Consider the following 72,089-nt stretch of genomic DNA (forward strand, 5'->3'; position numbering starts at 1 on the left):
TGTGCACTAGCGTGGTTCTGCTGGATGCCGTTTTTGCGTTCCTCAGCCAGGCGCTGGGCACCTCCTCAGTGACGCTCGTCCTTTTCCCTGCGCTGCTGGGCACTTGCCCTCCGTTCAATTGGTGCAACGTGCACCGGATGACACCGTACCTTTGCGGTGGGTGTTGGGTCCCTGCTGGGCGCACGGCTCACCGTCTTGCTGCAGGGCACGTCCTGTCCTGCACCATTACTGCTGGGCTTTTTCCCGCTCACCCTCGCCTTGTTGCTGGGGCGTCCTTGCTCCCCCACCCCCCCTTCCTCCGTATGCTGCACGGTCGGTTTAGCTGGAGTGATCCTGTCTGTTGGGCGCCACACTTCTCCTGTCGTCATTCTGCTGGGTATACTTTACCAGGCGCACTGCTGGGCTTTCCAGTCCCATCTCCTGCACACCGTGGATTCATATCGGCTTTGTCGCCAGTTGTTATGCCTCATACACTTCGTCTCGCCATGCTTTCCATTAAGTACACAGGAGCCCCATGTCCTCCAACCTTCACTTTATTACTCTCTCTTGAACTGTCCCCCTTCCTCCCTTGGCCCACCCCCTTCCTCCCTTGGCCCACCCCCTTCTTCCCTTGGCCCACCCCCTTCCTCCCTTGGTCCTCCCCTTCCTCCTCCCTGGCCTTCCTCTTCCTCCCAGTTCCCTCCCATTGTTCTGTGTCCTCTCTCTTAAAGGGGCTCTGCCCTTTATTCACTCGTAACACATACTGCATTCCTTCCAGCTGTTGCTCACGACAGGTCGCTGCCTCTGCTCTGTCCTCTTGCTTCTTAGACCTTCACCCGAATCTGTCATTCACTGAAACCTGGAAACTGGATACATGGACACCTATTTCTTCCTGTTCTCGCTGATCTGGGAATGAGGCTGCTTTGCTCACCTGGGAGGGGGATTATAAGAAGACAATATGGGTTGGGCTCCCTCTATCCCCCCCTTTCACACCTTGGGGTTCCTTCCCTTCCACCCACTTCCTGAGGCTGACGTCTCCCAGTCTGGGGAGGGGTACCCCCTGCTGCTCCCTGCTGTAGGAGGGGAATGGGGGACCTGGGGCCAGGGAGGCTTGCTGGGCGATGCGGCTATGTCAGCATCCGCCACAGACCTCCCTCCACTCTGTGCATCCCCTGGCTGTTTAGCAAGTGTAGTTTTGTGGGAAATTGGCCATATATGTCCCCAAGACTTGAACCCCCCCTAGGTACATGTTCGGCAGAGAGGAAAGACTGGGTTGGGGAAGGAAAGTACAGGATGGACAGAGATGAAAGACTGGGTGGGGGAATGAAAGCAGGTACACGATAGGCAGAGAGGAAAGACTGGGTTGGAAGGAAACCCATGTAAAAATAAAAAAATGTTTGTTGTTGAAATATATTGTGCAAAACTAAGAAAAAAAATAGCCTGGCAAAGACAAAACTAAGCTGCAAGCATTAGAAAAGCACTGTCTTAAACTAGCATTAACAAACTCAATAACTGTAACACTAACCTTTGGCCCGAACAAAGACAAGGCATATATATTATGTTTAATGGAGTCCATTTTTGGATATTGGTATAGCAAATGTATGTATGTGTGTTTTTTTATTTGATAGAGCGCACCGAACCCTCAGGTAGCTGTGCTCAAAATGACAAGTATACTTGAAGCTTAGTTACAACATAAATAGGGTATATATATATACAGGCAATATACAAAATTACTGTCACGTTAGGTTACCTAGCGACTAGTGGACGCATATAAGTATAACATGATTAGAGTCAGGTGATGCAGTGGTAACAGATACATTGAGAACGGTAAGGCCGGTGCAGCATTCGGTAACAGGTGCAGTCATGGTACAAGTTAGGAGTCATTAGTTTGATCCACATGAGGATTATCCTTCTAAATCTAGAATAGGGTTCATCAGTTCTCAGATCTAGGGGGATTGCATTCCAGGATTGCGCATCTATGACCGGGAAGCTAGAGGCGGCGGCTGTGGTGCATTTAAATCTAGGAATCTGGAAGGTGTTGGCATTGGCAGATCTCATGGGGCGGGATGTAAGTCATTTGTTTATACTTTCTACAAGATATGGTGGCGCTATATTGTTCAGGCATTTAGAAGTTAGTGAGAGTGTTTTGAGGAGGAGCCTATCGGTAATCTTGGGCCAGTGCACATCTCTTCAAAATGAGGAAATGTGATTTCTAATGGGGATATTCATGGCTGCTCTGAGGGCATTGTTTTGAAGTCTTTGTAGTTTGGCGGTAAAGTACTTATTAGCTCCCATGTACAAGGCATTACAATAGTCCAATCTGGATATTACAAGTGCGATGGCCAGGGTGATGCACCTAGTTTTGGAGAGAAAAGGCCTGCAGGCCCGGATCAGTTTGCAGGTGTAGGCTGTTGTGGATGCAAGTGAGTTGACTTGCTTTTTGAGGGTAAGTGCGGAATCAAGGTAGAATCCCAGTGTTTTAACTGCAGGCATCACCTTGATGATGTTGTCAATGTTAAGTGAGGCGTAGCTGGGGTTGAGTTTTTTGAGGGCCATCTCCAAGCCTAGGATTAGTAACTCCGTTTTGTCGTCGTTTAGACAGAGGCCATGTGATGCCATCCATGCCTGAACGAGGAGGTATATCTTATTTACTAATGCCGAGTCTTCCAGAAAGTTGCCCGAAAGAGGAATGAGGATCTGGGTGTCATCTGCGTAATTAGTGTAGATGACGCCCAGTCTGTCCAACTTGTCAAACAGGGACTTAGTAAAGATGTTGTACACGGTGGGTGAGACACATGATCCCTGAGGTACGCCACAGGAGATTTGTATGGGCTCAGCTGAGGCTGAAGGGGAGAAGACTCTCATTGTACGGTTAGCTAGGAAGGACCGAACCCAGGTTATGGCATCAGTTGAGAAATGGGTTGCATAAAACTGCATGATCCACCAGGTCAAAGGCTGCAGATAGATCAAGGAGGAGTAGCATAGCTGATTTCCCGTTGTCCTTCAACTCATCAATGTGGGTCTTGAGGTCTATTAAGGCTGTTTCTGTGCCATGGAGAGGTCGGAAGCTAGATTAGCGAGATCCTAATAGGTGGTTAACTTCCAGGTAGTCCTGTATTTGAAGGTAAGCTACTCTATGATAATTTTAAGTAAAAAGAGGACTGTGGTGATGGGTCTTTAGTTGGTCGGGATGGCGGGATCTAATGTTTGTTTTTTGAGCAGTGGGAGCACCTATGATTCTTTGAGATTATTTTGCACTGAGTTAGTCTTGAAGGAGGCATTAATAAGCTTTGAGATAAAAGCGGCTAAGTCGCTAGCTGCATCCTTTATAATTTGGGCCGGACAATTGTCTCCTTTGCAGTTTGAAGGTTTTAGAGAGAATATGACTTTTTCTGTCTCAGAGATAGAAATGTTCTTAAAGCTGAAAGGTCGGATGGTACTGTATGAGGTGGCTGGTGGGTGTTGCTGCTCAGGAAGGAGCAAGGAGGCTTTCTTGTTGGCTATTTTGAGTTGGAGAGAGGCCATTTTATTAGACAGGGCATTTTGTATGTCAGTACACAAGGGCTTATCCTTAAGAGTATTGTCAACCTGAGGTATAGGTGATTCCATTTCCCGGAGGATGGAGAATAGTTCCTTAGTGTCGGATTTCGCATTTGAAATTCTGTCGTTAAATATATTATTTTTACTACTGATTATTTCCTTCTAGTAGAGTTTGGAGAGGTTCATTAGCTTGGCTTTATTCTCGTCAGTGGGAGAGTGACACCGATTGATTGGAGCTTTCTTTTTTGGATTCTTAATTATTTGAGTTGTGACGTGAACCAAGTATTAAGATGGGATTTCTGTCTACCTTTGCAAAGTTTGAGAGGTGCAATGGTAGGCAGGGCCTTGGTCATAGCGCTGATGAAGACTTCCACTAGTGAGATGGGGTCTGTATTGCTGCCTAGGTTGTTAATGGCAGGGAGGAGGAGGTGTGGGAGTAACTTTTCCGCTGTTATTTCCTTTTTACTTCTAGCGGGGAGTGGAGGTGCCATAACAATTTTTTAATTTTAGGGCAGAGGAGGTCTAGTGTGGCTGAGAAGGTAATTAGATGGTGATCAGTCCAGGATTGAGGGGCATTCTTGGTAATGGTGATATTACAGTTCAGGGTGGCGACCCAGTCAACGGTCCTTCCTTTGGTGTGGGTAGGGGGTAACTGCTTTTTGTATCAGTCCATGATCCTTCAAAGGGGCTGCTACTGATTGGGCATGTTTATCATCAATGTCATTAAAGCCAAGATTGAAGTCGCCCAGCAGCAGTATTTATGCAGGTTCTTTGGTGGTGTTGGCTAAGAGGCAGGTTAGGTCTTCCTCGAAGGTTCCTAATGGACCTGGCGGTCTCTACACCAGGTAGATGGTGAGGGTGTGGTTGTTGGATAGAGGGAGTTTAGCTGTGAGTATCTCACATGATTGGTAAAATGGAGAGGGGTTGAGTCTAATGGATAAGTCGGATTTGGAAATAATGGCTAGGCTGCCACCTCTAGCGTTTGGTCTTTCAACTCTAATTATCTGGTAGCTGTCTGGTACGGCTACCATAAGGGCTGGTCCTGCTGCATGGTGGAGCCAGGTCTCAGTTATGGCAAGCAGGTCTAGGTTCTCATTAGTTAGGGTATCTGCAATATAAGTGGCGTGGGCCAACAGTGATCTGTAATTGATAAGAAATACTGATGGGGATAGGGTACTTTTAGTTCAGGTGTTAGGGGGTTGTTTAGTCATGGGTGTCTTCCTTCTCGAGAGCGTCTTCATGCTAGTGGAGACATGTGCAGAGGTCAAGTTGTTGGTCCTATTTAGCTGTGCACGTCTTGTTGGAGAATCTGAAATTTGTCAATAAATCTAATATTGGACCAACGGAACAGGGAATAGCTAATCACAACATGTATTTATTTATATCAATAAATGTACTGTTTGTTTATTTCTAAAAACCTTTATTTTCATATCAAAATTTCATAAAATATAAAATCAAATATTTTATCAAAAACAACCATCTGCATCATACATTCATACTGATTCACTCCTACCACTCTTTCCACTTCCTACTTTGTTATCACAGCACATACGTCTTGTTGTCTCATGGCCACCTTCCTGGATGGCCTCCAATTACTTATTTTTCACAGTGATCAACAAAAGTCCTCTATCAAATTCTGTGATGGTTCTGCCTGAAATTTTGGCAGCATTGCGTGTGGGTAGTCTTTTAGTACAGTTTATTTTAGGTTCATAGAGGCGGGGCAATCTTGATCTAAGTCTCATATTTCTGTCTTTAGGTGGGCATGCTGCCAACAGAGCAAAGGTCATTATGGCGAGGAGGCCGATTATAAGTAATGTCTGGAGCCTGGCATACGCTAAAATTGCTTTGCAGGCATGGGCTAAAATTGGAGGTGTGTCAAATACATGTAACGATTGAGACACAACAAATAGGTCTGAAAGCGATTCTGCAATTTTGCCAGTGCAATTTAGGAGAGCAGACATACTATCTTCAGGCATGTGCATTTAGATTGTGCAATTGCATAGAGGGTAACAGGGAGGGGGAGGTCCAAGTGCAACCAGTTGGTGGAGACTGTGGTAAGTGCAGACAGAGCCATTCTCTAGAGTTATTTCGAAGTGCCTTGAGGTTGGGTGGGTGTAGGGCCCTGAGGCAAGTGCGAAAGAGGACTGGCAGGCGTGCCCGGGACCTGAGGGACTCGGAGGTACACCAGGTGGGCAGTTAGCAAGCTGTAAGGAAGAGGAGGGAGATATGGAGAGAGCAGAGAGCTGGGGTTTAGCAGGAACTTAAAAAGGTGAAGCGCAAGGCAGAGGGCGGCAGTGAGGCTATTCCAGAGGGAGGCACCTGCTGAGGATAAGGATCTCACTCCAAATATCTGCTTGGAGAACAGTCTCACTCGCAGATGGTTGGAGGTAGATGAGCGCTGGGCTCATGAGGGACAGTATTTAGGTAGGCAGCGTCGCAAGTAGGTAGGTCCCTAGGTAGTGTGTATCTGTAAACTGCGGGGAGTGCTTGGTGAGAGAGTGCAGGGAGTGTGTGCTAAAAAGAAGGCCAAGTGTGTAGCAAGAGAGATTAGAGGCAAGCTGCAATGGTTTTTCACATATCCATCCCGCTGCATCGTAGCACACACCCACAGTTCTGCAATTGCTGTATATATTTTAGTTTACAGTTTTACTACAAAAATCCAAAATAAATGAAAAAAAATCTGCAGCTTGAAAAGACAGAAGCAATCCCAAAACAATACAAAAAGTGTATTTCTTTTTTGCTATCAGTTCTGTTCCACCATTCAGCTCCTTCCTGCTGGAATGCAATACCCCTTTTAGTAGTGAAGCCCTAATGCTTGCGTCTCTGTGCCACATTCCCCCGCACTACCGTACCCACCCAACACATCCCCACACTCATGCCACCAAGCCAACCCCTGTGTCTTTCAACATGCGCCCATTGAGTGGAGCACCGCTGCCTCCCTCGCTCGCCCCCCAGCGCTACGCCTCAGCAATAATCCTTTGCATCAGGAATTTGATGCTCTGATCAGTATTTTCATTCTAAAGTATGCAACTGAATGTACACATATTGGCTGGGTAGTGTGGGTGAGGTGGGGGGCTATAAGGGGGAGGATGGGGTGAATGCTGCCCATGGGAGAAGGAGGGAAGCTGGTCATATGGGACCCACCCTGCTGGGCGTGCAGGCCAATGCATGTGCATGTGGAGAGGTGCCCCCCGCTCAAAGGCTGGGAAACATTAACCTTACTGTAGGAATTTAAAAATCCTAAAATTAATGCATGTCTAATTGCCCTTGTGTTATGCTGCATGAAATGCCAGCACACCCTTATTTGTTAGTGCAAATACGACATGTCCTATCACTGCTAACATCTCTCCCCACAACCCGAGCAATGCGGCCCATTCCATAGCCCTCAGAAGGTTGATCTGGCAGGGATACGATGCCATGGCCTGGGTTGCACGCAGACCTAGGTAGCAGGCGCACAACCCACTGAAATATCCTCACGGCTATTTTTGTTTTTTTCTTTTTTTTAATTAAGCGCAATTTGGACACAGACTCCCCCTGTGAAACTTCCCTGAAGAGCGAGAGACTCAGAGAGTCTAATCTGCAGCAGTCTAGGGGGTGCCCAGAAACAATGGGTTCTGATTGGGAGGCAGCTGCAGTGACTGACCCAGCTGGAAGCGAGGTACGTTGGAGATGGCTACTGGCCTTTCACTACAGTGACTAAAGCTCTATCGTGCATACATTTAACCAAAAGATAAGATCAAGATATTTATATAGCGCTTATGCTGGGCTCTGCATATATCCAAGCGCTTTAAAATAGATGTTACCCAAAAGATACAGCTGTGCACAGTTCGAATATGCCCTGTGTAGGTGCTACATTTAAAGATCTGGAAGTGATCACGGTCTGTTTTTGCCGAATTTTGGTGTTTAAATTTACACGGAGTAATGTCACTATCACATAGCAAAGCCCAAATGTGCGGTAAGCGGAGGGGGGTGGTTGTTAAATGGGGCGGGCCTTCATAGCCAACACTGCAGCCTTTGCCTCAATGCTTTGGCTCACCCTGACAAACTACCACCCCACTTTAACAACACCCCTACCAGTCAAATGCGCCAGGGAAGCCAGCAGCATTCCCTGAGGCACACCACAATAAACCTCACTTGTGCTCGTGGCTCAGACTATCACTCCAGAGACCACGAATAAAGAGACCAGGCCATCCACATCGGACAAAGGACGCTGCACCCGAACTACATTAAAGCAAACAGTACGTATACCTTAGACAACGTCTGTGGACACACACCGCAGGCACGGCCAAACATCCGTGCACCGTTGTATACAGCTATGGCTATGCCAAACTGGTCTAGTAGCACACATAAACGTCCTCACTGAAACACCTGACGTACCTCAACACCTCTGCCACTAGCATACAGCGACTACCAACAAAAATAAATTTGTTATAGCTGGGCACACATCGAAGCATCAACAATATCACTCCATCCCAACCCACCAACAGCACCCGCCCATGTGCCTGACCTTGTGCTGCTTAGTACAGCCTAGCCAGCCACCTAAGTCTTATGCCAGCAAAAATGCACACAAGCGTCTCTTAAACTAAACTCTTAGAACCTCCACCACATTGACTGCGGTCACCGAGAGCATTCAACCATAAATCGCATTGAGGCCATACAAATGGATAAGACAAAACAATACAAGACAATTTGAGTGGGACCCCCCACCAGTTCTGAAAATGGCAGCCAAATGCTTTGAATAACCTGCTGTACACCTGCATAAGGCCGGAACATGCTAATTCACTATACAAAAATTGTTATTCGCGATGACCCCGGGCTCAAATTCTTTACCCCTCTTCCTAGAACCCATAACCCCTTAGTTTCCCCTTTGGAAACGTTCTAATACAGTTGAGCCTACTGTTCAAATCGAGGTAGTGACATAACTTTTCTGAGGAACGACAGGAAAACAATGGTGGTACACACGTCTGGCAACCAGGGCTGGGAGAGTGGGTTTTTCTGCAGCCTCATTCACAATGTACAACATTAACAGCCCTGACTGCTGATGCCCAGGCCGTCTTTGCTTCTTAGTGATCCGCCAATGGTTAAATGCAGAACCATGCGGCCTGAGTCCTATTCACAGGCTCACCACATGGCCAATATTGCCTTACCCTGGTGAAATCACATTGTATTCTAATGGCTAAGTGAACTTGTGTGCTGACGTCGAGGGCATGTAGAAATAGGGTAGATTTGATTGCTAAGTGAGTGCTATGTACAACGCCCACCTACCTGAAGTAAGCCTGTCTGGTGGGATGCTCCACAATAGAATACACCAGGGCCTCGGCCGCCCCCCCTTTTCATTTCTTCTAGAGTGGGAGCTGTGCTTCCCTGTGTAATGATGTGGGACCCCCCCACCAGCTCTGGAGATGGAGGCTCAAATGCCGCAAATATCATGCTACACGCCCGCATAAGGCCGGACAATGCTATTTGACCGTGCTGTTTAGCTAACCCCTGACAAGCAGCTGCCTCGGCCACGTGACCTGGGTAGCAACAAGCCACCTATCAAAGAGGAGTGTGGGGGACCATCGATTCACTCGCCCCACCCCAATATATGAACCTGCAAATCCAACAACAAGCCAATCACCTGCTATCCCCCTGATGCTCTGCTCAGTCTGACACTGCTTATACCATTGTTAATGGTATACAATGAGGCTCACCCAAGCCTGCTGCACCCAAACTGTGGAATGCGGGTACATGTTTGAGTAGCGAGTTTATACTCTCCACTGTCCCTGGGTTCCCTTAAAAATTCACAAATCGGCTTAACGCCACCGATACGGGTTACTAGCTTCGTATGCTGGTCCGAGGCTCCCGCCCTATCCGTTCAATTCTGATGCCCGTACTACTGCCAATTCTGAGTTGTGATGTTGCCTGATTGCGCCCACAAGGGGGTGGGGGCATAGGCGTCAGTCCTGTGGATCCATTGACAAGGGAGAGGTCCGGCTTACCAGGCCCGACCTGCTGTTGGCACTGTGGGCAAAGGCAGTGCTGCACAAGGAGCCCTGCTCCTCGCCTCCCTTCACACTTACCAACATGCACCACAAACCTCCCTGTCTCAAATACAACTAACAGGATGCGTCACAATCGAGGAGCAGGAGCCAAAGAGGCTGCCCCTAAGCACCGGCTGCCCTTATATGGGGGCTCCTTGGCCGTGGCTCTGCCCAGCGTCGCCCCCTGATCACGCTAGCCCCCTCCCCGGGCAGTGAGTTTGGAGGTCCCCGCACCCAACCCACCCGTCTGCAATGGCGCTGGAGCCTGACATTTCAGTATGGGCGCTAGCGATAGATGCAACTACCCAGACCGATGCAACAACAACCCTGCCTTGTCAACTGGGCCCCCCTCATCATAATTACTTCCCTCCAGATACTTTTTACTTTAATCAATTTCTAATGCGCATCCATGAAGCCTGAGGCATGAGGGCGCATACAAGACAAAGCAGACATAGTAAACATAAAGTAATCCGATCATCAAGAAGTAAAGTACCATGGTAAAAATGAGAGTAAGAGGTCAGTAAAAGAGCCGGGTCTTAAGGGCCTTCTTGAACGAGGTGATAGGATACTGTCTGAGAATGTGTGGAAGAGAGTTCCAGAGTTTGGGTGCCGCAATGTAGAAGGCCCCATTCTCGACCCTCTTGAGTTTACAGCGTGGGAGTACTAGCAGATTCTGGTTGATTGACCTTAGAGCCCTATAGTTGACCTTATCAAGGATGTGATCTTGCAGGTATTTGGGCATTATGCCAAGTCTATATTTATAGACTCGTCCATAGTCTAAATTTAAAGTGTGCCTCGATAGGCAACCAATGTAGGGTGTGTCGTGTAGTTGACACATGGTCACAACGGGCTAATCTTATAGTTAAATGGACTGCACCGTTCTGGACTTTTGGCCTCAATTTTTCCCAGACCGACAAGGAGGCTAATGCAATAGTCAAACTTTGCACCACCTATGGCTCTGGCAATTGTTTCGGGAATTGCTTATGAGATAAAAGGTCTCGGGTGGGCTAGCAGTTTCAAGTAATAAAAGGAAGCAGCGATAACGCTGCTCAGGTGATGTCAGGGTACCAGAGGTGCCAGGCAGAAGTACAGACTAACCAGCGTGCGAGGGACTAGTGTTTTGCCCTACAGAAGTCTTCATCCTTTCCATAGGAAGAAACCTTCCAGGACCACATTTCCCAGCACACCCGGCGGCAAGAACTACACTTCACAGGCCACATGGGGTGTGGCGAGCCAGCGCGCATGCACGAAGCTCCGAGCACGGGGCTTGTGCTCAGAACTTCATTGTGAGCGGTCGCATCTCTCGGAGCTCCAGCCTGAGGGGACTATGCGAGGGGCCACGCCCCACGGATCATTTAACCCGGCCCCTCGAGACACTCAGATAAGTGGCGCATGCATGCCCAGCTGGGGGAGAGACGAGTTAAAGGGGAATCACGCGCAGGGGGTTAACGCCCACACACATAAGCCCCCCTGCGCACGGCTAAGTTAAGTACTATGCACAGTTGCACTGGATGGTGTTTAATTCAGGAGGCAACGTTAACTTTCGAGTTTCACATTAACACATGCGAGCGTGGCAAATTAACAGCGCTTGCGGTTAATCTTCGTAGGCCACGTGCGGTTCCCGCATGTCACGCCCAGAACCCAAAAACAATGCCGGAGCGTCTTTAACCTCTTGCGGTTCTTTTAAACACACGGATTGATGATCAGGAAACACTGCCGGCTCAAAACAGTACTAGTTGAAGCGTGAAGACGTTTCAGCCTTATGAGCCCTATTCTGGTGTGAGGGTCGGGGGGACAAAGACACGGCAGGGGCCCCGCGTGTCTTACACACTAATCTTCGTGTTCTGGAGAATGGGACAATGAGCATGCATGTGTGAATGATTGCTGTGTCACTGTACTTCAGAGCTTCAGGGAGCATTGCCTAATTCTTGCTCTTTTTGCAGCGATTGATCGCTTCTGATACAGACCGGACCTGGAGTGCGCAGGCAGGTGGCCAGCACTCAAACCCAAAGCTAAGTGCCCTATTGTTTTGTTTGGATTCACCCCCAAATGGGTGTGGCAATGCATGAGTGAATGTAATGTCATAATTTGGTTTTGAATGACTTTTTCCCTATTCTTCCCGTGTCCTATCCAATACTGTACCCTGCAACCTCAATCCGGTATTCCTACTTCGCCGTACCCATCCAACCAGCGTTCCCTAACCCTCTTTCCCCGCTGGGGTTGCGGATGTCTGCGTAAGCCCTCGCTTGCAGGTGCCAAAACCTCAGAGGGGGTGGTTGGTTTGTGCCACTCCTGCGCCTGGACTCCTGGAGCCCTGACAGTAGCACAAGCCCACGTGTGACAGGCGCCCGAGTGGTACGACCCATCCCCACCATGGAAGAGCTTACTAAAGTGTTACAGGATTTACAGGCCGAGCTAGCCGCCTCTAGACAGGATTATGCTACCTTGGCTGCTCAGGTGCGCAGCCTTAGTGCTCAGGTGGCCCCCCTGCCCAGTGGAGGAATACCAGCCCCGACCCCAGTGCAGGTTCAAGTCACTCCTGAATCGGTGGTTCCCTTGGCTCCTCCGGAGAGGTATTCTGGAGACCCCCATAAGTTCCAGACATTTATTAAACAATGTAGGCTACATTTTCTCACCAAACCTGCCGCCTTTCGCTCTGTACAGGCACGAACAGCCTTCGTGATTTCTTATCTTAGTGGTGATGCGGCGGCATGGGCTAATCCGCTGATACAACGGGATGATGGTGTCCTGTATGATTGGGACGAGTTTTTGGCTGAATTCGAAAAAATATTCAATCGTAGAGCTGCAGCATTGTGTAGGGACCGAGAGCTATTAACCTTACGACAAGGCAACAGGGAGCTGATCACGTACGTGACTCAGTTCAATCGTCTGCTGGCTGAGGCTGATTGGCCTAGGGAAAAAAGGACATCCCTTTTTTACCAGGGTCTGCGGGATGAATTAAAGGACTTAATCGCCCAGGTGGACCCACAACCCACTAGCTGCCCAGCTATGATTGATCTAGCTCTGCGGTTGGATCACCGTCAGGCAGAGCGACGGGGAGATAAGCGACGTGGGGATTCACGCCTGTTTGCCCGTCTAGATCAGTCACGCTCAGCATGAACACCTGAGAAAGCGAGTGGGGAAGAATCCATGTAGATTGGTGTTGCCCGGGGACCCCTTGCTAAGGAAGAAAGGGATCGCCGACGAAAGGAGGGTCTTTGCATGTATTGCGGAACCTCAAGACATTTTGTCCGAGAATGTCCCTCGAGACCCAAGGTGCAGGGAAACGCGTCAGCTCGACAGTAGGGGTCATACAGTCGAGCCAGGAAGTTTTAATGGCCCCAAGGAACAACAGTACTAGTTACGCACCACATATTTCTCTGCAAGGGTGCTTGGGTTTTCTAGACCAAGAAACCCAGGTTACGCTGTTTCTGGACTCAGGAGCAACCAGTAATTTCATAGACATAGCTTGTGCCGCCAAATTAGGCATACCAGTATGCCGAATGGACAATCCAGAAGCAGTACGTGCAGTGGATGGCACAGTCCTAAGTTCCGGGCCCATAACCCATAGGACCCAAGTTTTGGAACTGCGTTGCTCGGGAACTCATCTCGAGAAGGTGCAATTCGACCTTATAGCTGCACCACAGTTTCGCCTAATCTTGGGGCTCCCCTGGCTCAGAAAGCATGACCCGCAGGTGTCCTGGTCAACAGGCACAGTCACCTTTTCATCAGACTATTGTCGAAGAGGTTGTATAGTCCCTCGGAACGATCATGACTCCCCTCTAAGGCCCGTTATAATGCTGACGGAGGTACAAGACCTCCAGCGTTTGCCCATAGAATACCATGGGTTCAAGGACGTGTTTCACAAACAAGCAGCTGAGACATTACCACCACATAGGTCTTTCGATTGTCGTATAGATCTAGAACCCGGGGCAGTACTCCCGTGTAGCCGTAACTACGCCCTTACCGAGGCGGAAACGGCCCACCTTAAAAAATACATCGACGAAAACCTACGCAGTGGGTTTATTAGGCATTCCAACTCGCCAGTCTCGTCACCACTCTTTTTTGTCCCCAAAAAGTCAGGTGAATTAAGAACTTGCATCGATTATCGCGGGGTTAACAACATTACAGTAAAAAATCGATACCCATTACCCCTAATACCAGTTTTATTAGATCAGGTACGAGACGCTGCAGTCTACACTAAACTGGACCTAAGAGGGGCTTACCACTTGGTGTGAGTCAGAGCTGTGGACGAGGGGAAAACGGCTTTTCAAACAAAGTTTGGTTTATATGAATACCAAGTGATGCCGTTTGGTCTCTGTAATGCCCCTGCAGCTTTCCAACACTTCCTTGACGAAGTGCTTCGTGACTATCTTGATGTCTTCGCTGTTGTGTATATAGACGACATCTTAATTTACTCGCGAAATATGCAGGAGCATGTTCAGCATGTGAAGGCAATTTTACAACGCTTTAGAGAGCACAACTTGTTCGCCAAGCTTGAAAAGTGCGAATTTCACTGCACCACGGTTGAATTCCTTGGGTATCTTTTGACCCCGTCAGGAGTACAAATGGACAAAAGAAAGGTTCAAGCAATCTTGGATTGGCCAGCACCCACTTCCGTGAAGGAAGTGCAGGCCTTTCTTGGCTTTGCTAATTTCTATCAGCGATTCATTAAAAATTTCTCAGAACTAGTAACCCCGATAACTACGCTATTACGGAAGGGGCGAGTATTTCATTGGGACGAATCTGCCGAGCGTGGCTTTCAACAACTCAAGTCGGCATTCACGTCTGCACCGGTGTTAAGGCATCCAGATCTATCAATACCATTTGTGATAGAAACGGACGCATCTAGTTATGCTCTGGGAGCAATCCTCTCCCAGCGTGATCCTAAGACTGGCCTTTTACACCCAGTAGCCTACCATTCCAGGAAACTGCTCCCAGCAGAAACAAATTATACCATAGCCGACAGGGAATTTTTGGCAGTGAAGTCCGCCTTTGCAGAATGGAGGCATAATCTGTTAGGGGCCCGTCAGAAAATAACTGTCATGACAGACCACCGGAATTTGCAGTTCATAAAAACCGCTAAAACACTCAGCCACCGCCAATTACGGTGGGCTCTGTTCTTTGCCGATTACGACTTTCTTATCACATATCGGCCTGGGACCGACAACCGTAAAGCTGATATCTTGTCTCGGTATCTCGAGCCCGAGGAGAAGCAAGTGAGTGAGACCCGACCAATAACACCCCCACACCAGATTATTGGAGTGGTTGGTAGACCTAACATCTTTGAGGATGTGCTAGAAAATATGTCGGCCTCAGAGTTACAAGAATGGAGCACTAGAGGGTCCAAACATACTGCTGTGAATGGCCTTCCCTATTATGAAAAAGCTTTGTATTTGCCCACGCCAGAGTTGCGGACTGAGATAATGCAGTGGTGTCATGATTCCACACTGGCTGGACACCCAGGTATAGCAAAAAACCCAAAGAAATGTGGCGCGACATTTCTGGTGGCCCACTATGTTGCGAGATACTCGAGTTTACGTATCCGACTGTGAAACATGCAGTCGACAAAAGGCTGGCCATCAAAAACCGGCAGGATTACTGCAACCCCTACCTACGCCATCAGCTCCATGGCATACCGTAACAATGGATCTAATTGTGGATTTACCACCAGTGGATAAACACACTTCAATCCTAGTCATTGTTGATTCCCTCACTAAGATGGGTCACTTTGTCCCTTGCAAGGGCGTGCCCACTGCGAGGGAGGTAGCTGAGTTGTTCCTTAATAATTTAGTACGACTACATGGTCTTCCCTCTCGTGTTGTTACGGATAGGGGACCTCAGTTTACATCCCGATTCTGGCGGGCATTCTGCAAACTGATCAATATGGAAGTCAGCCTGTCGTCTGGTTACCATCCTGAGACCGATGGACAGACTGAAAAGGTCAACCAAGGGCTAGAGCAATATTTGCGCTGTTATGCCTCCACTGCCGAAACTTCCTGGGTGCAATATGTCTGGTTGGCTGAGATTGCCTACAACAATTCTGTGCACAGCTCAACAAAGTATACGCCGTTTTTTGGCATGTACGGTTATCATCCACGGACCATGCCCATGTCGCCAATAGCCCCTTCTTTAGATTTACCCACGCTTGTAGGACGACATGCACACGTAAAACAAGTATGGGGGGGATATACAGCGTAACCTACAACAGGCCAAAGAAACCTATAAATGGTAACCGGGACTAGGGCGCCTTTTCTTATCCGCATACGAACAGGGGATCGAGTATGGTTATCCACCCAGCATATACGTTTACAGGGTCCTCGTAAATTACAACCGCGGTATCTTGGGCCTTTCACGATCACTGAGATGGTAAATCCGGTGGCTGTTCGTTTGGCCTTGCCAACTAAATGAAAATCCATCCCACGTTTCATGTGTCTTTACTCAAACCAGCTAGACCCACTATTCGTACTGTGAAACCACCACCCGTGTTGGTGCAGGGTCACCCCGAATATGAGGTGCAAGCTATCTTGAACTCACAACTACGAAGCGATGGTCAGGTGTACTATTTAGTAGAGTGGGTTGGGTATGGGCCTGAAGACCGCTCCTGGGAACCAGCTTGTAATGTCCATGCTCCGAAACTTGTGAAACTCTTTCATGCTACTTATCCCGGGAAACCCAATCCTTGAGCCCTTCGGAAGGGGGGGGGTACTGTCAGAGTACCAGAGGTGCCAGGCAGAAGTACAGACTACCCAGCGTGCGAGAGACTAGTGTTTTGCCCTACAGAAGTCTTCATCCTTTCCATAGGAAGAAACCTTCCAGGACCACATTTCCCAGCACACCCGGCAGCAAGAACTACACTTCACAGGTCACATGGGGTATGGCGAGCCAGCACGCATGCGCGAAGCTCCGAGCACAGGGCTTGTGCTCAGAACTTCATCGTGAGCGGTCGCATCTCCCGGAGCTCCAGCCTGAGGGGACTACGCGAGGGGCCACGCCCCACGGATCATTTAACCCGGCCCCTCGAGACACTCAGATAAATGGCGCATGCATGCCCAGCTGGGGGAGAGACGAGTTAAAGGGGAATCAGGCGCAGGGGCCAACACTATTAAGCCCCCCTGCGCACGGCTAAGTTAAGTACTATGCACAGTTGCACTGGATGGTGTTTAATTCAGGAGGCAACGTTAACTTTCGAGTTTCACATTAACCCATGCGAGCGTGGCAAATTAACAGCCCTTGCGGTTAATCTTCGTAGGCCACGTGCGGCTCCCGCATGTCACGCCCAGAACCCAAAAACAATGCCGGAGCGTCTTTAACCTCGTGCGGTTCTTTTAAACGCACGGATTGACGATCAGGAAACACTGCCGGCTCAAAACAGTACTAGTTGAAGCGTGAGGACGTTTCAGCCTTATGAGCCCTATTCTGGTGTGAGGGTCGGGGGGACAAAGACACGGCAGGGGCCCCGCGTGTCTTACACACTAATCTCCGTGTTCTGGAGAATGGGACAATGAGCATGCATGTGTGAATGATTGCTGTGTCACTGTACTTCAGAGCTTCAGGGAGCATTGCCTAATTCTTGCTCTTTTTGCAGCGATTGATCGCTTCTGATACAGACCGGACCTGGAGTGCGCAGGCAGGTGGCCAGCACTCAAACCCAGAGCTAAGTGCCCTATTGTTTTGTTTGGATTCACCCCCAAATGGGTGTGGCAATGCATGAGTGAATGTAATGTCATAATTTGGTTTTGAATTACTTTTTCCCTATTCTTCCCGTGTCCTATCCAATACTGTACCCTGCAACCTCAATCCGGTATTCCTACTTCCCCGTACCCATCCAACCAGCATTCCCTATCCCTCTTTCCCCGCTGGGGTTGCGGATGTCTGCGTAAGCCCTCGCTTGCAGGCGCCAAAACCTCAGAGGGGGTGGTTGGTTCGTGCCACTCCTGCGCCTGGACTCCTGGAGCCCTGAGAGGTGAGTTGAGTGAGTGGGTTGAGGGAAAATTTCCACTGAGCCTAGCCTGAATGATTAATAAATGGGGTCCAGTTTGGAGAGATGATTGGGGTTACCCACTATCATCAACTCTGTTTTGCTTTTGTTCAGAGCAAGGTTGTTCCCCATCATCCAATTTTCAATCAATGAAAAGATTCTATTTAGCTCGTGTTCGTCCTTGGAGTGCACTCCAGAGAATTGGACTAGATCCTGTGTATCATCAGCGTAAGGTGATCCCTTCCTCCTCGCATCTTGAAAAAGGGAGCTGTATAAATATTATAAAGACAGGGAGAGGTACTGGCTCCCTGGGGTACCCCGAAGAGCACCGGAATTGGAGCAGCTTTGGAGTCCCCGAGGCAGACTCGACTCTGTCTATTCGCCAGAAAGGATTTAATCCACAATGCTGCAGAGGATGAGAAATTGGCGACCTCTATTCTGGATGTCATCATGGAGTGATCAACCAAGTCGAATGCCGTGGACAGATCCAACAAAACAAGAAGGGAGGTAAGACCTTTATCCATGCTTGTTAGAAGACGTGACTTGAGATCCAAAAGGGAGGTCTCATTGCCATAGCCATGTCTAAAACCAGACTGGTAGATAGTCAGGATGGGATGCTGGTCCAGATGGAGACCAATTTGCGAGTAAGCTACGTGGTCCAGGATCTTAAGAAGAAATTGAGTGTTAGTGATTGGTTGATAAATTAAGCAGGTTTTCAAGGGCCAGCCCGGGCTTCTTAATACTGTTTTGAGATTGTCGGGAATGCTGCCCTCTAGTAAGGATGCATTTACAAAATTACAAATTGCTTTTAGCAATAGGGGGGACAAGATATTATAATAAAGTAAGAGCAGGGAACAGCCTTAAATTTAGTAGCCTTAAATTGTTCAATGATAATCTTCAACTCAGCCTCAGAGATTGGGTGGAAATTAAATTCAGTGGCTACTGGGTTTCTAGAAAAAGGTTTGTTATGGACAGAGTCCGGGTTGGCGGCCTGTTTCAGGACAATATCAGCTCTGATGCCCGAGAGTTTGCTATGCATTCCATTTTTGACTTGTTGGCACCAGTTATTGTCTGAGGTTGGCAATTGTCCCTGAGGTTCAGGGGTGGATTCTGAATCTTTCATGATCTTAAAGTTCTTTTGTGTCTGATTTGGCATTATCAATCTGAAGATTGTGTTAAGTCTTCTTTGCTCCTTTCTTTAGGATTTTGCGGCTGATTTATACCCTTCGTGAGAGGGTATGTTAGGATTAGATTTCCAAAGGTGGAATAACTTGGAGATAAGGGATTTGGACTTTTGCAATTCCTTTGTAAACCATAAATTGCTTCTATTTGGACCTAGAGATTTTTTGGATTTAGCAGGAGCCAAATAAGACAAATACTAACAAGGTTATCAATGAGGATGGATGACATATCTGTTAAAGAATGGTGGCTGGTGAAATTGATTGCAGGGTCTAGTAGAGTTCAATTTTATCCTGGGCGATGTGTTTGGAGTTGCACGTGGTGATAACATTAGACGTATGTTTTTACATTTTCTCGGGGAATGGTACCATGATGGAGAAGTGGACAAACAAATGGTCTGACCAGGGACATGGCATGACCTGGGTATTATGACAAGGGACATTGAACGAGGAAACCCAGTCCAAGGTATGGCCCGATTGGTGGGTGGAAGCGTGGATTTGTTGCTCGAAGACTAAATCTGAGAGGGTTGCCTCTAATTCAGCGGCTAGCGGGTCGTCACTGTGGCCTAGCCAGTAGTTAAAGTCTCCAAGGAGAATGAACCGGGTTTTAGGTTTTAAAAGTGATGACAGGTAATTAGAGAGGGTAGCGATAAAGTTGAATGAGAGTCAAGGCGGACGATAAATGGACCGTTTCCTAGTAGACCGCCCTAAAAGGACCACAGGGAAATGTGCATAGTTTGTTATAAACACTCGGACAGGACAGCTACTTTAGCGAAAACCGTATAAGGACCCATGCCTACCCTATAAACGACATCTGGCTTCTTCCAGGCATGATTTAAATGAACCCATCTTTGAAAATGTGGACTTAGAAGAGCATAAGGCAATGTACAGAGATGTAAGATGCCAATCCCTAGACTGGAGCGATGTATTGTCTGTCTCCTACCTGGTAGTGGCAACGAACTTGGCGCTTAAAGGCATGAAGTCCCCCGAGACATGCACTCCTCAGCCTCGCAGTAGGGTAGCCAGAGATTGATCCAGCCATGGCAGCCCCCCCAAGCAAGACCGAAGAACACATTCACTAACAATAGCCACTGGGCCAGAGAAAAGGCCCTAGACAACACACCCTCAACCCCGCCACGAACTGTAGAATTGACCATGGGTGGCCATATGCCGCAGGCGCCCGCACCCTGCGAGTTCCCTGAAAAAACAACTTTGAAACAAAAAGGAAACCAAACCACTGTGCCTCCATGTTCTCGAGAAAATGCTCATTTGACATTGAGAAATACTAAGGCATATTAAAATGCATTGTATATACAACAGTAATGTTCCTGCACGTTAGTGTGTTGTAAAGAGATAAAAATGTTAGCATAAAGTCTACTTTGACTGATGACCCGTACTACAACATGATTGTAGGCCTAAGCACTTTAATCCCCTGAACGACATCCATTGGTCCCGAAATCATTCACCATTTCGCACCATACCTCTTCCCTCTTAAATGCTGTGCGCCCTTCAGTATACTTGGCGCCGTGCATCAGAAAAACACACAAGACCCACATATTGCATCTCTGTGCAAAACCCCCACTGCACTAATCCTATAACCCTACCACAGTCAATCAATAATCTTAGAAAAGCACAGAAAGCATCGGCCCAACTGCCGCCGCCATAACCATCCACCTGTCAACATTTTTGTGCTGTTCTCCAAAAAAGATCCTGTGAACTGGTGTTTCAATTGGCCACATAATTGGCCAATCTGACTGACAAAACAGCCCACATATGAAGCTGCAGTCCATGGATCACTGCCCCTTACATTTGGCTTGTTGGCCTTTCATGTTGCTATATCCGCGATGTGAATCCTTTCTGCCGTGATTATCTTAACTGTGTGCGCTAATTGCAGCTATTGCCCCGGCAAGGGCTCTAATCTCAATGAATCCCTGATTCAAGTGCCCCAACCCACCGGCAACATAGCACAAAGCCACGTACCTTAATACAAATCACCACCTTTAACAGCAGCGAAATCTGGGTACAGCAGGGAAAAACCTGGCACCACGGAAGGTCTGAGGGGCGAAAGACCCGGGAAAGATGTGATATAGCAGGGTGATCCCCCATTTAACACCCCACCCCCTCTTGTGGACACAGCATGTCAAATATCACCTTACATAATAACCACAGACACCATTGTAAAGTGTTTGGAAACACAAGGTCACAGTTTTATTTGGAGCAACATAAAATGAGACTCTCCCAGCCACATAGTAAAAGTAATACACATTTCCAGGATGACCTGTGTCAATGCCTGTCTGCCCTGGAGCATAAGCGGACATACCCTTCTGGTTCTGACTGCCAGTAAACTTTGTGGTTTCCTTGTGAATTCATCCAATTAAAGAACACATCAAGTTGAACCTCAGTGCCCTTCCAACTCATGAGGACATCATTGATAGAACAATGCCAACTAGTGATGCTATGTCATAAATGGGTTATTGTCTGTGTAACCAGTAAGAGACTCAAAGTTGTCCACGTGGAGGCCATGTCCGGGCCAAACGTGGCCCCCATGGATGGCCAGAAATTCCACAAAGTGAACAGACACGCCGATAGCAGCAATAGGGTCACTGTTAAAGTACCTGCATTGGAAAGAGGAACGCCCTATGACCTTGTTGCCAGGCACCCCCTGCCCCTAAAACCACCCTGTGGTCCTGCTTGAGGAACGCTTGTCCTGCTCGCTGTTAGGTTGGGCCCCCAGTTCCCAGCAGAAGGTGGAAGGCCATTGATGGCCCCCCCACCCCAATTTGCCAATGACAACCTGGCCTTACCTGCAAAAACGTCCTGATATTGTTTGGTGATCAGTGAGGGTGCTCCAAACATGGGTGTACCTTGGGACCGAACCCACACCTGTTGTGACTTAACTGAGGTGCTTTTCTGTTGTGCCCATTCTAGGATCTACTCTCCGACACCTGCTTGTGGTCCCACTTCATGAGTGGATCATTCTCTTACCTCTTCTAAAACCACTGGTCCCTCAGAAGCCACACTAAACCCCTAACCTTCTCTGTTCCTCTTTTGTGCACTTGCTGTATTTGTATAGTGCAGGCCCCTGGTCGGTTTGCGTCTGAACTGTGCTTTCTACCATGATTTTGAAATTCTCCAGCCAATTCTCCACGTTTTCTGTGTGCCTTACCCTCTTTTTGGCCTTCACCATTTCCCTACCTCCATTGCCCTGCAACGTGCCATGACCATGAAAATATCAAACCACCTGTTCCAAATGTCGGCCTTTAGCTGCTCTGGAACATAACAACTCAGGTAGTTATCAGTGATGGTTGGGAGTCTATTGTTGGCTCTTTTGCCATAAACTTTCACCAAACAGGGATGTTCACCTTTGGAGGACCCTGCTGGCCGTTCAGAGCAAACCTTCCACACCCCTGTGCTCGCGCCGTTGGTTGTGTCCCTGCCCTTGTCTGACCATAACCTGCAAGCAGTAACGACAAGGCAAGAGGCAGGCCATTCCCTCCTTGCAGTAAACTGATAATAATGTCAACTTTCTTAACTAGATACAACTCTCCCTCCAAGCTCAGGGCCTTGTCCGCGGATATTGCCCCCCCACCTGCTCAGGATTGTGTCATCCGAAATGGCAGAGTTCAGGGATGAGTAAGCAGTTGTGGCCGCCAGAACCCCCTTAGACATCAGTGAAGGCCTGGCAATACGTGCGATTACAGCAGCAAATTCATCCTCCAATTCCTACTTTGTCCTCCGTTGCCAGGGACCACCACTCATCTTTGTTTGTCTCTTGCTATTCCACACTGGTGTTGGGGCTAGGGGATATCATGACTTTTGTGCTGTTCGCCTCCCCCTCCATGAAGGGCCCTCCCATTTTTGCCATTGCTGCTTCCCAACCTATCGTTCTCTCCAAAGAGACAAATCTTGCCCATTGACAGGCCTGTTGCTGATGCTCCCCCCGACCTCCTCCTTAATTAGCCCTTCTAGCTTGGTGTCATCCACTATCTTGTGGCCCGGGATTCCTGGCTCAAAGATAATGACTCCTGTTGGGAATGCATAGAGGTCAAGGCCTGCTATCCAAACATTAACACTACCCCAGCAGTCCCTCCCTACCCTTATGGCTGCCAGAGGAGGGGATTAGGTGGAGGGCAGTCATTGGCTCGGGGCAGTATGACCAAAAGATCAGTGATTGGTTGTTAGGAGAAAGACAGTTCAGACATGAAACTGAAACTGATTTTTTCTTTACTGAGGATTCCCAGCCCGACGACGGGGAATATTCATGAGCATGTGAATCCATGCCAGACCCCATGCTGGAGAATAGTTGTTTAGAGGTGAAGTCTTCTACCTTCTTATCCTATAACAAAAGGAGTGGCTATGTTTTATTCTCTATTGTTGGTTGTGATTTATTCAATTCATCTCACCATTCAGAAAAGTTTACCTTGGGCTAATTACATAATCTCTTGGGATTCGTTTTGTTTAATTGAGGCTCCTCCAGGTCTATAGGCAGTGATGTTCCTATTGGGATAAAAACAGACCGAAGTAAACTCCATATAATAGTTAAACGGCTTATTTTTTGACCAGTAGCCGGCACAGTTGTCATGTTCTAAAAATGGCTATACAGTCTTATATTCTATGTCTTTTGTACATATTCACTTTTTATTAATGGTTTATATTGTCATTAGCATATTTAAAAGAAGAGAAATAAATCTTACTTGTCAGTTGTTAGTGTTTACTTTGGCAGGAGGTCTGTTGAGCACCCTCATAACCGGCTTGCGTAAGAATCGAATATTGTTACGTCCTCTGGGCTTGTTTTTATCCAGCTTGAAAAGATTTTGCAAAATGTGCTGTTGCGCGTGATTGTTGATTACGCGTTACATTAGAGAAGTTAGTTTTACAATTTGTAATGGATTATCAACAATTATTGCGGACGGGATGTTTTCTTTTCGGAACCTTTTTTCTTTTTCTTTCGCATTGGTTGAAACCTTGTTTGTGAGGTCGGCTTTCCTTTGAATTCACGTTTACATAGCGGGGAGATCCCCATTGGACACCCCACCTCCTTTGGCCAGTAGCACACATAAGAAAGAATGACACAGACAACGTTGTAAGGTTCTTTGGAAAGTACAAGGTCACAGTTTATTTGGAGCAAGACAATAAACTTGGGACGGTCCCAGCCACACATATCATTACAGTCAGGTTACAGGTGAACCATGTCATCCTATTTGCCACCGGCAAAGACTGACAAGCCTTGTTACTACCAGCTAACACTGGTTACTACCAGCAGGACACTCGGGGGCACTGACCAGGAGGTTGTTGGCCTAGAGCCCTAAAGAAGGGAAGTCAGTGCCTGTCGAGAGATCGGCTCGAGCCCGGCCGATCCCGAGCCGCTGCCGCCCAAGCTGCAGCGTAAAAAGTCCCTGATGGCTAGGACTGCCCCGATACTCCGCCATGCTTTGGTGGTGGCTTACGCTGCCACCAATGCCCCCAAACCTTAGGACAGTACTCATCCTACAAACATAACCAAGACCAAACTTGCCATAAGATTATCTGCAGCCGGCCCTTCTCAGTGCCCTAGTATAGCAGTCAAGAAAACTTCATTGCCTTTGTCGGATAGATGAACACCGTCTGCATGGAAATGGGAAGGCAGGGAGTTCAAGCAGCAATTCCCTACATAACCCAGGCCCTCTGCCTTTGTGAATTTTTCAACGCTTCTGTTGAGGTGCTTCCTGGATTTTTCCATGCCAGCCACGGAAATGGCTTCCCTCCATACCTGTCTTTGCACCATCTCAGACCAAAAGTTATTGAGCCCGGTAACTCATGTGCAATTATGCGCAAAGCCATCTGTATCTGGGCCAGCAAGCGTCCACGACCCAACTTGGCCAAATCGTTGCCCCCCAAATGAATCAACATCATCCTTGGTGTGCGCCTCCACCAGAGTTCCCAGTGAAGGGCGGGCAGCAAAGAATGCCACCTCATTCCAGGTGTGCCCAACCATACATACTCAGTACCCTTAAATCCTAGGTTGGGGCCGATTGTCCATTGCCTAGCCCTCTTTTCTGCCCGCGTCACAAATGAGTGGCCGATCAGCCACACTGCATCATCTGTGGGAAGAAATTGTATGTCATAGGTCGGCCACGATAAGCCCTTGATCCCCCTTGCCCCGCCGCCCTGCACCTGTGGGAGATGGGCGTCTAATATTCTTCCGGGAATGCACTGGGCTGTGGGTGTACATAGATCCGATAACGGCCCGACTGCCACCTACCTAACTTCATGATAGTCCGGGGAGACATGCCTTGTTGGAAGGCCATGGTAGTCGCACCAATTCTAAAGCTGTGGGTGGACCAGCCCTCCCCTTGGATGCCCACGACCCTCAGGGACATGGCCAGAACATTATAGAATTGAAAAACGGAAAGTGGGGATGCGTCAGCATGGATTAACAAGGGGGCCAGCACTTGATGATCTGATCTTTAGGAAAAATTTTAGGCGGTGAACCGGGCAACATTCCTTGAGGGAGGGCCCCATGCAATACAATGCTAAAACCTTTTCCCCGCTGGTCTGTTTTGCTTCTTAACTGGATTGTGACCCCTTCTCCCATGCCTTTGCAGAACATAGAGACATCCCCTAAGGCACTGGCCCTCCCCGAACTGTCATTCTTGGATGCAGAAACAAGCTCACTAATCCTAAATGCCCCGAAAAAAGTCCATGCGAATGCTTGCCTGAATAGTGATATTTCATACTCACTGAAGCACACGCTTGACAGTGTGGATAACAACTTTACCAGTAACCCAAAGTCAATGGGCTTGTGCACATCCTTATTTTTGAGCTCCGATCGGGCTAAGCCTTTTAGACCGGTGCGCACCAAAAACCCTTTTGTGGGATCACTTTTCCCCTCTAGTTTAAAATGGAATGCTACCGCCGCTAGATGTGATGCTGCCCAGCTTTTTGACTTGCCTTACCTGTGTGCCCAAACCACAAACGCGCGTATCTGTTACTCAGCATTCTGTTTGACACCATGCAAACAAGCGGTTACACTCTTGAACTTACCATGACTCTGCTGATATCTAAACCAGATGCCGGGCGTAAGCGAACGCTCACTTAACTCACAGAGCGCCTTGTCCACTCCACCAGCTGCCACCACTCCTTCATGAACTGCGCTCCCTCCAGCCTGGCCACTGGGTGGGCCTTCCGAAGCTTGGTCCATTGAAAGCGAGAAAGAGCGTCGGCGGCAATATTTGCAGTGCCCGGCATATGTCGAGCTCTAAATTCAATATTGTTGTACAGGCATATTTCCACCAATTTTTGGAGCAAGCTCAAAATAGCTGGGCAAGATGCTGACTGTAAATTAATGGCCTGGACCACCGCTTTATCTGAACAAAAGCGCACTCTTGTTGGCTACTACTTTTGACCACAACAATAGTGCGACCACGATGGGAAACATCTCCAAGACCATGATGTTCCTTGTCCTGCCTTTCTTGTGCCACTGCTGTGGTGGCCATCTCTGGGCACACCACTCAGGCCCCAAAATCACTCCGAAACCTTCGCTCCCTGCTGCATCTGAAAACATCTGCAGCTCGATGCTGGTCTCCCAAGGAGTCCGCCAAATCTGCACCTCAATGAAGCAGTCTAGAAATGTGCGCCACATCCTTAAGTCCGCCTTCAAGGCAGCACTTAATCTAATATGGTGCTGTTTTTGCACTATACTTGCAGTTGTCCTAGACAGCCTGCACGCAAAGACCCTGCCTGCCGTGATAACTTTGGCAGCAAAATTAAGCTTCCCCAGGAGTTGGTACATTTTTTCCAGGGCAGTCCTGTCTTTTAACAGATTATTTGCAATCCCTGCCTTCATTCCTTTGACTTTCTCATCAGGTAACCTACACGTCCCCTCAACAGTATCTATTTCGATGCCAAGGAAAGTTAGGACCCTGCACGTTCCCTCTGTCTTCCCTGGAGCTAGAGGAACCCCCATCTCCTTCATCAAATGCTGGAAAGCAGACATTGCAAGTGCAGTCACTGGACCCGTCCCTGCCTGAGAATAGAAAGTCATCCAAATAATGCACCATTGCCCCTCTTTGCTCAGATCTGCGCGCAGCCCATTCCAGAAACGTGCTGAATGCTTCAAAAAACGAACAAGACACCGAGAAACCCATGGTCATACATTTGTCAACATAAAAACCACCTTTCCACTGAAAACCCAGCAAGTGAAAGCTGGCCGGGTTCACCAGTAGTAAGCAGAATGCAGACTCTGTCAACTCTGGCCAGCAAAGCCCCCTTGCCCATGTTAGCCACCACTACCATAGCCTGATCAAAGGAGGCATAACGCACCGAGCATTGTTCCGGGTTCAACCAGTCATCCACCGACTCCCCTTTTGGATACGAAAGGTGGTGGATGAGCCTGAACTTGCCCGGTTCTTTTTTGGGAACTATGCCCAATTCTAGTTCCTTGCTAATCTTTTTATCAACCTCCCCTGGCAGATCCATAGCCGAAGCAAAGTTCCCTGCTAAGCGGCAGGTGAGAGGTCCCTCATAAGGAATAACAAATCCTTCTGCGAAACCTTGAAATAGCAACTCCCTCTCCTGCCTTTTAGGGTAATGATTCAGCTGTTCCACTAAAATGTGCAAATTGACTGCAGAGGGACCTTTGTCCTTTAAATCCATGCTCTGTTTCGCTGCCAAGGTTGCTGTGGGGGGCCAAATGGTACCAGGGCACTTACTGTCCTTTGCGCTGTCCCCTGCCCCCAGAGGCACCTTCCCGCTTGATGCACTTGATTAGCGGATGGCTCCCCCCACACTTCTCACACTCGTGGTTGTACCTACACTTGGGTCCCCAGGTGCAGTTGCCCTTGTTGAAGAACTGGCATGCGTTGTTCCATGTCTTTCTGTCTTCTTGCGTTCCATTTGCATTAGAGCCTGCTGCTCCTGAATCATTGACCTCCGTCCCTGAGGGGCATTGTGAAAGGGGCGACCCCGTCCCCTTTGATTTTTCTTACCATACCAGTTCTTCTTACCAGCCTTGTACAAATCAGCCCAGACAATAGTGGTCCTTTGCTTACCTCCCATGTAAGTGACCCAACCGTCCATCTCTTTCTGGTCCCATGTCATAGTGGGGCAATCTTCCACCATATGCCTAAACTTCCTGTCATAATCGAGCCACCCTGTAGAGCCATACTGCTTTGCCTCCCCTGCAATTGTTTCCCTATATTTTACCAAACCCGGTCCGTGCTCAGGATTCCTTTCTATCACTATCACTGACATTATAGCAAACGCTTTTTCCCAGTTAGCAATGTTCTCCTCTGGATGATATTTCCTGTGCCTCTTATTGGTTTCCTCAACACTTAAAGTTAAGTTGGGGCCAGCATCCTCTACCGCCAACAGGCTAAATGTGTCAAAATACTTTCTGGCCCATACCTGCTCTTTCATATCCCGGGGGATGTGCCTGGCCAAAGCTGACCTGCCAGATAACAGGGGGGCAACCATCACCGGCTGATTTGTTCCTGGATCCGCTGATGGCAAGGCAGGGGGAGATTCTGAGGTGCTGCTGCTAGGCACCGTGGGCGTTGTGGGGGGGGGTGTATGCGGGCATTGGGTGTGGATTATTGCTAAGAGTGTTCAAACTAGGGCCCTCCTAAACACTCTTTGCCACCGGCTGAATGACCACCCCCGAGGACAGTCCCTCCTCCCCTGAGCATCAACAACATTTCCTCTAGCATCATACCAAACCTTTCGTTACCCATCATTCCCCCTCTTGGGGACACCCCGGCTGGATTAGCAATTGACACCTGCAACAGGGTTGGCGCTATGGGCACCGCTTGCATGTAGTTCACTCCTGTTGCACCCAGTATTCTAATGGACTGTGGGGCAGTAGCCCCCGGCCCCACTTGAGCTAGCTCGTTGGGAACTTGTGGTGGTGGAACCACCTGAACCACCTCTATCGTTCTCTTACCCTTTTGCTGGCGCTTCCTCTTAGCAGGTAAGGGCTTCAGGGTAATCACACTCTGGGGTGGGGTGTCTACCAGAAGAGGTGGGCAGATCAGGACATCTGCAACCAAGGGCTGGGGGGCGGTGGCTGGTTGCCTTTCAGAACTTTCTTAGCCCAGCCCTTCCCTTCGCTGCACATCCTTTCCTGGAATAAGGCCCAGAATGCCCCCTCGTCGTCGTCGTCCTCGCTTGAACGTGGGGCGTTGGGCACTTCCTCGACGGTGGGGAAAAGGTCCTGTGAGTCTTCAACAGACATCTTAACTAAAAAGAGCAGAAAATCAGAAAATTAGTCTACTATGTTAATCTGTGCACCGCTGAGCTATCGCTCCACTTGCCTAGCTCCAGTTAACAGGAGTGACCTAACACCAGCCGGATAACGTTGGCCTATACCTTACCACCTTTCTTCTTTACAGCAGACAAAGCTTATACTTCTTTCCTAATGCTCGGCTTTTTGTCCAACATGTGATTAGAAAAATGATAATGCTTTACCACAATTTAATTACACATTATAGCTTGGGTTGCCACAGGCTGTTACTAATGCCAACACCTAAAAATGTATCTCCGCGTTGCAGTGCCGCATCCTTAATGCTCGCCAAATGGTGCTGATGGCTGTCCCCCCAGCGCACTGCGCGCTCACAAGCCCAGTGACAGACGTATCCGGCCGCCAGAATACTGGGGGAGGAGGGGTGACATAAGTAAATTAACTAAAATTGTTATGTCCGCCCCAATGCAAACATTTGTCTAAAAGCAGGAACCCCCTGTAGATCGTGTGGCTGTGGCCCCACGCCGCCCAACTACCCTTTGATTCCGGACTGGCTGCCCCAGCGTGGTTTCCCCCACAAGTAATATGGCTGTTCGGTTATAACTTAAGAGCAACCTCATAGTCCTTCCGAATGGCCTTCCCACAAACAAATTAGTTTAACATTACTTAAATGTCACTTAAACAGCAGGAGCATTCGATTACACGTGGCGCCGAAATCAAATAATTAAACGTGGCGGGGCGGCCAACCTAAACTATTTAAAAAACCTTTCGCAATTATCCGTGGCGCAGCAGCCACCCCAGTGACCAACACAAGTTTGCCAAGATACCTTACTTAAAAATGGCGTGGCAGCCAACCTAAACGATTTAAAAATATGTCTCCGATGTTGTCCTAAAAGGAGACCATGAAAATTAAACCCGGCAAGCATTGAAAAACGTGCAGCAACTGAACATGGAAACCTATCAAACATAATATATATCCAAAAATATACACAATATTATTAAACAATTGTTTCACATGCTTGCTCATTATGAGACCTAGACCGAGCTATGGCGCGGCGGCCGCAGAACGCTACGCATTCATTTGCACGTGGCGCAGCTGGCAACAAAACTGCATTTATCCCCAACCGCCGCGGCCTAGGCAACTACCCGGGCTCAATTCCTCATATATAAAACTGAAAAAAATTGCTCCGACGTTCAGGCCACTCTTCCACTATGAAAATCGCATCCGCACAACGCAGCGCACTCCTTCATAGGCGGGCCAGTGGCCACCAACCCCCACTGCGTGGACTCAACCCAACACGGCACGGCGGCCACCACATATTGTGATAACATGCTGCAATTAACAGACAAAATGTGGCGCAGCGGCCACCGAAATTATGTAAACATGCTGCAAATATTAAACCACATTTGGCGCGGCGGCCACCAAAATCGTGAAAACATGCTGCAAATACTACACACGCGGCGGCCACCAATTGTGAAAACAAGCTGAGATTAGAAAAACACACTGCCACTATACGTGGCGCGACAGTCATCATCCATATTAAATACATACAAAACCAAACTCCATGGGCGTGGCGGCCCCACAAAGGCTAAAGGCAATCGGTCGCTAAACAAACCACTTGTGCGTGGTTCCATTCTGGCTGGCGCGACGGCCACCTGAGGGCAGTAAGAATTTGCTACAACGGCAAACCGTAGAAAAATACCCGCATTCTTATGCCATCCATTTTTGAAAAATATAAATTGGGTCCGCTCAAGCTGGCACGGCGATCAGCGAGCAGACCCCCGCCCCGCCCCATCGCCCTCCACCCCCCGGGTGCATTAGTGCCCTTGATACTTACCAACGCCTAGTATTGCTTCCGACAAACGCGACGAACAGGCTGCAGGTCAATCAACACGGCGGGAGCTGCTGGGCAAAGAGACTGATTGCCCGCAGCTCCCGCCTTATAAGCGTCCCCCGGGATCCTGACCGAAAGTCAGGTCCAGGGGGACGCCTCTTCTGCCTAGCAGAGGAGGAAAAGTCGAGGCTAGCCCAACCCCCCAGAAGGGGGTGGCCAGAGGGGACAGCCCGCTATGTAAGCTGTCCCTCTAGCGCCCCCTGCGGGGGCCGGTCAGCCTCTTCACGTGACCGTCTGTACAACATTTGCGCGTCTTACTTATTTCCTGTTTCTTACGGCAATAGCACCATCTTGTAGACCCACGTGGTCCTGTCCCTCTCTTGCAGCTTCCTGCTTCCTCCCCCAAATGGAGCCCTCCTGTTATCGGCTCCTCTTGCTTCCCTATCTGTTTGTCAACGGGGTTATCGAGTGCACATGTGGCTACAAGGTTCTATGCAGTTAACTGAGGAGCAGTCACTCCTTCTGTGCATCTCTCCATGGCATTTCCCAGGAACACGACCCTGCTGTGCCATCCGGCAGATCGCATCCAGCTGTCCTGCCGTAACTTTCGTGAGTAATGAGATTTCCCAATCGCACTCTTGAGAGATGGAAATACCCAGCGCACTGACCCCGGCACATCTCCCAAAGTTCAGCAAACCCACTCAAACAAATACACGCTAGTGGTGGGAACAAGAACAAAAGGAGCAAGATGTGACATCTGTAAGTTCGGGAGATAGTTTGGGAAGAATCCTTGATGCACAAAGTCGGCCGCAGCTTTATATATAGTTTGAGGCTTTTATCGTGTTTGCGAACTGTCCCTGCTCACTCACGCTTATTTGTATTATGATGAATGCAGATACAAGTGGAAAGGGTGGTTCTAGGCGAGGGCGGGAGGCTTATGCATATATCAAGGCTTATAATAATAATAATAATGTGTTATTTGTATAGCATTTTACATAGAACATATATACATACATTATTATTAACAGGGGATAATTGCCCATCGAACCATGCCACCCGAACAAAACCCGGATCAGAGCACACAGCGTACAGAAATATGCCCCCCCTGCACCTAATGTCATGCAAACCTCCCCCGCCAATCAGTTAGTCCAGAACATCCTGAAATGCAACATGGTCAAACCACACATTTGTCTTACCCCTCCCCACACCATCCTGCACAACAGTAATCCCAGTACATGCTGAAATCAACCTGGGAAAAGATAAACAAACCTGAGTGAACAGTACACAATGCATTGTAAAGCCATTCACCCCCGCGGCATAGCACAACCCAAGACATGGTAGATTACCAAATGAGAACCTGCAGATGGAGCATCCCCCCCCGCAGGACCGTAAACCCTGAAATACAAGATGGGAAAGACAAACAAGCAAAACGTTAGCCCATGACATCACTCGTGGTTAGTCCCCCCACCACACCGCGGCGCATGAATCCCAGTAAATTATGGAGTACCTCATTGGAAAAACCTACCAAGCCACACACAACAGTGCTCACTTCTACATACACTGTTCTCCCCCCATGGCGCAGCAACTGCCCAGTTGCGATATGCATATGATATAGCTCAGGTGGCATGGTGATCGCCACACAAAGAAACATTACAAGATGAAAACCTTGCATTCTGGTAATTGTTGTATCGCCAGGTCACCGGAATGAATTGTCAATCAAGGCTAAGAGTCCGGATCCAGCCCTTGGCAGAAGATCTTGCTTTGCTAGATGTTCATCCAACATCTCGATGCTCAGTTATCTGTAAAGGTCAGCTATCTTTGTGAAGAGTGGTGCTCCAGATGCTATCTGCAGGTCCTTGTCTGGACTATCTGAAGACTCTTCCGTTGTTGCTCATGGAAGGTCATCCAAGCTAGGGAGGTATACGTCAGGGTAGGTCTGATGATTGATTTGCAGAAGTGGATCTTTGTCAGTAGGGGCATGGACTTGTTCTTCATGAGTGGGTACAGCGCTGACATCTTTCGTGTTGCCTTCTGCTGAGTATTCTCGATATGGCTTCCCCAGTTGAGTTTACTGTCCAGAGTCACACCGAGCTAGCTGTTGCTGCTCTCCCACTTGATGATCTCTATGTTGAGGCTGGTGTGCGGGTGCTGCTTGATCTTCATTCTGGTGAACAGCGTTGCAGTTGTCTTGCTCGTGTTGAGTTCTATCTGCCAGTTTCTGTAACAGGTCGATATGGTATCCAATGAAGCTTGCAGGTACTTCACCACTTCCCTTTTACTGAATGACTGGGAGATGACTGCAACATCGTCCGCATACAGTGCCAGGTCGGTCTTGATCTGTCGGAATGTCATTGATGAAGATGTTGAACAGAAAGGGTCCAGAGTTTCATCCCTGTGGCACGCCTGCTTGGATGGGATGTTCTGGGGAAATCTCAGACCGCACGACGACATGGAAGGTGTGGTCTCCCAATGTTTTGCTTTTGCTTGGCCACATGGGAAAAACCTTAGACTTATGTAAAGATTTGTAATGTCTGTCGCCCGCTGTCCCACAAGCTTTCTCTCTACATTCTGGGTTGGCTTGCGGGACAGAGGTTGACGGTTGAGAGTGCCTGGAGCAGCAGCTGGGTCTGGTGGTTGCTCTGCGCAGGCCCGCTAATAACGAACCCGAAATCAGCACTTACCGGGTCCGCCTGTTCTTTACAATTGGCGACGAGGACCCGCGGGCCTTCTATAGGTGCTGCGGGTGCTTCGGGGTGCTTAGCGGGCAGGGCAACGAGACCGCACCTGGTGCGAGGTCGGCCAGCAGCTTCCAACGCCATCACACCCATATGCCGTTCGAGCAGGTGAGGGGCGCATGGGAAAGGCAAAGGAGACCGTTTGTTTGATCAGGGAAGACCAGAGAGACGGTGTCAGTGCTTCGTGTTGCTTTCTGTAAGATGCATCAGCAACACACTCACCGTGCTTCTGCTTACCTTCTCCGGATCCTCCTGCTTCTGCTTACCTGCTCCGGATCCTCCTGCATCTGCTTACCTGCTCCGGATCCTCCTGCTTCTGCTTACCTGCTCCGGATCAACCTCTGTGCTTTCTCCATGCCGCAGTTTTCCCCGGAAACGAGGTGAAACCTACACCGGCACCTGTAAGAACAAAGAAGAACTTTCATTAGTACGCTCACTCCAGTAACGCTGTGCACACTCACCGAATCTTCCTGCTTCACTGGAATCCAGGTTCGTAGCCCAAATTCCTGCAAAAGAAAGGAGAAACATTACTTACTGCGCTCGCTCCAGTAACGCTGTGCATACTTACTGAAGTCTCTGTGCATACTTATCGGACCTCCGAGACTCTCCCGTAGTGCTGAACACAGGCTCATGGCGCAAGCACTCCATAATCCACTCCTGCAAAGGAAAGGAGAGACATTACTAGGTGCCCTCGAATCTATAACGCCGCGCATACCTACCGGCCGTTCTGAGTTCTGCATGCAGCGCTACTCACCCAAGATACCTTTGGCAAAATAAAGACAATTCGGACAATACCGGAATCTCAAAATCCACTGCGCAACGTTTGCCGTGTGGAAAGGACTTTCTTGCTAGTGAAGAAACTAGCACATGGAACACTGCCTCGCTGTGAAGACATATAACAGCGTGTGGCATCACAACTCGGCAAACAGACACAGGCATCATCCCTACAAGTGTAGGGCTGAGAATCTCCCATAGAATCGCACCCCTGCGAATGCAGGATGGAGTGCACACCCCACTAAAAACCAAAGTGAGAACTCGGGGTCAAAGGAGGCTCATCCATCGCTCCTGCAGATACACGGGTGAGTGTGACAGACGGTCTCACTGCCTCGCGCTCGCAGGTCGATGAAAGCACCGGCGAGCGTGTACCGACGTGGATGTTGCGTGGGCAACGTCCCAACAGGCACAGAGGAAGGAGCCTGTGAATGCCCGAGCAGGCTCTGAAGAGGGAGCCTGTAACAGATCTATTGCGTGGTAACAGGCAGGGAGGAAGGGGCCTGAAATACATTTGAGGAATAAGACAGGCTATAAAGCAGGCCGAACATTCTTTCTTGGGGAACTGACTGTCCACCAAGGGCCAAGGAACACAGCCCCACTTCTTAAAGCCACCAAAGTGGGTCTCCAAGCCCCAGTTGTAGAATTTCTACGATGGCAGCTGCAAACATGTCGCCACCTCCACCTTTCTTACCGTAGCCAGGCACGCCGAGCATCAGGTGGGACAGATGGAAGAAGCGTTTTGATACCTATCTGATTGCCATAGGCGGAGACAAGTTTGCACCAAGCAGGAAGGAGGCTATCCTACTGCACAACCTAGGCACAGAAGGCAGGAGTGTCTTCGACAGTTCGCCGGAACCAGGAGAAGGAGAAGAGGGCCAGGGAGATATGGACCAGTACAGTGTTGCAGAAAGGAAGTTGCAGAGTCATTTCGAACCGAGGAAGAAAATTACTTTTGAGGGACACAAGTTTTTTGAAAGAGCCCAGAAGCTAGTGCGCTGTACTAACAGCAGTCGTGTCCAAGAAAGATTGTTATCCAGAGACCTGCCTTTGTAACAACCTGTGGAAATTGCCAGTGGTATGGAGCAAACCTCCAAATATATGCTGAGCATGTAATCAGACAAGCAGGTTAATGAGTTTGCTGCAATCAAGAGCAACAGGAGGTCTACTGCTGGAAGCGAAGTAAAATGTTACAAATGCGGGAGCAATCATCACATTTCCACCAACATGTTCTGCCCAGCAAGGAATGTGAACTTTTTAAAATGCAAAAAGGGTCATTTTGCTAGGGTTTGTCGAGAACCCTCCACAGTCGAAAATATTGGAGCAAGCGGAAGGTGTCCCGTGCAAGAGGAAAGTTCCATGGGGTCACATCACGTTCAAACAAAACAAGTTTTAGAGGTGGGACACATGTCCGGCAGCGGGAAAGTTTCCACCAATGTATTTCTGGTGAATGTAAGAGTTGTGACATTGAAGGTGGACAGTTGTTCGCCTTGGACAATTATGTCTAAACAAACCTTTGAAAAGTGTGTGAATGGGAAAATTGAAGAGTTAACGGAGCAGGGGATTGAGCCATATGCATATGGAAATGTCAAAATTAATATGTTGGGGAAGTACACTGAAACTATTAAGTACAAAGGAAGGAGCTGTGATTCAGACATAAATGTGACCAAGGAAGGATCGTCACTACTGGGGTGGTGCGAAGAACACAAGTTGGGCATCCATATTCAAGCCAGTGCTAAGTTTCCCATCACCATTGCGGAGGTCTGGGACAAGTGGGAGAAAGAATTTCCCAATGTGTTTTTGGAGGATCTGGGAAGGCTGGATGGGTTTGAACATCATATCAAACTTAAAAAGGAAGCAGTTCCTAGGGTGCATAAAGTAAGGCCAGTCCCTCAGCACCTCAGAGACAAAGTGAAGGGAGAGATAGAGTATTTGCTTCAGAAGTGGATCAATGAAAGGATTGAAGGGTCGGAGTGGCTGTCTCCTGTAGTGATTGCAACAAAAGCCAATGGTGAAATTAGGCTTTGTGTGGATTTGAGGGACCTGAATAGAAGCATCTGGGTTGATCGTCACCCTCTCCCAATTATCTCAGAGAAACTGTTGGCACTGAACAATGCTAGAGTATTTTCCGTGATTGATTAATTGCCACTGTTGGGGGACTGCCAACATTTAACAGCGTTTGTGACAACGGAAGGGACCTTCAAATACAATGATATGCCGTTTAGGTTGGCCTTGGTGGCAGCGTTTTTCCAGAGGATTTATTTATTCACATTTGTTAAGCGCACAGCAGCCCGTGGGCATTGTGGCGCTGGTTACAGTAGATATACATGTCTTAGTTACATTGGTCAAGTGAAAACATACAAACATGTAGCGCACAGGACCCCGTGGGCATTATGGCGCTGGTTACAGTAGAGATTCATAACTTAGTTACAGTAGTTGTGTAAATGTATACAACATGCAGTGGCATTAAAGAGCTAGAGCAATAGGTGTGGTGGGCGAGCTGTGAGAAGTGCCCACAGTGTGCTAGCAGTTAATTGAAGAGTGTCGTTTTTAGCTTTTTGCGGAAGGCATGGAGAGAAGTTTCAGCTCTGAGAGCTGTGGGTAGAGTGTTCCAGAGCTTCGGTGCCAAGTAGGGGAATCCAATTCCTCCTGCCTTGGTCCTGGTAATTTGTGGTACTGTGAGTTGGTTGGTGTACTCTAGTTGAGTGGGTCTAGTGGATTGTGTTCTGACTAGTGTGTCCGATAAGTAGGAGGATGCGGTTAGGTTGATGCATTTGTGTGCGGTGGATAGAATCTTGAAAGTGATTCGGTCTTTAACTGGGAGCCAGTGAGCATTTTTTCTTGCTTAAGAAATGTGTTCTCTTTTAGGAATGCTAAGAGCTGCTCTGAGGGAGTTGTTTTGCGTGGTTTGGAGTCTGGCTTTGAGGTCTTTTTTGATGTACCCGCTAGGAGGGAGTTGCAATAGTCCAATTTGGCTCCTATGGTAGCTCTGGCTATGGAGAGGCAGTTATCTTTTGTTAGAAACGGCTTTATGGCATTGACCAGTTTGGTACTCAGAGCGGATGCCGATACAATGGCGCTAACTTGCTTATCCATGGATAGTGTAGCATCAATGTGGACTCCTAGCGTTTAACTGAGGATAGGACTGGGATAAAGTAGTTGTCAATGCAGAAGTTTTGATAAGTCAGACCCAATTTGGCTAGTGTGGGTTTTTGACCGATGATGAGGATTTCTGTTTTATGCCCGTTGAGGCATAAGCCATTGGTGGCCATCCAGGCTTGGATAGTGGAATATATTTGTTGAAGGGTAGAAGCGTCTTGGAGATAGTTCCCGGTGAGGGGAAGGAGTACTTGGGTATCATCAGCATAGTTTGTGTATGTGATCCCAAGTGCATCCAATTTATCAAAGAGTGGCTTAGTAAATAGATTGTAAAGTGTTGGTGCCGTACAAGATCCCTGGGGGACACCACAATCTATGACAGTTGGTTCAGCATTTGCTATATTTGAGAATACCTTCATGGCTCTGCCTTCTAGGAAGGAAGTGATCCATGTTGCTGCGTGCTTGGAGAAGTGTGCTGCTTTCGTGAGGTGGTTAGTGATGGTGTTATGGTCTACGAGATCAAACGCTGCTGAGAGATCTAAGAGCAGGAGTAAGGCAGGCTTACCCATGTCGAGGATGGAGGTGATTTAGTTTTTGAGATCTAGTAAGGCGGTTTCCGTTCTGTGTCGTTTGCGGAACCCTGATTGTCTCTTTCCAAGGATAGAGTTGGTTTCGAGGTACAGTTGGATTTGCCTATGGGCAGCCTTATCTAATATTTTAAGAAGAAATGGGACGGTTGTGATTGGTCTGTAATTATTAGTGTGAGAGGGGTCTAAAGTAGTTTTTTTTAGGAGTGGACGTACCCAAGCCTCTTTGAGGCACTTGGGGACTATACCTGTTTTGAATAAGGCGTTTATGAATGCGGTATTTAGAGGAGCGAGTTGCTCAGCGCATTCTTTAATGATTTTGGGGGGGCATACATCGCCCTTGCATAATGATGGTTTGAGATGTTTAAGGATGTCTATGACATCTACCTCTGTTATTTCCGAGAAGGAGAATTTAGGATGGTTGTTACCTGTACGGTTGGGGTGGGTTTGCTTCTGGTGCTTCTGTTTAGGTAAGGCTTTGTAATGGTCAGAGATTTTGTTTTGGAGGAGGTCTATTTTTTTAGCATGGCAGCTTGTATGCTGGAGCACCATGCTTCATCTTTAACGATTTCATCAGTGCAAGTGGGGGGTACTGTTAGTTCTTTAAAGATGGTAAAGAGTTCTTTAGAATGTGAATTGGCCGAGGAGATTCTGTTGTTGTATGATTCTGATTTAGCTTTAAATATGGAATCTTTGTATTTTTTTGCGATGGTTCGAAAGATATCTTTAGTGGTGTCACAGGGGTTGGCCTGCCAATTTTTTAGCGCCTGTCGTTTGGAGTTGCGTAGATTTAGGAGCTCTTCTGTGAACCATGAATTGGAGTGGAATGATTTTTTTTCTTTTTTGTTTTCTAATGGGGCGATTGTGTTGATGGCGTTCGTCAATGTGTCTCTGAATAATTCCGCTAGTGTGACCGGATAAGGTGAGAATGGTGGTGCTAGGCATGGGAGATTGAGATAGACACTGATGTTTTCAGCAGTGAGTTTTTTAGCGCTTCTGGCTACTGTCGCTGATGCTGGTATTATGGGCTTGGGGCATGGGGTTACGGGAATGGTAAATTGCAGACAGTTGTGGTCTGTCCATGGGAGGGCTGTATTGGAGACCATCTTTGTGTCACAGTTGTGGTCTATAATCCAATCTAAGAAGCAACCTTTTGCGTGTGTTTGCGAAGTGACTTTCTGAGAGAAGCAAAGGTCATTAAGGTCCTTCGTGAATTGTGGCAGTTTTGTCATTGGCGTCGTTGAAGCCTAGATTGATGTCACCTAAGAGTAGCGTTTTAGTAGATTTTTTGCGGTTGTTTACTAGAAGGTGGGAAACTTGTCCTATGAAGTCTGATGGAGTTGCTGGTGGGCGGTAAACCACATGTAGATTTATGGTACTATTTGGTGATAGGCCTATTTTGGTGGATAGGATGTCTACCTTTCCTTCTCCCTGGTGGGGTATATGTCTAATCGAAATGCAATCTTTGAATATTAGGGCTACTCCTCCTCCTGTTTTGGCTAACCTGTTCTGTCTGGGGATAGAGTAACCTTTGGGCAGTGCGATAGTGACGGCTGGGCCGGAGGCCTCGTGGAGCCAGGTTTTGGTAATGACAATTATGTCTAGGTCTTGGTTGGTGATAAGATCATTGACCTCTAGCGCATGCGCATTAAGCGAGCGGGAATTGAGTAGGACGCATTTGTAGAGAAGGGGTTGGTTGTTACTTTTTGTAGGCTTTGTGGTTTCTGATTTAAGAGACGGGGGGAGTATTGATTATTGTTCTTTTGGATGGGAGCCAGGTGGCGCACCTTCGTACTGCTAGTGGTAGTGTTAATTGGGCAGAGGTGACTGGTGTTAGCACTACGGATGGTCCTGGATCCTAAGTGCTTATTTCTGAGTGAGATGGAGGAGGGACTGGTGGCAAGGTTCATGGGGTGAGTGCGGTTCCTGAGTCTGTGTAGTCTGGAGTGCTGCATGTGGGGCACTACCGAAGCAGCAGTGGGGTTCGTGGCTGCGAGCGTGGTGAAAGGACTAGGTATGAGTTCCATGGTGTAGGAGTTAAGGCTGCTGTTGTGCGCGTGGGTGTCTGGACCTGGCCTGTGATCACGTGTGAGTACGGTGCCTAGTATTCATATGAGTATAGGCAGGGTGTACATGTTGGATGGGCGTGGAAATGTAGACTGGCGTTGTTTACCTAGGGCAGTAATAACCTGAAGATGCTGTTAGCAACGTGTGCACTCTGCAATCACAGGGGCTGAGAAACAGTGGTGGCAGTGCAATCACTAGAGGCTAGAGAGGTTATCAACACCTGGAGATAGTCATGGATGGTGTGCTTATTGTTGTCATTTTTAAGGAAGACATATTAAAGGCATGGTCTAGTAAAAATGTTCATTGTCCCTACGGGTCGGCCATGCTTTTTTAAGCCTAAGTGGCTCGATTTTAGAAAACTTTCCTATGGACCTTACCCGAGTTTTCGTCCATTAAACTCACGCGAAAACAAGCACCAGGGAGCCGCCATTTTCTGATAATCCTATCTTTTCCCCCCATCGCCCTGGCTGACCTGCTTTTGCGGCACTAAATCAATTCCCCGCCCCTGAGCCTGTCATCAGCAGACTCGTACTGCCCATTTCCCAACGCCAAAGCATGTCTCGTGTCAACATTCGCTGCGCTTCAGCTAATGACGTGTCGCCATGGAAATGGCAGGACGCCTCTTTCCTCAATAAGTATAAACAGACCGTTTCACAACACACAGCAGCAGATTTTCGATTCCATTCCTCTCTCTGTGTTACTTTGAGTATTCTGTGACTCCTTTCAGTGCTCTGGTCAGCTACCTTCGCTGCTTGTAGCCCGTGTGAACAGATATCAGCACCACCGCTATAAATAATTTTACTTTGTTTAACACAATGGCTACAATAATGCCCTACATGTACGAGCCCGAGTATACCGAGGAGGAACTACTGGAAAGGGAAGCACGCGAAAATGATGGGGATTCGGACGGCAGTTGGCAGGACGAATTAACAGATGAATAGCCTGGGCCTAGTCGAATGGACGGCATCTCCACCTGGTGCACATGCAATCGGTGCGAGCTAATGCCGACCGAGGAGGAGAACGGCTGCTGCCGAGAAAACTCGGGATGCCTGGCCTACATTTTGGAAGGCGAGCCACGACAGCAATGCATCACCGAGCTGCCAGACTTCAGGGCAGCCTGCCTCACACGGGCCGTGTTGAGAATAATGATGGTGCTTATGCACGAACTTCGCGCAACTGTTCGTCCTCGTAATCCGAGTAACGAGTAAGTATACTCTGCTTGTCATGCCACTCCTATTTCATGTTCTTCTACTATATCCAAAATTACATCTACATCTCATTGTAACGCATGTAAGTCGTTCAATAGTGTGCATTGTCTAGATAGCATTTGTCCGTGCAGAATGCCATTAGTTACAAGAATTGTCATTGACAACAAACGTTTATTAAACTTATCTTGGTCATTTAAAAACAGTTTGTTTCATTCCTTTTCACAGGTGGTACAGGCTGGTGGCCTATCGTTCCTTTACATGGTGGCTCCACGGGAGGCTTGGACACCGCGTTCGAAGAGTGATACCCGCCTGTGCCGTTCATGCCATTAGAGAAACGTTCCCGAGTGACAGCGGTCAGTACAGGGGATTTTCTCTCGCTGTGCTGCAACCTGAACTGTACAATGTTTAAAATCTTGTATTTTTGTGTCATCAAAACAAGATACAAAATAAAACACCACATATATTTTAACAACGGTTGTTTCGATTTTTTTTAAATGAATCACGTGTGTCTCCATTCAAGGATGGACGTCAGACATCTGTGCTCCGAATTGGTGAAGGTCTGGTCGCTGTGAAGCAGGGTGGTCACTATCTATCTAAGCTAACATAACATATTCTGAATAATGCATGCACTAAATAACACTTGTTCAAAGTCTTTCAGTGGGTTATGTCTCTATAAAAGTCACACATATGTCTATACTAACAATTACCATTGGATTATACAGGCCTTGGGTCTTGACCACTATAATACACCGGTTGAAGTGTGGGTCTGTGCTTACAAGAATCTCCGGTATGTGGCATTTGTTATTGATAAGCAACAATATACTATCATTGATTTAAAGACGATTTACTATATATTGATATAAAGGCGGTACGCGCCGGTGGATGCGCGCTGGCATGGGGGGCTGTCAGGGGCGCGAACGGCCAAGGTGCCAAACTACATGTACACTTCAAAAGGTGTCCCACGCCAAGGGGCCATCGGTCACATGGCCTCCTCAGACCCAGTGTCTCCAGCTAGGCCTCCCCTTGAAGCAGGCCGCCCCCCTGCAATCCACATAAGTGTGTCTCCATTCAGCAGTCTTCCTGTGCCTTATCTGCACGCCCCAGGCCCATCCATCCCACCCCCCTGTATCAAAGGCGGTTCGCGCCGGTGGATGTGCGCTGGCATGGTGGGCTGTCAGGGGCGCGAAAGGCCAAGGTGCCAAACTACATGTACACTTCAAAAGGTGTCCCACGCCAAGGGGACATCGGTCACATGGCCTCCTCAGACCCCGTGTCTCCAGCCAGGCCGCCCCCCTGCAATCCACATGTGTGTCTCCATTCAACAGTCTTCCTGTGCCTTACCTGCACGTCCCAGGCCCATCCATCCCACCCCCCTGTATCAAAGGCGGTTCGCGCCGGTGGATGTGCGCTGGCATGGTGGGCTGTCAGGGGCACGAAAGGCCAAGGTGCCAAACTACATGTACACTTCAAAAGGTGTCCCACGCCAAGGGGCCATTGTTCACATGGTCTCCTCAGACCCCGTGTCTCCAGGCAGGCCTCCCCTGAGGCAGGCCGCCCCACTGCAATCCACATAAGTGTCTCCATTCAGCAGTCTTCCTGTGCCTTATCTGCACGCCCCAGGCCCATCCATCCCACCCCCCTGTATCAAAGGCGGTTCGCGCCGGTGGATGTGCGCTGGCATGGTGGGCTGTCAGGGGCGCGAAAGGCCAAGGTGCCAAACTACATGTACACTTCAAAAGGTGTCCCACGCCAAGGGGACATCGGTCACATGGTCTCCTCAGACCGCGTGTCTCCAGCCAGGCCTCCCCTTGAAGCAGGATGCCCCCCTAAGACCACGACATACATACGTCATTCATTCACAAACAAACCCCTGTTTCTAATACTTTATAAACCACTTGATATGTCTCATGAGAACATCTTTGTGCTTTGCAAGTCAACTCCTGAACGTGTTACCTGGCAACCACTGAGATCTACGCTAATCTGCTCGTCGTCGTGCTATCTTTGAACTTCTGTGACCGCTTAGAGCAAACCCATCAGTGTGCTACCTGTGGCCACCCACCTATTCTCCTTAAACATACTTCTCTGCTTGCTGAATCCAACTGTTCGTTGGTCAAGGTAAGGCCATGTATCCTAGTCATATTTCGCAGATTTTTAAATTTCTATCTATTTGCGGGTTGAGTACACAATAGTGCTAGGTTCATTGGTCTCATTGCTATTGACTTGAGTTTCCATTGCTATGCTATCAATAGATCTATTTATTTTCATCTGTTTCTATTGTCATCGAATTGCACCCTTCGGGGATCCAGTCTATAATGTAAGCATGTTTCCTTCTCGTGCAATACAGAACATCCAAGGGATGAGTCACATGTTCAGTTTTTACTCACATCATTTATACATTTCTGCAAATATGCAAATACTAAGGCGCACATAATGAACTGGTATAGTTCCTGCGACCAAAACAAACCTTGCATTGATCATTGTATGAGTCATTTACTTTTGTATCAAATCTTTATTCTTGAAGATTGTATAATAATGTCGATATTTACTTTTCAGATTTATCAACAATGCCTGCCTGTTCGATTAGCGATTGCCCTTTGAAGACCCATGCTAAATCTGTATTCCCGAAAACTGTTGATCGAATAAGAGAATGGGTCAGACATTGCGGATATCCACTGGATGAGCTGGAAAGTAGAGTCCAACAAGTCTTACAGGACAAGAGGGGTGATCGATACCGCATCTGCAGCCGGCACTTTTCCTTGGACATGTACACAACATCTTGGGTAACAAAGAAGAATAAACGGTGAACGACACGGAAATTGCTCAAACGCTATTCCCACTCTATTCGTCCACATTCTGCCACCGGTGAGTCAAGTGTCCGGATTTAGCTTTAGACCTTGCGGTAGTGTGTAGGTATCCGAACGGATTAATTGATATTGTAGGTGTTCTATCCCTTGTAATAATTTTCGATATTGATACGAGTGCATAGTTTTTTGAATAATGACATTTACCAATACATTCTTTTTCGATTTCATAACCCACAAATGCAATGTGTATATATATGGGAACAGGGAACTGTGCTGTATTGAGCATTTTACAAGTATTCTGTCGCCTTACATGGCTATTTTTAATATTGGCATTTCATTATCAATCATTAATTTACCTTTACAACTTCTTGACTATCCCTTGAATCTGAAGCAAGAACATTCTACATTCTTGACATGGTCGCAGTTATCAACCACTTCAGGCGCGTATCAGGTAATCTTACTAGGCTAATCCGCTACAGACCAGTTTTATGCATGTCAAGTAATATTTTTATTTTATCGTGTAATCATTTTACCGAATGTTTGGTTAGTGCTTTCCAATTGATATACACCTTAGTTATCGTCCACTGGTGTTTGTTTTCAGTTATAATTAGTGTTATCCATACTAATGCAAGTACTGTCTTTCAGGGAGATGCTGAAGCGTCCGCCACATCTACAACATTTCTAGATGTTCTTCAACAGCAGGAGGTATGGATACTGACAGCTCCATCGAGCGTCATCATCAGAGCTGGAATTCTTGTTGTTTGATTGTTCTACACAATGTTTCATTTGTGGTTAGCCGTTGATATGTACCTGTGCTGTCGACCCCAGGTGTGTGTTATGTTTTCACTATTGTAATCCTCACTAATGCAAGTACTATGTTTCAGGCAGTTGATGGGGCGTCAACCCCTGCACTTGATGCAGAGCCTGACATTCAAGTAATTCCAGGGGAAGTGGAAGCAGGACCATGCGTATACAAATCAGCGCAACAGCTTTCGGAAGTGCGCACTACATTTGCAACATCCATAGATATTCTTCAGCAGCACGAGGTATGGATAATGACAGCTCCATCATGCGTGATCATATAACGTGATTCCATTTGCTATACTTTCTTCCCTATTAACGCAAGTGCTGTGTTTCAGGGAGACGTCAAACCTTCCACTACAATCACAACATCCAATTTAGATGATGCAGATGTAAATAAATCGGAGAAATAAGTCGATGAGATGTGATCATATTTAGATTTTCCTTGATTCTTTTGGACAATGCATCATTTGCGGTTATCTCTTTACATGTACCTGTGTGTTGGACCCCAAGTGTGTTATTTTTCCAATATTGAAAGCCATACTAATCCAAGTACTGTGTTTCAGGGAGACGACGGAGCTTCCACCACAATCACAACATCTCATTTAGATGATGCAGATGTAAAGGAATAGGAGAAATAAGTCGATGAAATGTGATCATATTTAGAATTTCCTTGATTCTTTTGGACAATGCATCATTTGTGGTTATCTCTTTATATGTACCTGTGCCGTCGACCCCAAGTGTGTGTTGTGTTTCCAATATTGAAAAGCATACTAATGCAAGTACTGTGTTTCAGGGAGATGCGGATGCCTCCTCTCCAATACAACCATTCATGGCAGTCCATGCAGAGCCAGAGGTATGGATACTGACAGTTCCATCGAAATAGATCATCACTGGTCGAATACTTGTCGTTTGATTGTTGCACACAATGTTTAAATCGTGTTTGGCTATTGAGATGTACCTGTGTGTTCGTCCTCACGTGTGTTTTATGCTAACAATATTTTGATACATAGTAATGAAAGTACTATGTTTCAGGGAGATGATGGAGCCTCATTCCGTGCTGTCTATGCGCATACAGAAAATATAGTCGTTGCAGCGCAAGAGGAAGGGAGGACATGCGGAAACGAATCAGAGCTACAGCGTACAGATGTTGAAAGTCGAGTCAAAAAAGTTGCAAAGAAAAAAAAAACAAAAAAAGGTTAGTTACAAACAGTTCATAACTTTAAAAAAATGTTTGTGCTGGGGACTATTTTATGTTTTTTTCCAGTCAATTCTACTACACTCCATCTTGTGTTTAAACTGAACATCCCTTTTCCAATCTCTCCTCCAGTTACCCGTGGGTGTCAGAACTATACACACAGACAGTGAAGCGAATGAGAGATGTGGCTTGCCAGACCGTGTACACTATGGAGGAACTATTAATTGAGGCGAGGCGTGTTCAGGCTCGAGATGCTCATGTCCAATGGCCAGAACATGAATTCACTGTGTTTGGAGACTACAGCAAAGTTGCATTGGACCATAGCTACAGTGCGACCGCACCACCACAAGAAGATGTTATTGAATGTGTTGAAGAAGTAGTTGCAGATCAATTTACACAATCTACACCCGCCAAAAATTTGCCACCAAAAAACCTGTCGACATTGTTGTGTTCTCCCATCAATGTTGAAGTAATAGATGTCGAAATGACAGAGAATGAACCAGCCGCAGCATCCATAGACGCATCAGAACTTGATATCAGCGATATTACTTTCCAATGTGTTGAAATCTCCACAACGTCACAGGCCGAAACAAAGTTGAAGCAGGATGACAGTCTAATGAAAGAGAGCAAATACATTGTATTCGACAGTTGTTTGATGGAAATTATAAGTATGCTGAAATGTGTGCATTCCATTAGAGGGAAAGTATGTGGGAAGCCATTGATTAATGTGACTCGTCAAATAAAAGGCAGTAACGTCAAAATAAATGCCGCCTGTAGATGAAATCATAGGTTCCCATGGTCTGCAGAAATGATGCTGGGGAAACTGCCAGCAGGCAATCTACTGTGTGCAGCTACATCACTTTTTAGTGGCTCCAGTTTTAGAGAGTTAGAGGCTTTCTTTCAGTTTGTGGGACTCCATTTAATTTCTAAAGCGCTGTACTACATATACCAACGTGATTATCTGTTTCCGGCCATTAGTGATGCTTGGAAAATTGAACAATTGTCTCTAGCAAGCACATTCGAAGGCAAACGAATCAGGCTAGCCGGCGATGGACAGTGCGACAGCCCTGGATTTTCTGCCAAGTACTGCACCTACCACTTTCAGGACATGGATAGTAAGAAAATTGTGAGTTCAGTGGTTGTGCAGGTAACACAATGTACATCGTCAGTGGCCATGGAGAAACTAGGATTTATAAAATCAGTGGAATATCTACAATCAAGGGGAATGCACATCGACCTCATAGCCACGGATAGACACGTTTCAATTGCCAAGACAATGAGAGAGCAGTTCCCACATATTAAACATAAATTTGACATATGGCATCTTGCTAAATCAATCAATAAGAAAATCTCGGCTGCAGGGAAAAAAAGGTTTTGAAAGTATTTTGCAGTGGTCACATTCTATCACCAACCATCTTTGGTGGAGCTCAAAAACTTGTGAGGGGTCAGTGGAAATACTACTTGAAAAATGGCGGTCACTGATGCACCACTGTACCAACGTTCACCGCTGGACAGCAAATGAACATTTCCACCAATGTGAACATGGCCCTTTGTCCCCAGAGGAGGCACGGAAGAAGTGGTTGATTCCATCTTCACCGACACACAAAGCCATTGAGAAGATTGTTTTCGACAAAACTCTATCAAGAGATTTGAGAGGACTGACAGAATTCTGTCACACAGGAGATTTGGAGGTGTTCCACAATATGTGCCTAAAGTACAGGCCAAAGCGCTTGCATTTTAGCTTTCGGGGCATGAAACATCGCACTCTACTAGCGGTCTTGGCCCATAACAGCAATGTCGGACCTGAACAATCTAGGACTAGGGGTAAAGTAAGGATGCCTCGCTACACTAAGGTGTTTTCAAAACGAAGTAAGCAATGTGTGATCAAACCAGTCTATGATGAAATGCAGTCCGACTTTGTGAAAGGCCTTATTGTTGCTGTTAGAGAAGCACAGATATGGAATTTGGACGTTTCTGTGCAGAGCAGTGATCGATTGCCACCGAACATTGCGACTGTGCCATGCCCACCCGAAGCACAGCTGATTGTGAAGTACAAATCCTGGTTTAAATAATTGCAATACGATTGTCTTTTTGTAAATAAATGTTATTGTACAGTGTACCTGTAAACCTAACCCCTACCTTCACCATCATGGGTGGCGAACAAGCTGGGTGTCATCTTTGAATTCTCTCTATTCACCTCACATATGTGTATGTATATATTTTTCTCATGTCTCATCTCATGTAAATGTAAATGCTGCGCACTGTTAATGGAGGGGGGGCTTGCGTATTGCAAATAATAAAACAAACAAACAATAAATCTCACTTTTAACTCAACTCCTGTGGTACTTTATACTTTCCCTGACCTTCCGCAAAAAATTAAATGTCTCAATTTGGGCTGCAAAGCTCGCAGACAACGGGGACAAAATTGGGGCACTTAGAACTCGCCAGCCAAGCGGGCCGTGGCATTTGGGAGAGAAGCCAGTTCGCATTTGCACATTGAGGCGCACTACATAGACGGATTCTAAACTTCAAGTTCTCACAGATGCCTATATTATGTGATGTTGCAAATAAAGAATGTGAAGGACAGCGCCCAGATGAGGCCCACAAGTCGCACTGGAAGTATAAGGGTCTATTGTTTTTTGACCTTGAGACAGGGACCATGCGAAAGAACTACATTTGAAGGGGGTGCACAATAACGTAAGAGACGATAAGGCAGAAAATTCAGAAACTAGACCGAGTTTCATTTCAGTTCAGCATACGAAAAATCGTTGTCAAGAGCACGGTCCATTTTACAGACTGCATTACGAAGAGACAAAATGGAAATTTCAAATATAATGTAAGTAAATCTTTACACGCTTTTATACCGGAATGAAGATTTCATGAATGGATGCATGAATAAATGAATGAATGAAGAGCTAGGAAAAGCAAGTAAAACGTGTTCGTAGTGGGCACATGGGCATGCAGGTCCACTGGTCTCACCGATCTCGGTCCTTGGCCCAGCAACTTTTCCCTGCACTGCCTACCTGCACCTTGGGACAGTCTCTGTATCCTTCAGCCCCTTCTCCCGGCATTTACCTTGCACTTGCCACCAGCTGGCCCTATTATTTCATTTGTATGCAACTAACCATGTACAGCCCTTCCCCATGCGTGATCAGAAAGACACCTGGCCTAGTAGGATCGTTGTCTGTCTGCCCTTGTTCCCCACCTGCCTCGTCACGCCTAGAAACACTTGAGTATAGGCGCTTTACAAATGCCATGTCATATATCATATCATTCCTCTCGCATGTTGTTTATCATTGTGTGTTGGCCTCGATTTATCTTGTTACTTTTCGCATTGATTTTTAGAGACGAACATACTCCAGAAACTATTTGCTTGCAAGGATAGTTCAATGATCGGCCGTAATAAATGAAATGAGTAATATTAATGAAGTTCGGCTAGCGAGACTAATTATAATTCTTTTTTTTCATAACAGGTATTTGATCCCATTCTGCCACTGCCATCTGTTTGAGACACCGGCAGATGGATTCTTCAGCAGACACCTGCAGCTTCGTGTCAACAACTGGAGCACGATCACCATATTATGGGACGATCGCCAAGGGCCCACATGCTCTTAGGCTGAACTAGTGGCTAGAAGCAACATATCAACCTTTACGCTGGCCTAGTGCCTACTTGATGGAACAGCCTTGTGGTTCACCGTGCTTCCAAAGTGATTCTTTTTACGAAAATGAACACCCTGTGTACCATAAAGGAACAGCGCGTGACTCAAGATGAAACAGAACAGTTATTGCGGATACAGATAAAAGAAAATAAATGGCTTTCGGAGTTCATATGGCAATTGCTGAATATTCTCTAAACATTTAATGTCAAATAAATGTACTTTACCAAATGTACCTTGTTGCTCTTTCATTTTAAAGTACAGTTTCATATTCCGAATTGTGGCGCGCTGTGTTGTGAGTTGATCTGTGTTGGTTTCCGGGTTCTGTGTGGAGTCGCGCAGAAGACGACTGGGCGCGTTTGCCTACGCAGCACAGTTACGTCACGGAGAGAGGCGGGGAATATGAATGTTTTGATAATGTCAGGCTCAGGGGCGGGGGAATTGATTTAGTGCCGCAAAAGCAGGTCAGCCAGGGCGATCCGGGAAAAGATAGGATTATCAGAAAATGGCGGCTCCCTGGTGCTTGTTTTCGCGTGCGTTTAATGGACGAAAACTCGGGTAAGGTCCATAGGAAAGTTTTCTAAAATCGAGCCACTTAGGCTTAAAAAAACATGGCCGACCCGTAGGGACAATAACATTTTTTACTAGACCATGCCTTTAATCTTTGCAGTCGAATGAGAGGCATGACGTGCTGTTGAGAAAGGTGCTGAGTGGATTGAGAGATACAGGTTTTACCGTACAAAGGAGGAAATGTAAGTTGGCAGTGGAGAGTGTGGAATAATTGGGTCATGTGGTGTCAGGTGGTGGGGTTAGACCGAAACTGAGTTTGGTGAATGCCATTAAGGAGGCACCATGCCCATTGGACAAGGACCAATTGAGGTATTTTCTTGGTCTAGCAGAGTACTACAACAAATTTGTGAAGGACTTTGCTGTTATATCCACACCTTTTAAGGGCTTTGTTAAAGAAGGGTGTGAAATTTGAGTGGTCAGCTGGGTGTGAGGAGGCGTTTTGCAAAATCAAGGAGGGGATAACTGAGGCACCTTCAATAGGAACATTTGATCCTGACGACACGAGTATTCTATTTTTATTATACAAAAAAGAGGTGCCTGCTTAAAGTCCCAGGTCCTTCAGGAGTTATATACTGAAACGAAAGGGATTGGACCTAACGGACAGGGAATAGCCACTTAGTACATTTATTTTTCATGAATACCAATAAATGTTCAAATTTCATTTCTAAAAACTTTTTATTCTCATAATAAATTCATATACAATGCTAAAACATTTCAATAAACAGTTAAATGTAAATTCAACTCGGACTGATTCACTCCTACCATTCATACTGTTTTTACTTTTTGACGTGTATATTTTGACCTCACATATAGAAGGCCTCTTGCTCTATTGAGACAATTCCACAAAAGTCCTCCATCCACTGTTCTGATGGTTCCGTCTGTGCGTGCTTATCACACCGACATTTGTCTACACGCGTTTCAGTTGTCTATTTTTGGGACGTCAATATTCGTCGACCCTTAATTCATACATCCTTCTTCAGGACAAGGTTAATGGGAGTTTGTTTAATCTCACAGATATCAAGTAGGGTGAGTATCACCACCTAAAATACAATATAAAAAACTTTAGAACGCTAAAAGACTAACAAAACATTTAAAACAGATTTCAAATTCATTCCCTGTTGGCTATTCCCTCTTATTTAGAACACATTTAATGTGAAGATATGATTCTAAAAAGTCATCATGGTACAATATCCATGAGTGATTACCTTTACACCCACTCGTATTGCTACCTGGATAAATCCTATTTACATTTTCAATCAGTGGCCACCTCAATCTGCCCACCAACCTAGATGCAAACAAACAGACCGTTATTTTTTTATTTTTAAGAACGTGATACTTACTTAGAATAAAATCCAATTGATTCTCTCTATTTATACGATCTTTTGGCCCTTTTATTTCTTCAAGAGGGGTTCTTCGCAACTCAAGTAATTTCCTATGAGGGAAATGGGAGAGTGTTACAAGGGGGTGAGTATTTGAGTGTATCTCTAAATGGGTCAATTCTGACTCCAAAGATTTTTCATATAAGGCCGCCTTTTGTAGCGACCATGATGTAGATACTTTGAACAATTCTGTAAATGAATAGATGAAATACGGACATAGAGGTAATCCTGCTGATTCAAATCATCCCGCATCGGGCTATTCATAGAGGTTACTTTGTTGTGCCCCCCGTACCTAGGAGTTTATATTTAGTAAAAAGCCACTTTGCAGTCTCTCTTTTTCATGTATTTACATACTTTATGACGCCCCCTTAGTCTACTTCCCCATGCCTTTGTTTCCCCCATTCCTTACCCAGCCACTCGTCGCATTAATTCAACGTGTGGTTGATTCCTTTGCCTGAGAACGGTTATCCCCACTCGTGCGCTTACCTGGTAGTTCGATTAGTTAGATCTGGAAGCCCGCAATGCTCTGTTTCGTTCTCCCTCTTCTGGCGCTGTTTGTTATTCTGCGGCATGTGTCTATTAATGCTCGCGTCACAATCGTGATCGCGATAGAAAGGGGACTGAAGTACCTAAATAATAGGTAAACACAAAGAACGGACTAATTACTCCTTTCCTAAACATCAACGAAGGACTACTTACCTTTTTCATGTTTGATCATGTTCCTGAGTGGCAACACCTTTTGCCGAATAGGGGACCGACTCAATTTTATCTGAGATTACTACACCTTGTGGGGGGCCACCCACATAGTTAGTTGTGTATATATATATATATATATATATATATATATAGTGCAAAAGTTATTGGCACAACAGTTACATATATTTATTTGTTTATTTATGAACTGCTCAAATGTGGTAATACCAAATTATTGTACAGTTAGAAAAACCATTGTTGACCCATCACCAAAATATATTAATATATTGTAAGTGGATAATGGTCAGTCTCTTCCCTTCTTCCCTTCAGTGTGAAATGAGGGCTCCCCATTCCACCGAAATATTGAGGCCATTCTTTACTCTATCAAGGCGGTATATCCATCGTTGTTCCAATTTATGGAGCATAGTAGATATATCCCCTCCTCTTTTAGGTAATTTTATAGTCTGTAGCACAAACCATCTTAGGTCAATATCTTTGTGTTGTTTCAGACTGAAATGGTCCACAAGTGGCTAATCAGCCACTTTATTCCGTATACAGATCCGGTGTTCGCCTATACGTTGGCGCACCTCTCTAGTCGTTTTTCTAATGTACTGAGTAAGTCCAACCCCTTTCGTTTCAGACAGGAGTATTCTGTCAGTGGATGCCAGCATCTTGGGATTAGGTGCAACCCTTATACAGTATGATAATAACAATACAGAAAGGGTGATAGCATTTGCTTCTAGAACTTTGAAAGGGGTAGAAGATAACTATTTGGTTATTGAGTGGGAGGCTTTAGCAATGTATTGGGCCATTAACCACTTCAAGTTTTTATTGTGGGACTAGAGATTCATCGTGAGGTCTGATAACAAGCTTTGAGTGCAACTTTTCAAAAGTGGAAAGTGTGCTTTAGGTTCTCCTAGAATAAGCAGATGGGGTTTGGGTCTACAGGCCTATGACTTTGAAGTGAGTTATCTGCCAGGGAAGAAAAATATTGTGGCAGATTGTCTCTAGAATGCCCACGGATGGAGGTGAAGGAGTGGTAAGGAAAGTGGATGAGAGCGAGGAGAGTGTGGTGGCTGAGGTTGATGTGGTTTGTGTTGGGTGTGAGGAATGGGAACAGGGAGAGCTAATGGACAAGGATTTACAGAGTATAAAGGAGTGGACTGTAGAAGGTTGGCCCATCAAGGAGGTAATGGTAAAGAAGTTTGAGGTCTGGTGGGAGGTCATGGAGCAACTGAGTATCATTGAGGGGAGATTGAGAAGGGGCATGTGCATTGTACCTCCAGAGGGAGTTAGGGTTGCCTCGCTGGAGTTAGCACATCAGGGACATCCCGGGGAAGGAGCCACGAAGAGGAAGCTGAGGAACAGCTGTTGGTGGCCGGGGATGGACAGAATGGCGGAGAGGTTTGTTAAGGATTGTATTTCTTGCCAGATGAGCGATAAGAACAAAGTGGTGCGGGAGACTCCATTAATTCCCAATACTGTTCCCGGCTGTTAGGCAGATTTGCATCCAGTACCCTCTGGGACCACCACATACAATTAGGACTACAGGTGTAGGCAAAACCAACCTCTGGTGGTACACAGTTTTTGGTAGCGAGCTGAGCAGCCAGGCTTATCTCAAGAGGGAATGTGAGCAATACAAGGATGTTACATAGAGGTCTTACAATCAGTGGTTCAAGTATACACTTACACTCAAGATTTCTTGGTAAAGCACTTATTAATATATTACACAGTCATTTAGAAAACATTCACTAGAAGGAGGCAACTTAATATTATACACAAATATACTTCAATACAAAACCAATAAGTTTCTGAGTAAATTAGGCTCCACTGAGCAAAATGACATTTAAATGGGAGTAAAAAGGCACAAGTTAATAGAATATATCTAAAATACTTTCTTAGGCAGTGCAAATAGTTTCAGTTCAATAGGCCTAGGCCAAAGTCAATGGGCTAGTGTCTTGGATAGGAAAGAGCAGTTCTTGAAGTAAACGGTAAAGTCTTTAACAAAGTTCTCCGAAGTAGTTTGTACGAAAAATCATATGTTGGCTCACAAGCTGATTAGGCCTGCAAGTTGGGAAAGTTCCACGAGATGCGTTCCTGCAGGTCTCACTGTTCCTGAGCCTCAGTTGTGGGGACAAGAGGGAGGACGTCGGGGGACTCCTGCACTGTACAGGATCATCGGAAGACGATGACAAAATAGTTACTTTAGTTCGAGAATCTCTAGTCAAGCACACAAGCTGGTGTCCTTCCCCCTGGTTAAACCTAACCAGCTCACAGAATGGTATCCAGGTGGCTTGCGAGTTGATTGGTCCCACCAACTCAAAGGATGAAGTTGTCCTTGAAGGGCTTCTCTGTCAAGGTGAGTTTGGCGATTCGGACCTGCAGCAGGGCTTCACTGGGCAAACCAACGGTCCAGGAGTTGCAGCATTCTGCCAGCTCGTTGTCTTCCAGCTCGTCTTCGGTTCTTTTGTTCCAGTGGTTGACTCTGCTTTCCAGTCCTAGAGACTCATCTTTTAAACAGTTTTCTCCCTTTCATTCCAGCCTAGCTGCCACTCACCCAGCAGGGTGGCTGTCCTTGCCGGACCGTCATCCAGCCAATCAAGCCAGAGTGCATTTGAGTCTCCTAGGAGACTAAGCACAGGGAGTTTCGGGCACCTCCCTCACTTCCTGCCCACCCAGACACTCAGACGCCAGAGGCGGTCTTCACTCCTGAAGCCCTCCAAAGGCGTAAGAACAAAGGGACCAAACCTGGTTTGGCGCGCAGAGACACTCTAGAAGGACCTTTCCAAAAAGAAACGTGAAAAAAAGAAGACAGGGACCTGTTTAAAGAAAGGGGCTTAAGGCCCCATCTTGAAAAACATGGCTCCCGGGATTTTTAGCTACTGGTGTTCGCGGTCGGGAAAACTGATGGTATTTTGTTGTAAAACCACTGCCACGAGCCATTTCGATAGGAAAGGGTAACATTTGACTGCTACATGAGTTTCTAGACACAGGGTATACTAGGTAACCCCTCCAGAACTCTATAGGAAGATAGTGTGTGCTGGGTCTAGGACTTTAAAAGACTAGTAAAGTCAATTTAACCTTACATTATCTGGAAACAGTAGTTTATCCTGGAGAAGGTGTTTAAACCTTTTGGAAGTCTAAAAGACATCTCTGTGTCAATGCACTGAAGGTGCTGTGTAACACACATGAAAAGATGAGGCCTCTGGAGTTATCTAAAACTCCATTACCAAAGAATTACACACAGAAAACAAACAGAATTAAAAGTACAAAGTCCCAAAGGTCAGCAAAAGAGCTGGGGGTCTCTAAGGTAGAGAGGAATTAGCACATTTATGAGATTTCTTCTTAACACTCGTCTCCCCAGACTAAGGGACAGGAGGATCTAATCCCCACTTGGACGGATCTCCTGTTGCAAGTCGGTTAAATGGCCTGCTGAGTTCACCAGCAACATTTTGTAACACCTGCTATGACACTTTTAATCAGGTGTTTTAATCTGCAAGCTATATGACCAACAAACCTTGTTTGGTACATCTTTCATATTTAAGGTATAGGGGATCTGATCTAACAGTCCCTCCAGAAGTTGTAACAACCTCTGAACCTACAATAGGCATTTTCAAGGGGTCCTTAGAAAGGAATCCCTTGGACCTAGAGGGGCCCCCATGGTTCCTCACCACCTCTCTCACAATAGCAGTTTGGATCTCGGGTATCTTGGTGTCATGGTCGTGAAGTCAGGGGCACAGGCATGTAGGGGTCGCATGCACAGGAGACCTGGGTGGACACTGTCCCGGCGCCTTTGACACCAGGCTCATGACCAAAAGTAAACAAGAACATCCATTTAACAGCAAAAAGCTTTCATTATGGACATAGCACTTCAGATGCATTAATCTTGAACATTCCATCCATTAAGCACTTCAGATGCATTACCCTTGAACATTACATCCATTAAGCACTTCAGATGCATTACCCTTGAACATTCCATCCATTAAGCAGCCCCGAGTGTAGGGTGTGGCTGCTAATGGATTCACAACTATATAAGCTGCCCTGATCCCCAAGACGGAAGCTTTGCATTATTAGGCACTTACCAGCAGCGTAAAGCTCACCGTCGCCTGAGGTCAGGCCTGCTTACCTTTTTGAAGACTCTGCTTCTTGGACATCCTGCTACCTGCCGACATACTTACCAACTGGGGGAAGCTGTTCTTAACTGTACATCTCTTCGGCGAAACGAGCATTAATCTTTGCACTTTCCGGAATGCCGAAATCTTCATCTTGACACCGCAGCCTGACACTCTCCATCGTCGACAGCAGCGCCTGCAAGGAAAAACAGAAGACAAGGTTAGAGATCGAAAAAACAGTCAGTTTAAGGTTGCACTTCGCCATACTTTGTGCTTTTCCCTAAAGCATCACTTGCCTGCTGTCAAATATTGCGGTAGCATCAATCTTCCATCAGGCCGCGTTTCCATCTAAGGGAAGAAAACAATTGTACGATTGCCAAAATCGACCTTCGGTTGTCCAAAAGCCATCACCCTCAAACTGATGGGAAAACTGAATGAACCAACCAAACTTTAGAGCAATAGCTCAGGTGCATGTTGCAACAGTCTGAGGATTCTTAGAAAAATATTCTCTGGATAGCTGAGTATGCATACAACAACTTAGTTCACACAAGCACAGGACAAACTCCATTCTACACTGTGCACGGAAGACATCAGAGGACATCAGTATTTGATCCACCCGATACCCTGGAAATTCCAGCCATAAAAAACTTGCATAAAACCATCACTCAGGTTCTTAAGGAGGCGACAGAGCATCTGACCAAGGCTAAGGAAAGACAAAAACTGTTTGCTGATCGGCCTCGGAAGGAAGCTCCGGCCTACCGGATTGGAGAAAAGGTGTGGTTAGCATCCAAATATATTCCCCTGAAAGGGCCAAGAGCTTTCCGCCCAAGATACCTGGCCCCTATACTATAAAGTCCATAATCACTCCTGTCGCCATGAAATTGGAGTTACCATCTCACATGAAAATTCACCCCGTATTTCATGTCTCTCTCCTCGAACCAATGAAATCCAATACACAGCTTAGTTCTCTGCCAGAGCCGAAGTAATAGATGGAGAACCAGAATATGAAGTTAAATCCATCCTGTACTCCAAGGTGGTCAGATCAAAATTGTATTACCTAATTGACTGGAAAGGTTACGGACCTCAAGACCGAACATGGGAACCCAGCGAACATGTCCATGCTCCGCGTTTAATCAGACAGTTCCATAGCAATAATCCCACCAAACCAGGACTGGGAGGAGAACCACCCTTGAGTGGGGCCTTGAGGGGGAGTGCTGTCATGGTTATGAAGTCAGAGGCATAGGCATGTAGGGGTTGCATGCACAGGAGACCTGGGTGGACACTGTCCTGGCGCCTTTGGCGCCAGGCTCATGAACAAAAGTAAACAAGAACATCCATTTAACACCAAGAAGCTTTTATTATGGACATAGCACTTCAGATGCATTAATCTTGAACATTCCATTCATTAAGCACTTTGGATGCATTACCCTTGAATATTCCATCCATTAAGCAGCCCCAGTGTAGGGTGTGGCTGCTAATGGATTCACAGCTATATAAGCTGCCCTGATCCGCAAGATAGACGCTTCGCGTTATTCTGCACATACCAGCAGCGTAATGCTCACCGTCGCCTGATGTCAGACCTGCTTACCTTTGAAGACCCTGCTTCCTGGACATCCTGCTTCCTGCCAGCATACTTACCAACTGATGGAAGCTGTTCTTAACTGTACATCTCTTCGGCGAAACGAGCATTCATCTTTGCACTTTCCGGAATGCTGAAATCTTCATCTTGACACCGCAGCACGACACTCTCCATCGTCGACAGCAGCGCCTGCAAGGAAAAACAGAAGACAAGCGTGGACATCGAAAAATGTCAGTTTAAGGTTGCACTTCACCATACTTTGCGCTTTTCCTTAAACCATCACTTAACTGCTGTCGAACGTTACGATACCATCAATCTTCCATCAGGCCGCATTTCCTTCTAAGGGAAGAAAACAGAAGAGAGACATTATTGCGGGCATAAGGAGCAACATAGACATTAAACAGAAAGAACAGAATCACAAGCGCTCAAGAGACACTTACCAATCATAAGGAGAAGAATAGTTGCAGCTGGACTGGACTAATCCTTATCAGGGATGAGTGAAGGAACTAGATCCCATTCAACGCGCCCCTGCCAGAAGTAGCAGGAGAGAGAGCTTACCTTCCATAATTCACAGGTGAGCTTTATGGGCTGGCGTATGCTCACAGAAACCATACTTTGGGGAGAAGGGCTCGAGAGGTACAACAATCAAAGATTGGCACACTCACACACTCTCACTTGGTTGGAGGGGCTGTGGTCAAGCATGGTACATGCTTCCACTTCCTCTGAGATCTGGCCTTACCAGTTTTATAAGTTTCTCTCCTAACACTAGGATTTATACTGGAGTCTTCAGTAGAAGTTGCAACAGTCTTAAGGTTTTTAGCCTTAGACCTATTTTTCCTGGTTTTCCACCAGCTTTGAGAATTACCAGTTCTCACAGGCCTAGAGAGGTTTCCAATTTGTTTATCCACCTCTTCCTCAGAAGCAGGGAGGGGGGGTCAGAGACTTTACAACTGGATGGGCATTGATGGAGCTTAGCTGGGACTCCCATTTCCCTACTATTGTAGTCTCAGATTTGCCTTGGTTAGAGGTCAACTTATTAACACAAGGTCTTACAGTGGGTGTCTCTGTAGAGGTTCCCACAGGCTCAAAGTGGTCTCGTAAGGTTGCCTCTCTAGCCAATTTGGTTTGGTTCTGTTTCCTCTCACTGGGAGACCTGAGGCTACTGGACACTACTCTTAGAGTTTTTAAGTCATTCCCCAACAGGACTCTCCCAGGCATCTCGCTATGAATACTGACAGGAATCCTCATTGTCATATTGCAACACAGAACGAGAGCTAGTATAATTGGAACCAATTGGACAGGGCCTCCAGCAAATCTACTGGGACCTTTGGGTGCCTTAGCAACATCCTCAGACTTGAAAAAGCTTTCATCCACAACAGTTCTGCTGGCCTCAGTGTCTCTCATGGCAGGGGTGTCCTGGCCATTTACAAGAACACTGTCCATATAATACCCTTTGGAGTTATCTGGACTGGAGTTATACATGCCCATATTCTATACCTTAACCAGACCCAGGGGCTCGAAGGATACATTGGCTTGAACGCCCAAGGCTGCTTCAGCCAATAGGTGAAAGTGAACACTATCCATTTGCACTTCTTCCTCAGGGATGAAGGCTAAGGAGGCAGTGCTGACCCCTGCAGGTTTACCCTGGCATCTGGGATCTCCTTTCAGATGGTCTAAAGACCCACAGACATAGCATTGATCAAATGCTCTCTGGAATGGGGGTTTCTGCTGACCTCCCTCTGGTTGGACACCAGAGGATTCACTCGACCTACCAGGTTTCCCAGGGGATCTACCCTTATGTGTTTTGGGGACTTCTTCTTCTGGTTGGTTGTAAATAGAAATATCTTTAGTACCATCTTTGTGCTGCTTCCCCTCATCCTTTTTATGAGTGACCCCAGAATCCTTTTGAGTGGTACTGTTGGCTACCCATGAGTCAGCTGCTCTTGCTAACCTTTTGGGATCCATCTCATTTGAGTCAGCCAAGTGCTGTTTCCGCTCAGAAGAGCAGGCATCAAAAATAGTTTCTAATAAAAATAAATGACTCATTCCTTCAAAAGTGTTAACTCTCTAACGCTTTACCCAACCATCTAAGTTCTTTAAACATTCATACACCCAGGTAGCCCAAGGGGTACCATCATGCTCTTTGAGGGACCTAAACCTCTTAAGGTACTGGGAAGGAGTTTTCCCAAATCTAGCTATCAAAGCTAGCTTCACATTTTCATACTCCAATCTTTCAAGTTCCCCCACCTCAATTACAGCATCAGTTGCAACCTGAAGTAGCCTAGACAAAAGCCAAGGAATCAACAGATTCCCTATGAAACCCTGAATACCATAGTTATATTCAAAAGCAGCCAACCAATCCAAAATATCAAGTATCGCCTCATACATACTCGCAGCTTCGTTAGGCATGCAAGGTCTCTGAGGACTGGAAGACCTAGAACACTCTGGGATAGAACCATTTTCAAGAGACAATTTCTTCATTTCAAGAGCATGATGCATTTCCATTTGTCTGAGTTTGATTTCTTAATGTTTACTTTCAGCTTGCGTTTGGAGCCTTTTGAACTCTAACTCAAGTCACACTTTTTCAAGAGAGACAAATTGTGGACTCAGTACTGGACCTGGTAGGGTTCCTCTGGATAGCCTGTTGAGGGCCTAAAGCAGGTAGAGGTGCAGTGAGGCTCACATCCTGAGTCTCCTCTGACTCTTCTAGATCATCAATAACTTCAGAGCTAGACTCTGAATCATTATCCTCCTCATCAACACTATACACATTTGCTGAGGGGGTATAGGAGTTATAGCTCTACCTCCCAGTCTTTGATGATTCAACAATTTCTCAATCAATTCATTTTTCTTCCCTTTAACAGAGAGAGACCTGACCTTACACATATCTTCTGTTGATTTACTGTTAGAATGATCAGGGCTTCCTGTTTGAAGTTATCCATATTTGGAATTTATAAAACAATTGCTTCTCTAGTGGTGCTTAGCCTTCTAAAGGTTGTTTGAACAAAAGTAAGAGCAGCACTCTCAATGTAACATCTATACTTTATCCTCACCGCTTGCCACCAGTGTTAGGCAGAATTGCATGCTGTACCCTCTGGGACCACCACCACACACAATTAGGACTACGGGTGCAAGTACAAATTCACCTTTGGTACAAGCCTGTACTACACAGTAAAGTGGTAGCGATGGCTGAGCAGCCAGACTTATCTCAAGAGTAAAGTGAGCAGTATCAATGGTTACATAAAGGACAGCAATTACCATGATACAAAACAAACACTGGCTCAAGGTTTCTGAGTAAAAAATATACATTTATTTACACATCAATTGTAAAACAGTTCACTAAGTAAAAGCAGCAGAAAAATCACACTCTTAAAAATGGGGAAAGACAAGGTTATACAAAATTAAGCAGCACCAACAAGTAAGTAGGCAGGGCAATCGAGAAAATGCTTTCTACAATGAGGATTTAAATCAACAGGCCTGGGCCAATGTTAATGGGTCACAGTCTTTGGTCAGGATCACACAGTTCAGAGTAGTTTGCAGTTAAGTCTTTGCCAAGAGTTTGAAACGAAGTTGGTCTGCTGAAATGTTACTTAAAAGAGTAGAGAAGGACAAGCCCTCGGACAGAAAAAAGATTTCAAACACTTTTACCGCGGTCGGACGGAACGAGCGAAAGGATTTAAACCGTACGTTAAATGAAGAAGCAGGCTGTAGCTGAGGCGGACGTTCCTGTCAGATCCTGCAGGCTCACGGTTCCTGAAGCGACTGTCGGACTGACACGAAGGAGGAAGACTGGAGGGTCCTGCACTGCCCAGGGAAGAAACCAGCAGCAGAGCACAGCCACAAATAAAAGGTGCGTTCCTTAACACCCAAACAGGGTCCAAGCCTCCTGGCTATCCGGTTCACTGCAGCTGTGCACAGCAAATTCGACCAGGAGAGAGAGGCCTTGCATGGTGTTTGGTGAACTGGTTGGTCCCACCAGCTCAAGGGAAGAGGATTCCTTGCATATGTTCCCTGTCGTCGAAGTTTTGAGATTCGGACCAGCAGCAGGGCTTCACCGGGAGGTTCAGTTGTGGTAGTTGTCCTCTTCTTTCAGCTTCTCTTAGGTTCTCTCGATCCAGTGACGGCTCTGCCTTCCTAGTCCCAGAGACCTGCTTTTTATGCAGTTTTCCCCCATTCACACAGCCAGGCTGTCAATCACACAGCAGGGTGGCTGTCCTGGCAGGGCAGTCACCTAGCCAATCAAACAGGAGTGTGACTTGGGTTACCCGGTAACCCGTGGCAGGGATCCTAAATCCCCACCCTCACATCCTGCCTACCCAGACATTCAGGCGCCAAAGGAGGGCCTCTGTGCAGAAGCCCTCTAAAGGACGGTGAACAAAGGAACCAAAACTGGTTTGGCGCGCAGAGTAAAACACGAGAAATACTTTTACAAAAAGAAATGGTGAATAAACCCAGCCGGAACCAAATTAAAGTAAATGTGATCCAGCGAGTTTAAGTTCGAGGCTACCATGGTAGCCTAAAATAGTACCAAGGCTATTTAAATAAACCGCGGTAGGAAAAATATGGTAGATACCATTGCCACCAGCCAAATCTTCATGAAAAGGGAATGTTCCATGAGAGACAGACAAAAAGGGATAACTATTAACCCTTTCCAGTACTCTATGTAAGATAGGTTGTACTGGGTCTGTGAGTTTAAAAAGACTAATAAAGTCAATGGCAACTTTACATGTTCTGAGAGACAGTAGTCGGTCCCAGAATATGGAGTTTAAAGTGGGAAGTCTGAAAAAGACAACTCTGTGTCACTGCACTAAAGGTGCTGTGTAACACACAGTAAAAAGATGATGCCTATGGAGTAGGTGAAGCTCCACAGTCTATGAACACAAAAATGTTAAACACACACAGCACAACACATGTAAGAGTGGGAAAGAAAGGCTCACACTCTTACCAGGTGAAAAAGAAAAATCCTAGAAATCCAGCAAAGCTGCTGAGGGACACAATAGGTAAGGGACATTAACCATTCTGGAGAATCTACCTAACGGGGACCACCACGTACAATTAGGACTACAGGTGTAACCAAAACCAACCTTTGGTATAAGTCTGTACTACACAGTTTTTGGTAGCGAGCTGAGCAGCCAGGCTTATCTCAAGAGGGAATGTGAGCAGTACAAAGATGTTATACAGAGGTCTTACAATCACAGTCGTCCAAGTAGACACTTACTGTCAAGGTTTCTTGGTAAAACACTTATTAATTTATTACAAAGTCATTTAGAAAACATTCACTAGAAGGAGGCAAATTAATATGATACACAAATATGCTTCAATACAAAACCAATACGTTTCTGGGTAAATTAGGCTCCACTGAAATAGGAGCAAAATGGCATTTCAGTTACATTAAATGGGAGTAAAAAGGCACACGTTAGTTAAATAGATCAGATACTTAGGCAGTGCAAATAGTTTCAGTTCACTAGAGGGCTTGATTCATTTCAATAGGCCTAGGCCAAAAGTTCTTGAAGTAAACGGTAAAGTCTTTGACAAAGTTCTCAGAAGTAGTTTGTACGAAAAAGAATCATATGTTGGGTCACAAGCTGATTAGTCCTGCAATTTGGGAAACTTCCATGAACTTTCACTGCGAGATGCGTTCTCTCAATCGGGTTGGCAGAGTACCTTAATATGAAGCAAAAGATGCAGCTGAAGACGTTGGTTCCTGGCAGTTCCTGCAGGTCTCACTGTTCCTGAACCTCAGTCGTGGGGACAAGATGGAGGATGTCGGGGGACTCCTGCACTGCACTGGATCGTCAGAAAACGCTGACAAAATGGAGTTACTTCAGTTCGAGTAGCTGTAATCAAGCACACAAGCTGGTGTCCTTCCCCTGGTTAAACCTAACCAGCTCAGAGAATGGCATCCAGGTGGCTTACGAGTTGATTTGTCCCACCAACTCAATGGAAGAAGTCGTCCTTGAAGGGCTTCTCTGTCGAGGCGAGCTCGGCGATTCGGACCTGCAGCAGGGCTTCACTGGGCAAACCAACAGTCCAAGAGTTGCAGCAGCCGTCCTCTTCCAGCTCGTCTTCGGTTCTTTCGTTCCAGTGGTAGACTCTGCTTTCCAGTCCCAGAGACTCACCTTTTAAACAGTTCTATCCCTTTCATTCAAGCCTAGCTGTCGCTCACCCAGCAGCTAAAACTCCATAACCAAAGAAATAAACGCAGAAACAAACAGAATTAAAAGTACAAAGTCCCAAAGGTCAGCAAAAGAGCTGGGGGTCCCTAAGGTAGAGAGGAATTAGTACATTTATGAGAATTCTTCCTAACACCGGCGCTCTGTTCGTTTTCAACTAGCACGTATGCAGACTTGCTCGGTCAGCTGATCCAGTAATCGTTCAAAGATCCTTAAAGTTGCAGCGCGCTCCAGCCACAACCTTCGTGGTATGATGTTATATGATGCAGGGGAAAGAATAGAAATGTATTCAAGTCTGCAGTTCCTCACAGCCAAACAGTGCCAATAGCCCTTTACTCAACAGGGCTTTGCCGCCCTTTGTAGAGGCTTGTGCTTGCTCTTATCAGAGCAGTTTGTTATAAGTTTAAGCAACTCTTGATAACCCAAAAAAAGGGTAACTGCAAAATGAATCAGCTCAGGTGTGCCCTAACAAAGAACAGTTTGGAGGTGCACGCGGTGTGCAAAATGCTCTTTTGCAGGATGTAAGCAGGCTCCTGAAGGTTGCAGCTCAATGAAGGACGTGGGCTACATGAGCGCCACTTGTCGCCACTAGATGGAGGCAGAGACCACTAAACGGTCCCCTTTGTTACAAGGAAAGGGCCTGCTCAGGCTCGCTGCCATCACATAGTCATCTCATGACTTGTCATCCTGCAATCATCCGTCAATGATGCAGGGAGTGCAATGCAGACCCGACCTCTGCCCTCCACTCGAGTCAATCTCAATCCCAACTCAACCGATGGAAATCAACAGCGTGTCTTGTCGCAATCAACAGACTAATCAAGTAAAAAGCATTCAGCGACCATGCTCTGGCTGGAGGGGGAGCCGGCATATCTCACAATCAAGAGGATTAGGGTTTGGGCATCTGCTCAGCAGACGATTGCACCTATGAAAGTGCCTGGTCCATGTGCTCAGCAGCAAGGACTTCCTGATGCATCGGGCATTGAGTGCCCACAATATCTGGAGCCACTGCTAATATTTTGGCTTTCAAACCTGCCCTGGCCCCACATGGTAGGAGTGTCTTCAGCACAGATGCTAACACTGGATTCCCACATCAAGCCTTTGAATTTAGAAAATTGTTCACAATGTCAAACGGTTCTGTCATAAGTTAGTCCATTTTTATGATGAATACAAGTCATGAATGACCCTATATTACCACCTTTGGCAAAAAAAGCAGCGAAGGAAGTATCTGGATGGTGAATGATTAAAGCGTATATGTGACATATTAATTTCACATGAATTCATGAAAAGACCACATTGGATTCATTGGGGCAACGGAAAAAGCGTAGCACTAAGTGGTAGAACTATATATACAAATACAGGAAATGGCACCCATGGGCCCATAGCATTGATTTGATTTCTTTTCACGTGTCAGAGAGTCAAAGGTCACAGTTTAACTATAAACAAATTCAGTGGTATGTTAACACCGTGAACACTTGAAACGGGCAGATAGAATATTTTAATAAAGTGAAAGACAAAAGCCATCTCATTGATTTGCAGGTGCATAAGCGTTTTAGAAAAACTGCATAATGGGTAATTACCAAGGATGGCTTCTTTGCCCTGTATTGCCTTGCAAATCCAAAGTTCCTTTTTTATGACAATATCGAACATACACAATCCTTTGCTATGGCGGTGGCCTCATCAAACAGCATGGTAAATTGACAATAGCATGTCAACAATGCAGTGACAGATTGCGGTGTCAGAGCTTGGGATGGTTTTGTACTTCTCTGTTGCACGGTCTCCATCATTACCTTGTTTATTTCTTGTTTTTGGCAGTAGCACTTTTTCGTCATTTGAATATAAGGCTTGTTGTTTTTTTGCAACATTGTATGCATTGTGCCATGATTTTTTTTAAAGCATGTTTAGGGGAAAGGGCTGCAATTTTGAGTGTTCGGTTATTCCATGATTTGCTGTGCAAAATACTTCTTTTTCTTTTGTTACAAACTCCCCATTGTTTGTTTCCAAGCTACGCCTTAGCTTAGTTTTCTTGCAGGCTACCACTCGCCAATGTTGTGTCACAAACTACACACTGACATGGAAGTTTCTTTGCCTTCTCTTTAGTATGACACTCATGGTGCTACGTTCCAAGTAACTACTGGTCTTAATGCTGTATCAAATACGATTAATGTGGCAGAATAGTTCCTATAATTAATGCCCATCATGTATACAATTAAAGAGGTTCTAGGTCTTCAAATGCGGAAGCATCTGTCCCTAGCATTGGACTTTGTGGTTAGCGCCCGATGAAACGTCATTGATTGCTTATCCACTTTGGCTGTATTAGCAACTGGCATACATTCGTAAATGTCTTTTGTTTCTGACATTTTACATCCATTTTGCTTACATTTGTTTGAAGTGCAATGTTTATTGGAATTGACTGTAGTGTTAAGAGCTGTAGCACCAGTGTATATTATGTCAGAGACCAAGATCATTGGTCACAATCTCCATAGATGAGGTGTTAAGCTTTTAGGCAACAGATTGTTTTCAGATCTAATCTCAGTAGCACGTTTACCCTTGGGTTTTGGCCACCACGCTTTTTAAAGAGACAGTTTGATTTTTTTATTGCAGCAGCCTGTTTCCAATGCGAAAATGTAACTTCTCTTAGTATTGTAATCATCTTCTAAAGACTTTGAACCTACGTGTGGGATGTTTCAACCCACGCATCCAAGCCCTACAACATCATTGTGTATTACTGCCAGCAGAAACATCAGAATGGCCACTGGAAAGCATGCTGCTGGGCAGAAATCACCAGGAAGTGCGTCGGGAAAACATGAAAAATAGGCTGCCATCCATTTTTGCCTATGTCAGTGTTAATACAGGAGGTCACTGCCTAAAACTACCATTGGGCTACACACACAGTAGCCTGGAACCACTTGGAAATAGCAACCACTTGGAAATAGCAATACTGATTGCCAAAAGCAACCCAGAGCTGTTTGGGAATTCATTTTCTTGATGTCAAAAATTGCTAAAATCACGGCTCACAAAACCACTAAAAAGGTCCCACCTCCTTGTTGGGGGATCAACATCATTCTCCCGCAAGAATCTACTTGAATCTGAGGTCCACAGAAGTGCATCTATATTTGAACAAAATATCTTTTGAGGATTGCTTACTGGTAAGGCAGTTGTCAAAAATGGGTGCAATACCGGTGCTTGACACTACCCGGCGCTAGCGATCTAAATTCTGACAGGAGACCTGTATTTCTGAAGCTAAATTGTAACCGGATTTAGCTGAGACTTCAAAGGCTGGCTGTCCCCGGGAAGTCTTCACACCTCGTCTTCTCAGCAAGAAGGCAGGAAATCACATGGTTCTCTTAATAAGATGGAGAGTGGCACCCTGGACTGATGCCCTGCTAACAGGAAAAACAGGATAAAGGATTCCATCAGCTGAATAGGGTATGCTGATTTTGGGTGTGAACTGTCAACACTGCTCTGGGGGAAGGCAAGACATTTGACCTCTGAGTCAAGCCAAGTTTCTAGGGGCGGGGACACACCAATGGGTGTACTGAATTGAGAGCAAATGTATGTTTTATAAGAATACTGATAACTACTTACACCAAGCAGACAAAAATATACAATTTTGAGATTCTTAATATGAAAAATGCACCCACAATTTGAGACTAAGCTGGACGTTGTGGGATGTTCTGAGGACAAGCCCCATAATTATTAATATTGCAGGCACAGTGTTTATGCTAGAAACCTAAGAACTTCCAGTAATATGCTCAGAGAGGTGTGTAACTCCGTGTAAGATTTGATGCAAAATGAATATTGCGAAACCCATCAAAAGCGCAAAATGTTGTCATTTCTGAACCCAAGCTCATTGAAACATGTGACTTGAACCGAACTGTACCTTAAGCAATCTGTCATGCAAATTAGATAATATTAACAAGTGGTGTATATTGTAATTATGTGTTTTATGAAAAAGATGATATGCTGTACGGACACAAAGGGGAGTGTCCTTTCCTTGAGCCATAAAGATGATATCCATGTCCTGGGAAGATAGCTCAGTGTCAACGTGCTCGCCTTGGAAGCAAGACGACACGAAGCAACAAGGGTTCGATCTCCGGGTCCGCGCTTAGAAACCTCAGGCTATTTAAGCAACTAAGACGACAACAAAAAAAAAAATAATTCTGTAACAGCGCCTCGATGCCTCCGGGCTGTGTGAGCGCTTTAAAAATGCAAATAAAAAAAAAATGATACCTGATGACTCATTCTGACTCACAACTCCGTTCTCCAGTCAGAGGACAGTAAATCCTTTAACCTATCAAATACTCAGTGGGTTGGGCATAGAAAGTCAGCCTTCCCACCCCCTTTCAAAAGACATAAAAAGAGACTGCTGAGACCCAGATAGACTCATTTTTTCCACTACTCATCGATTTCTTGCGCAGCACTTTGCCGGACGACTTCAAACCCAGATAGATCCAGAGACCAGACTCTAGAACCCAGCTCTAGAACCTTAAGCAGGGGCCTAACCCAAAAGCTGAACTCTTCTCAGCAGGCCTCAGAATCCAGCAACCTAACCAAACTATTCAACAGCCGGGCGAGCTGTTTGATTCTGGCTAGAACCCGGTGCCAGAACCATGTCCAGACCCAGAAAGCAGAGCTCTATCCAGACCCAGACCAGACCGCCGTGCAGTGCCGATAGCAGACCAGAGGCCCCGCTGTGAGCAGAACCAGTGCCAGAGACCTGTCCGGTGGAGAGAGAACCGCAGTCCAAACCTGACCAGATCCGTGATGAGGTCGCATTCCCTTCCAAAACTAGGAGGGAGTATCTAGAACGGTCCAGAAACCATCTCTTAGTTTAAAGTAATCTTATTCAAACCATTTCAACCTGTCTAGAACTGCTGTCATGATGCCTACCCCCGGAGCACCAGGCCAGGCCCTGCACCCCCGGGAGCAGGCATCATGCCCCCGGGTAAAAGTCCAGCGGCCCCTTATAGGGCCTCTTTGGACTCTGTCTTGGCGCCGTTGGCGCCAGGCTCATGTTGGACATCAGTCCTGGCGCCATAGGCGCCAGGCTCATAAAGGAAGGTGTTTTGTGCACTTACCTGATGCAGACCATGCTGCAAGATTCAGGCCTCCCTGAGACCTGAAAGGGACTATTTTTTCATTGGGACTATTTTGCCACTCGGGCGTGGCCAGGGAAGGATACTTACCAGGTACTACTTTGGGGGCTATTTAAGCCACGCCCAGACAGTAGCTCACGCTTCGCGTTGTTCTGAATCCAAGCAGCTGAACGCTCACCGTGTCTGCTCCTGCATCTGGTCTCCAGCCACGCCCACCTCGATCCTGGAACACCTGTAAGGAAAGAAGAGAAGAGAAAGGTGAAAACCAAGAATTTTATCAAACTTCTTACCTTCATCCGGAACCTTCACGCCAGCGTTCCTGAGAAAAGACTTTCATTTAAAAGCACTGTGTTGCTCGCTGCAGCGCCGCGCTTCACTCACCTGTCCTCGGGAGTTCTTCTGGCTCCACCGCGACTGTCTGCACCAGTCGCCACATCTCTGCGCCTAGATAAAAGGTGAGCAGAAGGAACATATGAGGAAAGCCTAATTTTCTGCCATAACACTTACCGGTCTTCTGTTGGTGGACCATTCCTCATTTCGGGTCGGCGCCACTTCGTTGGCAGGTACCACACCCCGGCCCTTATGGGGAAAGGACAAAAGACATTACTGGAGGAACAGCAACCCAGAATAGACCAGCGCCTCCGTGGGAGTCAGGTGAGCGTTACAACTGCATAGAAATCGTGTGTCCATTCTGTGATTTCAAAGCTGCAAAATTGTCATCTCTCATTCTGAAATCTTGACTTAATTTCTGAAAATCTACATCCACAAAAACATCTGTATCTTTTTAACCGTATTAAGCGAGATTTAACTGTCATTTTAAAGCTAAGAACCTAAGCTTTCCAACAAACCCAAAACGACATCCCAACTCCTTAGTTTTTCTGTAATCACGCTTTACGCACTCTGAAAAAGTGCCGCCAATTGAAAAGTTAGCTCCTGTCAAAATTGCTGTCTTTTTCTTGCAACTGCTGAAATTCGTTTTCACTCTGAAAATCATTCAATCAAGTTGACCTGAACTAATACAAAGTAGCTATCACCTACCCTGAATCTCCTATAGGGAATTAAAACAATTTTTAGCATATTTTTCACTTCATTGCAATCACATTTAAAAGTATTTGGCCTGTGTTTTAAAATCATCCCTGTTTCTCTAAGCTTGCTGGGGGGAACGGGAACTGAACTGCTTTTGATTGTATTCCTGAAAACCTGTGTGCCCTCATTTGCATCTCTTCGTATTGCATAGGGGGGGAGTGAGTTGTCACAAGGGAAAAAGTGATCATATTATCGCTTGTTGAAACCACATCGAGTGTTATTTCTGTGCTGCATTCTTCCCATCATTGCTTTTCCTTGAAACCATACAAGGTATTCTCTGCTACCTTATCTTTTCTATACCAACCCCTAAGTAATTAAAGAATTGTGCTACTGTAATATTATCCATTGTTGATCACTCTCATATTCATAAGCGTGCTATCAAATATTAATTTATTCATAAAAGTGTGATATATATATATATATATATATATATATCGTTGAATTTTTCCAATAAACCTTTTAATTTGCAAAACAACCTACTTCTTGGCTCAGTGAGGACAGGGGGACTCAAAGAGAGGGGAGTTATAATAAGGGTTCATCATCCAGATTTAAGAAAGAAAAATATATAAATAAGGGCTTCCATTGGGCATTCCAGACTAGGCATTGACTTGGAGGGATTGCTAGATTGAAGTCACTTACATACATTAACCTCTGCACAGAAAATACAGCCTCTGCATCGTTGGCAGACTTTTTATTTAGTAGTTTACAAGTCTGTAGATGTGCCTTATTGGCTCTTGGTAAGGTGAAGTTGGGTGGAGGGGCAACTGCTCGAGGATGATGTTGGGGGTCTCTCTGTGACCCATACGGCGGTTCCCATGAGCCCCCAACCCCGCAGACTCAGACACACATTTCTGTTCAGTTCGGGCTCCCCGGTCGCACTATCGCGGCTGGGAACGCCCCCTTTATTTATGATGCATGCAGCGACGTGCAACGTCACGCCGCCGCATGTGCTTCCCTTGAGGGGGCAGCACCACACTCCTCCTTTTCCATGAGGACAAACAAACGTGTATCAACCGTTCCAAACAACACATCAAACAGTGCAATTACCAAAACTGTCCCACGGCTCCCCTTTATTCACAGCCACCCTGGATCCCCGTAACAACTACCCACGGCCCACGGGCCGTTCAGGAATCTTGTCCCAGCACGTAGTAGGTTGAGGTAAGCGGGTTTCCCTCGCCCAGGCCTCTGGGGGCCTCCCGCTGACCTCCGGCACGGGCGATCCATCCGCTGAGGATGATGGCATGGGAGCAGCACCTCCACCCTCATCGGGTACTTCCACATTGTCCAGTTTATGAGGAGGTTCAGTTCTTGAGTCCCCTAGTCTCTTAAAGGAACTCACGTTCCTGGTAACAGCCGACCTCCCGTCCAAGGGCGTCACCATGGACCCCTTGACGGCCACCACATCTAGTGGATCGGGTTCGTATGGGAGGGAGAGTTTCCAATGGGGGTGCCTGTCCTTATGAGCACCTCATCTCCAGGTTCTAGGCATTGCGGGCGGCGCCCTCTCCTTGCATTTTCCAGCTCCGTTCATAGCCTGCGATCCAGATCCACCTGCTGGTCGTTGATCACTCTGGGATCCTTCTCACCAACCTCGGGCAGCAGCCCTCGGGGGCACCGTTTGAAGAGGGCCTCGGCCGGGGCCACACCTGTGGATGCGTGGGGAGTGGTGCTCGCAGGAATTGATATAGCGCTCTCTACAGGCAGCATCCCTGGCCTTGCGCTA

This window comes from Ambystoma mexicanum, chromosome 3p (genome assembly GCF_040938575.1).
Source record: "Ambystoma mexicanum isolate Mex_15411 chromosome 3p, UKY_AmexF1_1, whole genome shotgun sequence".
NCBI classification, from domain to species: domain Eukaryota; kingdom Metazoa; phylum Chordata; class Amphibia; order Caudata; family Ambystomatidae; genus Ambystoma; species Ambystoma mexicanum.